At 29.5% G+C, this 69855-nt stretch overlaps 2 protein-coding genes and 3 long non-coding RNA genes across 7 annotated transcripts; 2 read left to right on the top strand and 3 right to left on the bottom strand.

Annotated features, from left to right (window-relative positions):
• The first annotated feature begins 53145 nt into the window (after positions 1-53145).
• LOC124914622 lies at positions 53146-53627 on the top strand. The gene is made up of 2 exons (XR_007096822.1): positions 53146-53283; positions 53367-53627. It is a non-coding gene; the product is annotated as an uncharacterized LOC124914622 (long non-coding RNA).
• Positions 53628-56034: 2407 nt separating this feature from the next.
• LOC124914600 lies at positions 56035-57320 on the bottom strand. The gene is made up of 3 exons (XR_007096820.1): positions 57056-57320; positions 56717-56846; positions 56035-56450 (listed from the first exon to the last, which is right to left on the bottom strand). It is a non-coding gene; the product is annotated as an uncharacterized LOC124914600 (long non-coding RNA).
• Positions 57321-57352: 32 nt separating this feature from the next.
• LOC124914606 lies at positions 57353-57958 on the bottom strand. Its single transcript, XR_007096821.1, has 3 exons — positions 57767-57958; positions 57546-57647; positions 57353-57424 (listed from the first exon to the last, which is right to left on the bottom strand). It is a non-coding gene; the product is annotated as an uncharacterized LOC124914606 (long non-coding RNA).
• A 6339-nt stretch (positions 57959-64297) lies between these two features.
• LOC124914591 (40S ribosomal protein S5-like) lies at positions 64298-65636 on the top strand. The gene is made up of 5 exons (XM_047455178.1): positions 64298-64426; positions 64512-64603; positions 64779-65047; positions 65138-65341; positions 65422-65636. Exons 1-5 carry the CDS (start codon positions 64423-64425, stop codon positions 65474-65476), a joined length of 624 nt encoding a protein of 207 aa, XP_047311134.1. The 5' UTR covers positions 64298-64422; the 3' UTR covers positions 65477-65636.
• A 915-nt stretch (positions 65637-66551) lies between these two features.
• On the bottom strand, positions 66552-69205 carry LOC124920094 (rop guanine nucleotide exchange factor 7-like). 3 transcript variants are annotated; one of them, XM_047460497.1, is made up of 7 exons: positions 68643-69205; positions 68448-68567; positions 68199-68353; positions 68048-68122; positions 67667-67969; positions 67251-67583; positions 66552-67163 (listed from the first exon to the last, which is right to left on the bottom strand). In XM_047460497.1, exons 1-7 carry the CDS (start codon positions 68962-68964, stop codon positions 66795-66797), a joined length of 1677 nt encoding a protein of 558 aa, XP_047316453.1. In that variant the 5' UTR covers positions 68965-69205; the 3' UTR covers positions 66552-66794. The 3 variants fall into 3 exon arrangements, with proteins under 3 accessions (XP_047316453.1, XP_047316455.1, XP_047316454.1); XM_047460499.1 differs by having other exon boundaries at positions 68448-68561; positions 68646-69205; XM_047460498.1 differs by having other exon boundaries at positions 68448-68564; positions 68646-69204.
• Positions 69206-69855: the final 650 nt, after the last annotated feature.

Below are 69855 nucleotides of genomic sequence, written 5' to 3'. Positions count from 1 at the left end.
TATATTACATATTTAAATAAAATCGAAAATATCATCGTCAAGTCGAGAGAAGACGTAACAAAGATTGTGAAAGACAAAGACGAATATAGAAAACACCCTACAAAAAGACGTGATGCCATTTTGTTTATATTGATTAGTAAAAAACAGTAAAATAATATTAGCAAAGAGTTTAACTAACCTTCAAACTGAAAACACCTTCAAGATTCAAGAGAGAATCATGGATCATGTATGTAGAATAAAGAAGATGAAGAGATAAAAAGTAAAAAATAATTAGAGACATTGTGTATTAAAGATAGCGTGTGTAGAGGATGGAAGATAAAAAGATTTTCAATGAAAAAAAGAAAAGTAATGATGACATTAATTAATGATTTCATTAATTAATATATTTTTATTAAATAAATATAATTATATTTTATCGGTTCGGTTCGGTTCGGGGATCGGTTCGGTGCATGTAAATACCATCCCCGCCCCGAACCCCGGTCAACATATTTCGGGTTTTCCCCGATCCGCCCCGATCCCCAGTCAAAGCGGGGAAAAACCATACTAATCGGTTCGATTCGGCTCGGTTTCAGCGGGGCGGTTTCAAATTGCCACCCCTACTTCTATAGGTTTTATCTGGGTTTTTGAATAAATTTCTTGTTTCACATAATATGTTTTAAGAAAATATTTTTTTAAGTTTAATAATCATTTTACCCTTTAAATAGATAAAATAGAAAGATTAAATAAAAAATATTTTGATATTTGGATGAATAAAAAAAAGTGATATAATAGATAAAATAAAATGAAGAAAATATTGAATTTTCAATTAAAAAAAAAACTCAATATCAAACCAGCTCTAAATTGAAAAAAAAATAAATCTATATTTATGTGGTTGGGTCAAATTTATTAAAAGTATTAAAACCAACTCAATTGAACCAAAAATATCTGATTTAATTGATGTGGTTGGGTCCTATTCAATAGTTAATTAAAAGTATTGATTATATATTGTAATAAATAAAAGCATCTAATAACCCATCTGAATTTAAACATCAAAATTCAAAATAGAAAAATGGATTCAGATCTATCTATATATATCTAACCAACTAAAATGAACTAAGAAAAGCTATCTTAATTGCTGAAAAGTATTGATTATTTTAAATAAATAAAACTAAAATCTCTTTCAACTATATATATCAGTTTTAATTAAATGTGTACTAAAATCACAAGTCTTTAAAATCGACATAAGGAATCAATCCCATTTTCTTATTTGGGTGAAAGAAGAACGATTAAATAAATAAATAAATAAATAAATATATATTCTTACTCGTCTAATTGGACTATATCCCGTAGAATAAATTTTCACTCACAATACTTTATTTATTTATTTTTTAAATTTCGGCTATAATGGATGAAGAAAATTGAGTATTAGGTCCACACACATATCACACGTGTTACGTTGATGATAACTATAAGAAGAAAAGCATATCATATATGTATCCTCATTTGACTTTGCATGCTTAAGGGTTTTGTTTGATATATTTGTATTTACGTCTGATTTCGATTCTTCACTTTGGACAATTTTTATAATTTTAAGTTATTCTTTAAGATATTTACAAAAACTCGATCGAGTACCAAAATTTATACTCGAACTCGACTCGATTCGAACTCGGAAATTAAAATTTTTAATTAGAATTAAATTTTATAACTAAATAATATTTCAAACATAATATAATATATATTTAACAAACTACACATATATAATCACAATATTATTTAAAAATAAAAAATATAAATCCCATCATATAATTTAAAGATAATCATTCAATCACAAACATCTTATTTAAAAATTATAAATGAAACTTCATCATAAATATTAAAAGTTGTCAATATTATGCATTAGTCATATAGATAGTGATCTTCAAATTTTATAAGATTCGAAATATGAAATAATGAAGGGCGCAAGATAATGAAAAAATTATTCCGTTAATATTAGAATAAAAAATAGATGTTTCAAAGTTTTTTTTGATAAAGAAAGAATATAAATGATGGAGAAAAGAGAAGAGATAGAGAGGTTTGACCGTTTGAAAATGAAAAGGGAAGAGAGATAGAGAGATTTGACGGTATGATAATAAAAGGAGAAGAGAAAGATGAGTTTGGTTGTTCGGAATGGAAGGAGGAGAAAACGAGAATGGAAGGAGAAAAGAAAGAGATGAGTTTGATTGTTTAAGAATGAAAGGAGTAGAGATAGAGAATTTGAGAATGAAAATCTTAAAAGGCATAAGGAAATTAATTATATATATATGAAAATATATATAATATATTATATATAATATATAACGAGTTACTCGAACAACAAATGTAAAGATCGAGCTCGATTTTATAATCGAGCTATTCGAACTCGACTTGAGCTCGGTCAAACCGAGTTCGAGTCGAGATTTGACCGAACTACTCACAAGCTACTCACAAGCATTTTGACTCGTTTACACCCCTAACACTAATAATCAAATAACTCATTTTATAAAAATAATTTAATTATCAAATCTAAAAAAAAATCAAAATCAAAAGAAGCATTTAGAGATCATTTGATTAGTTTTTACTCCAAATTCAAACGCATCATTCTTTTCTTAGTTATCAGATCGCTTTATTTATTAATCAGAATATTAAAATAATTTTATAAAAATTTATTTATAATATTCGTATTCGAACAATATTTTTTTTTCCATAAAAATCATCAAAATCATTGAACAATATTTTTTTCCATAAAAATCATGGAAAACGAGCTCTTAGACATATATAATCCAGAGTTTCTTTGATGTTGAGTTATTTTTTGATATTTTTATTTGGATTTCTTTTATAAAAAAAGATTGATAGATGAAAAATAAATTATTTAGGTTTTTAATTTGTTTAATTTATATATTGTTTATTATTTAAAATTAAAAAACTATAAAATTAAATAAATAACTCACCAAAATAATATACAAATATTACTTATCATTTTATTAATTAAAATGTTAAAATATTTTATATTTATTTTTACAGAGAAAATTATTAAATATTAACCCACATTAAGATTTGATAAAATAACCCAAACTTTTAATAACTCCATATCAAAATAATAGTCCAACTGGTTATTAAAATAACACTTATCCAAACAATTATGCATTAAGAGTGTTTTTGTATTTTAATTGACATATTGAATTATTAAAAAAATGTGATATACTAACTTTTAATAAAAGGAAATCAAATATCAAACAAACTCTATGAAATGGTTTAATCTTAACTTTTTTTAGATTTAAGGCAAATCACTTAATTAATTAATAAAAATAAAAATTTAATTATTATATTTTAATTAAATTTATACATTATGGTAATTTATCTTATAAAAATTTTCAATAATCTAAATTTTATTGGCCCTGAGATTCAAATTTGGGTCGTTTTCACCGATTGAGTTTTGAACTTTAAATTGTGTCATATTGTGCTATAACTATCACAATTTTAGTTATTTAAAATTTTTTTCAAACAAAAGAACTTGTACGTTTTTTTTACTTTAACGTAATATTTTTTTTAAAACTAATTTATTAAATTTGTAAAAAGAAATAACAATTATCTTTTTTTTTTCAAAAATTTAACTATTCATTCACATCACATCTTTTTAGAGTATTCAAATGGTTAAACTGAACACAAAATTATATCATTTTGAAATTCTGTAAAATAAATAAATATCAAATATATTTCTATTCGATTTCTTTTTCCCGATCATTTTTTAGATCATACATTTTATAATCACTCTTTACAAATTAAAATGCGTAAATCTCAAAAAATACTCAACTTAAAAATAATATGTACAAAACGTTTATAAATATAATTTTATTTATAAACGTGCCAAATTAATTAAAAACATAATATATAATAAGAAGATAATTGTTTTTTCCATTTATAAAAAATCTCAAATTATTAAAATTTCGATAAATCATTCTATATATGGGGCACATAATTCAAAATTCGATCCCAAAATAATAATTGAACCAAATTTTATTTCATATATTTTTCCAAAAAAAAACAACAGCAACAACATGTTGGTTATTTGGATGAGATGGGGGTGTTTATATTGCATTCTTTGTAAGAAAAAAAAATCTTATATGATAAAAAAATAAACTAAAACTTTCTTACTAATAATAAAAAAAAAAGAGTCAATATCAAACCATAAAGTTTATATTTAATTCCGAACCGAAAGTGAAAATGGCTTGGATAATGGGACTTATATATCACCAGAAATGTAAGAGGGCAGAGGGGACCAAAGTCAATAAATAAGATCTAAGTTGAACATTAATTAAGTCAATAAATACCAAACATATTATTTGATTTTTTTTTCAAATCATTTTCTTATCCTACATTATTTTAGCAACTTCCCACCAAATTAAAATGTTTAAATCTCAAATAATATTAAATTTAAAAATAATACGTAAAAATCATTCAAAAGCATCGTTTCATCTATAAATGTGTCAAATTAAATAAAAAAACATAATACATATAATAAGAAAACAATTGTTTTGTCCATTTAGTAAAAAATCTCAAATTATTAAAATTTCGATAATATGTGCCATATAGGGCGTACCATTCAAAATTCGATTTCCAAATAAACATCCTTAAAAAAACAATAGCTTGTTTGATGTTGGGTTATTATTTGAATGAGATCGGGTTGTTTATATTGCATTTTTTTGGAATTTTTTTTTATCTTATATGATAGAAAATAAACTAAAAATAATCTTAAAAAAATGTCAATATCAAACCATCTCATAAAGTTTCTAATTAATTCGAATCCAAAAGTCAAAATATGGCTCCGATAATGGATACTTATATATATTACCAGAAATTTAAGAGGCCAGAGGGGACCAAATGTAATGAATAAGATCTAATCGGAACATTTAGGGCTTGTTTGATGTTGGGGGGTTTTATTAGTTTTTTTATAAATATTATTCAATGACAAAAAATAAGTACTTATTTAAATTTTAAATTGGTCAATTAATATAAATATTTTTATATTTAAAATTTTATAAAATTAAAGTAAAATATATTTTTTAATAAATTGAAAGATTGAAAAAATTATTGTCTTTGTTCGGTTGTATTATTTAAAAAATAATAATTGATGTGATTTTGAAAAAAATATAATTTTTTGATTAAAAATTTAAAGAGTATTAATATATAATGATAAAATAAATTTATTTTTTTAAAATAAAATATATTTTAATATTTCGATTAATAAATTATAAATACAAACGAGTGTAATTATGTTTTAATAATTCAAACAACTTAATAGAAAAAGATAAGTTTTGGGTATTTTTTTAAAAAAAATAAATGCAACGGTTAAGGAGAGGATACACATTATAGTGTTTGTCATTGATATCATGTTCTGATGGAGAAGTTATTAGAAGAGGACCATCTTCTTGAAAAAAGCTTGATATTAGAGTGCCTGTAAGATTTCATTATTTTAATGGATTATTTTTTTATTGTGAATCTTTAATGTGTTGTAAGTAGATAGAAATTGATTTTCATCTGTTATTTTATTGCAGTGCAATAGTTAATAATAGTCAAACTTATCAGATTTGTAATATTCATATTTATGACTCTAGTCATCATTGATCATACAAGACAATAGTGTAAAAAAGAAAAAAAACATTTCAAGCGGTTTTTGATTTTTGAATGATTTATTAATTTTTTTCATATTCTTTACATATTATTTATTAACCATAACAATTTATTTTGTATATAATTGTTTTTTATCTCAGAAATACAATACTAATAAATGGACAATTGTTTTGGGTCAAGAGTAACAAAAAGGTTTTTTCATACTTCATATAAAATGTTACATTTTAATTAAATTTTATTTGTCAATGTCATCAAAGTTGCAATAACTTCTATTATCATGATCATAAATTATAGTCTTCATACCTCAATTTATTTGTTAAACTATGTTTGATAATAAATTATATTTGAATTAGTTTACGCTATTATATGAACTTATTCAACGTTTTTAAGATTAAAAATTGAAATTAAAATTTATTTCCAACTGAATTCAAACTAGTGTGTTTTTGTAATTTCATTTTTTTTTTTATGTTTTCTGAAAAAAAAACTATTATTTTATAATTTATAACACGGTTAATGTGTTAAACCGATATTTTTTTTTAATTTAAAAAGTTAAAACGATATATATATATATATATATATATATATATATATATATATATTTTAAATTTAGTAAGTTAAAATTTCAAACTAATATTATTTTTTGAATTTAGAAATTAAAATGTCGAATCAATATTTTTTATTTATTTAGTAAATTAACATGTCGAACATATTTTTTCTTCTTCTGAGAATCAACCTCTAAACAAAACTCTTGATACTTGAACTGTACTAAGTTGTGTCAAACAAATATCTTAATAACATAACACCAAGTTTTTCCATTGGATTTCTAACGCGCAAGGAAGAAATAATGTGATTAATTTGATCTCGATCGAGGAAAAAGTTCATGATAATGAGCTTAATATCTCAATACGAGTATTGTCAAATTCTATAAGAGTTTGTTTAAGGAGCCATTTAAGGTCATACCTAAATTGAATGGTATAACTTTTGATTAAATTAGTAAAACGCAAAAGAATATGTTGGAGGCTCATTTTACGTTGAAGGAGGTTAAGGAGACCATTAAGGGGTGTGGAAGTGATAAAGTATCAAGACGCGACGAGTTTACTTTGGCTTTTTTTAAGAAGGCGTGTCATTTCCTTAAGACTATATTATGGAAAAAATTAATTTTTTTTATCGATTTTCATCTTTTGATAAGAGTTGAAACTCTACTTTGATATGTCACATTCATAAAGCTTTAGGAACTGTTGTCGTGAAGAACTTTAAGCCTATTAATCTCGTTTTGTCTTTTATAATTGTCACAAAATGTTTGGTCAACATGTTGCAGAGGGTGTTAGAGACATATCTGTAATTAAATAACGTTCATAAAATGTCGTCAAATTTATGATGTCATATTAATAGTAGTGCACTAACTCAACTAATTCAAGAGGTAAAAAATGTGTTTTAGTCAAGTTAGACTTCAAAAAATCCCATGATCATGCCAATTGAGAGTTTTGTTTGATGTAATGGACAAAATGAGAATGTGTGTAAAATGGATTGGTTGGATTAGATTTTTTTCTCTCGACGGTTAAGTTTTTTGTCATTGTTAATAAGAGTTCTCATGGATTTTTTGAGAGCTCTAAATGGTGATCCACTCTTATTTTTTTCGTCATTGTTATGGAAGCTCTCTAAAATATGATGGCTTCGCAAAAAACTCAGGACTCATCAATGGAGTGAGTTGTGGGTTAAGAAGATATCATTTTGCATTATCACATTTTCTTTTCGCTAATGACACGCTCTGCATGGTTCAGGCTACCTATATAAATTTTAAGCATATTTAAGACATTGTATGGTTACTCGATGCATGTTTCGGTCTTCGAGTTGATCTGAATAAGTTGTATATCTTTCTCTTAGATTCTGTTTCGAATAGAAGAAGGATGATGTTGACAAATATGTTAGAGTTTAAGATTGGTGGTCTTCCGTCAACATATCTTGGTATGCCATTTGGTGCTAAATTACGATCCAAAGTCTCTTGGGACCCAATTATTACTAAAATGGAGTGTAAACTGTCTAAATAGAAAAGTAAAATAATTTTAAAAGGGGGTCGACTAATCCTCATTAAGAGTGTATTGTCATTTATGCCCACATATATGATGTTATTCCTTTTCCCCAAGAGTGTAGCGGTGAAAATAGAGAGAATTATGAGTAAATTTTTATGTCGATCTTCTAACTCTTCATTTTGTCATCTAGTTAGTTTGGATAAGGTTAAATGTTGTAAAGATCAAGGATATCTATATATTCGAGTTCTTATTTCCATCAAAATGGTGTAGTAGATTTACAACAGAGCTGAATAGTCTTTAGGCATCGATAATCAAATATAAGTATGGTCATGATTAGTCTGGTTAGTTTACTAAAATGTCTAATTATCCAGTAGGGTGTAGCATTTGGAGGGAACTTTATTCTATGTGGAAAAGTTTTCATGAACAATCTAGATTGATTATGAGGGATGATTCTTCGATTAGTTTTTAGGACGACATTTGTTGTAGTATCAAAAGTCTAGGTACGGCGTTTCTTGAGCTTGCTTCAATTTCTATATATAGAAATGCTACAGTTAATGACATATTTGATCTCTAGTTTAGTAGTTTTGCTAGTCGAATTAGATATATAAGGGGATTAAACATTATGGAGACTTTGATCCATAATAAAGTTTTAACTTTTGGTAAGATGCAAACAAGTGTACTCGTTTTAACAAAAAATTATGCGTTGACAAGATATTGATAGTTTCCATGTAGAGTACATGTAGAGTATTACTACAAGTTGTTTGCTAAGATGATTCCATATAATGTTTGTTGGAAAATCTTTGGGAGTCAAAGATTCAATTCAAGAACTCGTTCTTTGGATGAAGCGTTATTCATAGTGGAATTTTTATGGATGATAAGTGAATGAAAAAATGTTTATTATGGTTAGTCGTATATGTCATGAAGAGGTTGAACCGAAAACTCACTTATTTTTGCATTTGTCGATGGGTGACTAGTATATGTAGTGTTTTGTGGAATATTACCGAGATTTATTGGGTGATGATTGAGTGTTTGGGTAGTTGCTGAGAAATTTGAATTTATACAACTATAGACACTCATTTTTAAAATAATCCGGGCTATTATTCAAATCTTTTAAACGAAAAACTTAATTAGTTTTGAGAAAAATAGTTTTACAATTAAAACTTTAAAATTGATTTAAAATTTTAAAATAAATCTCAATTTATAAATTTGTTTTAACAAACTGATTTTATAACTAATATTGACTTTGTCTGTCCCTTATACATTAAATATATACTTTTAGGATCTTTTAAAAATATTATAAAATTGTATTGGATAAAAGACTAAGTTATTTTTTTGATTAATTATAATTGATTTAATTGATATATTTATTTGATTTTACAGGTTTCATTTTTTAGAAAAAAAAGGAAAGTCAAAAGGGCCCAAATGGATCTGGCTCAAACCTAGCAACCCTACTCTTATGAGTATAAAAGGAGGTTAAGGGATGTGAAGAAGACATAGAAAAAAACAGACCAAAGACAAAAAAAAAAAAAAAACAGACATAGAGAAGAAAAACAACCACACCTTAGTTTTTCACCAAGAACTCCTCTAACCTTAGCTTTTCATAAGATAACGCCCCTAGGCTGCCAATTTTTTTATTTATTTTTTTCCTCACGCCCCTATGTTGCTCATTTTCAAAAACCTCCCTCTCTAAGCAAACACCAACTTAGTTTGAGTTGTGTTTCAAAAGATTTGCTTAGGACTTAATTAAGGTTTTAATCTCCCTAAATCAAGAACATGGCTACAGATTGTAAGTTCTTGATCCCCATCTTATTGTCTTTGTCTATTAACGTCAATATAATGCTTTGTCTTTGTCCTTTTCATTTTATTATGTAAATTGCATGCTCGTTTTCTAGTTTAGGTTTCAATTCTGTATTTCATTATGTAAATATGTAATAAATAAAAAAACAAAAAAAAAACAGAAACTAAATAAAACAAGGGTCACTTGACCCAAAATAAATTTTAAAACTTAACTCAACTTATGAATTAGTCATTTGAAGGACCCTCGGTTAACAACTTCCAATTCTGATTTGAATTTGGATTCTTTTGGGCTAAAATAAACACTTTGAACGTTTTGGCACAAAAAAAATTAGAATTCAATATTGGATTGGAGACCTTTGACCGAAAATCCTTCAAAGAGACCTAAAATCTAACCAACACAAAAAAATATAAATTTATCTTTGATTATTTGATTTGAACCTAATTTTCTGAATGTTAAATCTAAGATTTTATTTTATATAATTGTTTATTTGTATATTAATAACAAGTCTACCGAGTTTCATCGAATTTTTGGTGTCAATCTTAGCAACCATGTAGTTAAGTTTCTAGACTAGGTAAGAAGAATCGGAAAAAAATAGGTTTCTTCTGTTAGCGACACTTAGGACCGAAGGAGTGCACCTTGGAGCGAGAAGACACCGCGCGGGACCGAGAAATATAGACCCTAGAGCGTGCGCGGATGTTAGCCAACCGATGATGGATGATGCTGACTGATGACCGATAATTGTTGCACGCTAGGACTAAGAGGATGAGTTGTTGCATGCTGCTCGACCGAAGAGGCAGATCACGGCCGAGGAGAAGACCACGACCGAGAGCACATGTTGCACACTGTCTTCTCCTCAAGCGACCATGGAGCTGACCGATGGCTAGGTTTTTGACCGTGGAGGCTTGTTTGGACTCCCAACTATGAAAAAGGACCAATAGGGTTCAAGTTCACTTTTAATTCATTAAGGGTATTATAGTATTTAAAGGGTTATGTTATAACTTAATTGCTCTAGTATTTAAAGAGCGGCATTCGTCATTAAGAAGAAGAAGTCAAAAATTAAAAGAGAGGAAGAAAGAGAAAATCTTGTAGCAGATTTTCGCCTACAGCCGCGCAGGTTCATCAAACTCACGATCGGAGATTCAAACGGAGTTTTTCTGGGGCTTAAAGGTTCTTCCTAATTTAAGTTTTTATTTGACTTGTTTGGGACCAAAATGTTGTATCTTTTTGGGTATGCCCTTTTATTTTTTTGCGGTATTAAAAGGTTGTTATACTTTGTTTGTATTCCAGACTCTAATTTTAGTGAAGCTTGAACTGGACGTAAAGTCCGGTGGTTTTTACTCCTTGATTTGAGGAGATTTTCCACGTAAAAATTCCGTGTGTGCATTGTGTTATTTATTTCCGCTTTTACTTGTGCTTTATTTGCTCCTAAGTTTTTCAATCAAGTAGGGAATATAATATAAATTTTTTCCAACAAGTGGTATCAAAGCTTGGTTAGCTGTTTAGGACTTGATTGAATTATGGAGATAAACACAAGTAGGATGATTTTTCTCAATGGTTCAAATTATCAAATTTGGAAAGGAAAGATGAAGGATTTGTTATTTGTTAAGGCTTTACACTTACCCGTTTTTGGTAGTGAGAAACCTGCATCCAAATCTGAAGAGGAATGAAATTTTGAGCATGAACAGGTATGTGGTTTTATTCGTTAGTTTGTTGAAAAGAATGTTTACAACCACATCCAACATGAGACAAATGCACAATCTTTATGGAATAAACTTGAAAATTTATATGCTTCAAAGACTGGAAGTAATAAATTATTCTTGCTTCAGAAATTAATTCATTTGAGATATCATGATAGTGCTTATATGGCTGATCATTTAAATGAGTTTCAGGGTGTTCTTGATCAGATGTCAGACATGAGAATTATGTTTGAAGATGATGTTCAAGGACTTTGGTTATTGACTACTCTACCCATTTTGTGGGAAACGTTTAAGGTTTCTCTTTGTAATTTTGTTGTTAATGGTGCAGTAACTCTACAGATGGCCAAAGGTGGCGTCATGAATGAGGAATTAAGAAGAAAATCTCAAGGGTCTTCGATAAATTCAAATGTATTGGTTACTGAAAATAGGGGGAGACAGATGAACGGGGTGGAAAAGACAATATGAGACATAAGAGTCAAAGTAAGTCCAAATCCAAGTACAAGTCAGCTGAATGTTATCATTGCGGTAAAAGGGGGCACATTAAGAAAGACTGCTTTAAGTTGAAACGCGAAATGAGCGGATCTAATCAAAATAAAGATGCTGGTGAAGATCGCGTGTCAATAGCGACTTCAAATGATCTTGTAACTGTCCACGATGAGAATACAATTAACCTTGTATGTAATGAGTCGAGTTGGGTGTTTGACACCGGAGCTTCCTTGCATGTTACGCCAAGGAAAGACTATTTTACGTCTTATACTTCAGGTGATTTTGGAGTATTGAAGATGGGTAACGACGACTTAAGTAAGGTTGTTGGTATTGGTGACGTTTACTTGGATTCTAGTAATGGGTCAAAATTATTACTTAAGGATGTTCGACATGCTCCAAATATTAGGATGAATTTGATATCAATTGGAAAACTTGATGATGATGGTTTCACGAGTAGTTTTGGTTCTGGAAAATGGAAACTTTCTAAAGGTAACTTGATTATAGCTCGAGGAGAGAAATATTCTAATTTATATTTGATGCAAAATTCGATATGCAAGGATAGTGTGAATGTTGTACGGAGTAAAGATGTTTCTAAATTATGGCACAAAAGACTTGGTCACATCAGTGAAAATGGATTGAATCTGTTGGTTAAGAAAAATGCTATTTCTGGTTTGAGTGAGACCGATTTGAAGAAATGCTCTCATTGTGTTACTGGAAAACAAACTATAGTATCGTTCAAGCATAATCTTCCTTCAAAAAATCAAAAGTCTTAGAGCTGGTGCATTCAGACGTTTGTGGTCCTTTAAAAGTACGAAATTAGTGGTGCTCTTTATTTTGTAACGTTTATTGATGATCATTCCAGGAAGCTTTGGGTATATGTTTTGAAGTCTAAAGACTAGGTTTTAGACAAGTTCAAAGAGTTCCATGCTCTTGTTGAAAGAGAGACCAGGAAGAAGATCAAGTGCATTCGTAGTGATAATGATGGTGAATATTGTGGTCCATTTGATGAATACTGCAGACAACAAGGGATCAGACATCAGAAAACACCTCCAAAGACTTCTCAGTTGAATGGTCTTACAGAAAGAATGAACAGAACAATTGTTAAGAGGATCAGATGTTTGCTTTCAGAAGCAAAGTTATCTCAAACGTTTTGGGGTGAAACATTACTCACTGTAGTACATGTTATTAATTTGAGTCCTACAGTTGCTTTGGACGGTGAAGTTCCAAATAAGGTATGGACTCGTAAAAATATTTCGTATGATCATTTACGAGTATTTGGATGTAGGTGCTCTGTTCATATTCCAAAGGATGAAAGATCAAAGTTGGATGTGAAGAGTCGAGAATGCATTTTCTTGGGTTATGGCCAAGATGAATTTGGTTACAGATTATACGATCCAGTTGCAAAGAAACTTGTCAGAAGTCGTGATGTCATCTTTTATGAAGATGAGACTATTGAAAACATTGATAAAGCTAAAAATAGCGAGTTGAAGGAAAAAGGTGATTGGATAGATTCAGATCCAGTTCAATTATCTAAATCACCTAATTCAACAGAAAATCAGTTGCAACATGATGATTCTCAAGATGAACATGACGTTCAAGTGGAGAATATTATTAACGAGCAAGATGAATTATCTACAATTCCATCTAGAAGATCAAAAAGAGATAGACAACCTTATACGAAATATTCTATTAATGAATATGTTTTAGTGACCGATGGGGGAGATCCAGAGTCATATAAAGAAGCTATGGATAGTGAATCCAAGCATAAATGGGTTGATGCTATGAAAGATGAAATGCAATCTCTACATGATAATCATACTTTTGAGTTGGTAGAATTACCAAAAGGAAAGAAAGCTTTGAAGAACATGTGGGTATACAGACTGAAGCAAGATGATCATACTTCAGCTCCACAATACAAAGCTCGTTTGGTTGTCAAAGGGTTTAGTCAAAGAAAGGGAATTGACTTTGACGAAATTTTATCTCCTGTTGTTAAGATGACTTCAATCAGAACTATATTGAGTTTGGCAGTTAGTCTTGATTTGGAAGTTGAAAAGATGGACGTGAAGACGACCTTTCTTCACGGTCATTTAGAGGAAGAGATTTATATGGATCAACCTGATGGTTTTGAGGTCAAGGGTAAATAGAATTGTGTTTGCAAGTTGAATAAGAGTTTGTATGGATTGAATCAAGCTCCACGACAATGGTACAAGAAGTTTGAGTTATTTATGAAGTAGCACGGATATAAAAAGACTACTTCCGACCATTGTGTGTTTGTGCAAAAATTCTCTCCTGATGATTTTGTTATTCTGTTACTTTATGTTGATGATATACTTATTGTTGGTCAAAGTGCTACGAGAATTGATAGGTTGAAACAAGACCTAGGGAAATTCTTTGCAGTGAAGGATCTTGGAGAAGCGAAGCAGATTCTTGGAATTAAAATCAGTCGTGACAGAAAGATGAAAAAGTTATGGTTGTCTCAAGAAAAATATATTGAGAAAGTGTAACAAAGATTCAATATGGAGAAAGCTAAAAGTGTCGGCACACCTTTAGCGGCTCATTTTAAATTGAGCTCCGAATATAGTCCTTCAAATGATGATGAGAAGGAATATATGAAGAATGTTCCCTATAGTTAAGATGTTGGTAGTCTTATGTATGCTATGGTTAGCACGAGACCAGATTTAGCTTATGTTGTTGGTACTGTCAGCATGTTTCTGAACATTGGGAAGCGGTGAAGTGGATATTAAGATATCTCAGAGGCACATCAAGTATGAAACTTTGCTTTAGAAATGAGAATCCGAATTTAGTTGGTTATACCGACTTAGATATAGCGGGTGATGCTGATTCAAGAAAATCCACTTCAGACTATTTAATTAATTTTGTAGGGAGAGCTATTTCTTGGCAATCGAGACTACAGAAGTGTGTTGCGTTGTCAACCGCGGAGGCTGAGCTTATTGCAGCAACGGAAGCTTGTAAGGAGCTGATTTGGGTTAAGAAATTATTATTTGAACTTGACATTGTGCAAGAAAGGTATGTGCTTCTCTTTGATAGTCAAAGCGCTATTTATCTAGCGAAAAATTCAACATTTCATTCTAGATCTAAACATATTGATGTGAGTTATCATTGGATACGGGATGCGTTAAATGAAAAGTTATTAATTTTAGAAAAGGTGCATACAGACGATAATGGCGCCGATATGATGACTAAGGCACTACCACTAAGAAAGTTCAAGTTTTGTTGTTCAACCGCCGGGTTGACAACATCTTTCCCATAGTTGTGAAGGGGTAGTTTGTTGGGTTTTGTTTAGGCTCCCAACTATGAAAAAGGCCCAATAGGGTTCAAGTTCACTTTTAATTCATTAAGAGTATTATAGTATTTAAAGGGTTATGTTATAATTTAATTGCTCTAGTATTTAAAGAGCGGCATCCGTCATTAAGAAGAAGAAATCAAAAATTAAAAGAGAGGAAGAAAGAGAAAATCTTGTAGCAGATTTTCACCTACAGCCGCGCAAGTTCATCAAACTCACGATCGGAGATTAAAACGGAGTTTTTCTGGGGCTTAAAGGTTCTTCCTAATTTAAGTTTTTATTTGACTTGTTTGGGACCAAAATGTTGTATCTTTTTGGGTATGCCCTTTTATCTTTCTGCGGTATTAAAAGGTTGTTATACCTTGTTTGTATTCCCGACTCTGATTTTAGTGAAGCTTGAACTGGACGTAAAGTCCCGTGGTTTTTACTCCTTGATTTGAGGAGGTTTTCCACGTAAAAATTCCGTGTGTGCGTTGTGTTATTTATTTCCGCTTTTACTTGTGCTTTATTTGCTCATAAGTTTTTCAATCAAGTAGGGATCAGAATATACATTTTTCCCAACACACGCTAGGACTAAGAGGATGAGTTGTTGCATGTTGCTCGACCGAAGAGGCAGATCACGACCGAGGGGAAGACCACGACCGAGAGCACATGTTGCACACTGTCTTCTCCTCAAGCGACCATGGAGCTGACCGATGGCTAGGTTTTCGACCGTGGAGGCTTAGCCACTGTCTAATTTTTTGTTTTGTTTTATATTTCTGCAATTTATATTTATGTTATTTTTGTTGACTCTTTGTTTATTTTCTTAGATAGATTGGTGGATTGTTTGATCTTATATTAAAATAAAATTTTAAAATCAAACACTTAACTAAAAATTGAACCTAGCCTTAACTTAGACTTATCATTTTTTTATGAGTTCTCTTGAACTCAATTTTTTTAAAACCCAAAAATCAAAAATATAAATAGAACCTCTACAACATTCAATTATTAACTTTAATAAAATTTCTAAAAATCAAAATAGACTTCAGCCAACTAAAATTTTGATCAATGTGCTTAGTCTTGATCATTTAGGAAAACTTATTTGTAGATTATTTTTCTTGGCTTCTAGAATTGTCTTTATTTTTATTCTTCTTTGTCTTTTATCACATACTATCCTTAAATGTTAAAATGGAAAATTCTAAAAAGTAGAGCGTAAGAAATTTGAAAAACGGCAAAATCTAATTAGTAGAGACTTTCGGGACATTGTGGGATATAACATCTAAAAAACTTTTTCCCACACGTAATTAAACGTCGAACTCGCATCTCTTAATTTCTTAATTTTTAAATTATGTAGTGACTATCTAGTCGTGAGGTTGGTTAAAAATAAAAAATCTAAAGAAGGCCTATGATATAGTTCCCATTAAAGATCTAAGTTATATAGTTGTCTAAAAACCTCAATTTCTTAAAACTTAAAATTTTTCCATCACCCTAAAAATAATTCCCTCACTTACTTTTTTTTTAATTGGCATAAAGAGCGTCCTAGATATTTTTACATTGGACGGTTTTTTTATTGTGTACGTCAACTGATATGACCGACCTATATATTTGGGTTACCATCCATTTTTTGGGGAACTATCTGGTTTGAAAGAAATCGTTGAACTTTCAATGATCGTAGTCGTCCGATGTGTATCATTCATAATGATATTATTATGACTCTTTCTAAGATTTGTTTAGGAAAGCCAGTAGAGTTTGTTGGAGAGTTAATCATTTTTCTCAAGAATTTTATGAGCTCAATAACTTATTAATTACCGTTTTTTTTTTTCTTTTTCTGTTTTTTCGTTTCGTCTGTGCTTAAATAATTTTTTTCATTTTTAATATAAATGGATATTTTTCAAAAAAAAAAGTAATATAGATAATATACCTTTAACTTTTTTTTTGTATTTTTCAAATATAGAATTAAAATTTTATATTTTTCCCAAATATAAGAATTAATTTGTAGTTAAATGTCAATTTTTATGGAATTGAATTTAAAATTTCAATACTAATGTCAATTCTAATTTGAACTTGTGATACTTTATATTTCATTTTAATCTTGGTCTTGTTTTGACAATTTACACGTGCCAATATGCAAAAGTTTTGTCCAATAGTTTAGGGTGGATAATTGCATAAGGTTAAGTTTGATTTAGCTTATTGCCATTTGTTAGCTAAGTTTGAACTTATTTGTTAACGGCTTTGATAATATAGATCTAAAGAATAAATGAGTAATAAAAATAGGAAAGGAAGAAAAATCATATGCAGGCCTGCTTGATTCAGTTTATTCAAACCAAATTATTAACTCAAATCATTATATCAACTCATTTTTAATCCCAGTTTATTAAAGAAAAATAGGTTATATCAAACTTACACTAAAAATAATAAAAAAAAAAAAGAGAAAAGAGTAATGTTGACCTCTCTTCTGAAAGCATACCCTACTTTTATATATATATATATATATATATATATATATATATATATATATATATATATATATATATATATATATATATATATATATATATATATATATATATATATATATATATATATTTTGGAATAAAGAAGAGTTAGCATGACACCATCACAGCCATGACTAGGGGTGTAAACGAGTCGAATCGAGCGAAGTACAATACTACTCGAAATCGACTCGAATTACATTGTAAATACTCTCGAACTCGAACTCGATCGAGTACCAAAATATATACTTGAACTCGACGCGATTACAATTCTAGCTACTCGACTCGAACTCGAAAATTAAAATTATATTTTATAACCAAATAATATTTCAAACATAATATAATATATATTTCACAAACTACATATATATTATAATATTATTTAAAAATAAGAAATATAAATCTCATCATATAATTTAAAGATAATCATTCAATCACAATAAAAATTACAAATGAAACGTTCATCAAGTTTGCCAATATGATCGTTAGTCATATATCTTCAAATTCTACAAGTTTCGAAATATAAAATAGTGAAGGGCCGAAGATAATGAAAAAATCGTTCCGTTAATATTAGAATCCAAAAAATATATGTTTCAAGATTTTGATAAAAAAAAAAAATGAAGGATGGAGAAAAGAGAAGAGAGAATAAATAGAGATGTTTGACCGTTTGAAAATGAAAAGAGAAGAGATAGAGAGATTTGACGGTTTGAGAATGGAAGGAGTAGAGAAAGATGAGTTTGGCTGTTCAGAATGGAAGGAGGAGAAAATGAGAATGGAAAAAGAAATGAAACAAGCTTTATTTATTATTAAGTTAGAATAAAATGAAGCTCTAAATTTTGTAACGTTATTGGTACATAAAGTGATGATTCTGAAATAATCTCATCAAACAAACTTTATTATTGAATACTCTCTCATTCTTTTGAATGCATTCCACCAAAATAATATCAAAAGGAGTTTCTATGCTAATTAGAAAGCCAACTAGCTATACAAAAAAAAAAATGTATTTTTCATATATTTGCGTTTATTCGTTTTTTATGCACCATAAATGATAATTTCTTCCACGGTATATTTCTTAAGTTCCTGTTTGTTGACTTCTGCTTTCTTCTAGTTGCTTGTCTGAATATTATAAGTTTATGACCACTTCAGGTCATATATAGTTTGTACGTACTAATTAATTATTGTTTATGGACTTTTATAATTTTTGTGCAACTCATAAAAATTTGGATTAATAGAATACTATAAAGGGTTGGTCGACAAGTATATTTCATTATTTAAATATAAAATTATAAGATTTTTATTACAAAAATACTATAAAGTTGTAATGGAATACAAATTATGTTGTTCATATAAAAATGACTGATGAGAAAAATTAACTGATATACTTAATTTTGATTAATATTTTGTTATCTAGTAGTAGACTATATCTTTCTTTTTTTAATAATAGATCTAGATCGATATTTAAATACATGATTATGATTGATGAATATCGAATATAATTAACACCGTAAATTTTCAGGCTAGCTAAGGAAACTAGGTTTGATTCCTAATACCCTATACACTCTATGTCCACTCTTATATACTTTCACTATTAAGCTCTCCATTCATTAATATTTAGTGAGAGTAAGAAAACCACTATCATGTTCGAATAAATAAGGTAAAAGTCGCTAATAATACTTAAATAAGATAATTTGTCGCCTTTGTAACAACATTAAAGAGAAGATGTGTTTACTTTTAATACTTTACAGGATTTATTGTACATAGAAAGACATGTTTAAGGTTTTCTTTTCCTAACTAGCTAGCTGTAAAGCTTTTGTTAGAGCCTTTCTAGTAATTTGAACATCTATCACCACCCTCTTCTCTTTTGCTTTTTCTTGTGACAAAAAAGAAGACGAAATTGTGTTTTACTTGATCACAACAAAAACATCCTTACAAATAAGGAGAACTTTGAGTCAACATACTCATCAAATGAAATACAGATTAAACGAGGTGAAACTACATTAATCTTATCGACAATCTTAAACGGGGAATCTATATAACATAAGCAAAACTTTACGAATGTTTTTCATGTAATTTTGTTTGTCTTTGTGTCTTATTTTTTCACGGCTGTCTTATTCTTTTCACGACTTGTTGTATTTATTTTTGTTAATTTTATACCAGCTTTTCAAATATGTTTAAATTAAATGAACCTATGATCAAAAGTTCAAAAATCTAACCAATAGTCTCCAATCTAGTGGATGTCCTTGTCAGGGTGGCCCCATATGATATTATCCCTTCTTAGATATTAGACCATATATACCCACGTTATTTATGTTACTTTATTTGTGCCTTTAAATTTCTTTAACTTATGTTAAATTATTTATTTTCTGAAAAATATTTAAGTTCAATGTGTAATATGCAGCATTACATTTTTTTACTATTTAGTAAAAAAAAACAATTCATAAATCAATAAAATCTTACAAATTGAAAAAACATCATTAGTGGTTCAAAACTAAACCGAAAGGCAACAGGTAGTTATTAAGATGAATTTATTAATAATTATATTTTTGCTAGTTGTATTGCTCAAATCTCGTCCATAAGGAGGATTGCGTCTCGGGTTGATAATTATCATCTCATCACTCACATTTCTATTGAGTCTCGAGTGAGACGAGAAATTAAAATGGTAATCGAGATCAGAACTCGTTTAAATGTGTCAATTTGGACTAATTTTGACTTTTTAGAGTTCTTATATCATGATGCGAGAGAATAGCGTAAACAATAATTAAAAAAATATTAATTTTAACGTGGTTCACCAAGTTAAAACTTGATTACGTCCACCTAGAAGAGACTATTATTGAGAATATTAGAACATGGATAATGAATGACAAACTAGGGTTATGACACGAGTTTATTTAACAATTGGTTCTCTGAAACTCTATTAGATACAAATCCTTAACAAATGGAGAATTGAGCTAGCCCATTAAGATATCCCAAACATTCAAGTTTATTCAACAAATCTCCATATTAACTTGAATTCTCTCAGATGTCTCATATGCATTAGACAATGCCCATATGACCCAGATGCATTAATCAATACCAAATGTCTCAAATACATTAGTCAATGCCCATATTTATATCTTCTCTCTCTTCTAGAGTTGCCCCTGGGGCAACTTAATCGTTTTTGACGTTAAGCAAGTCCAAACAATGTTGGAACTTCCTATAGGAACTGGTTTGGTGAACATATCAGTAGGATTGTCGACAATTCCTACTTTTTTTACCTTTATCCTCTTTTTACTTATTAGAAAATGATACATCACGTCAATATGATTAGTCCATTCATGATAAATTTGATCCTTGGCTAAGCATATATCACTCAAACTATTATAGAATAACGTTGCATGATCCTAATATAGGCCCATATCACTAACTAGTCATTTAAGACATATTCCCTTTTTATCAACTTCTATTAATGTTATGTACTCTGCTTTCATTGTATACAAAGTCATAGTAGGTTACATAGTCGCCTTCCAACTAACAGTTGAACCCCCAAGAGTGAATACATAACCAGCCATAGATCTCATGCTATCAACATCTCCAGAATAATCAGAATCTAAATAACCACTAATTTGACATTATGTATAACCTCAATGTATGAGACTAACTTTAGATGTTCCCCGTAGATACTTGAATATCCTCTTCACAACTTATTAATGCTCATTCCCTAGTTGTACCATAAATTTACTCACAACACTCATTACTTATGTCAAATATGGTCTTGTACATACCATAACATACCTCAAACTCTCTGTTGTGCTAGCATAAGGTCTCGAGTCATATACTCATTCTTCTCATCTGTTTGAGGAGCAAACGTAGTAGTAATATGAATATTAGCAGCACAATGTGTATCTATAGGTTTAGCTGACGACATCCCAAACCCTGACAACACATATTCACAATATAAATTTTTTGTGATAAAAAAAGTTTTTTTCTGACCTCTATCTCTAAGAAACTCAATTCCTAAAATTTTCTGAGCTTCTCTTAGTTCCTTCATCTCAAACTTATCATTTAGAAGATCTTTCAACTCTTGAATATCTTTCATAGTCTTTATTTCTACCAACATGTCATTTATATACATGATTAGCTAGATAAAGAAGTCATCATTCAACTTGTTGTAGCTTACACAACAATCATAAGCACTCCTCTTGTAGATAAGAGACATCAAAAAACTGACAAACCTCTTATATCATTGTCTTGGAAACTATTTAAGTCTTTATAAAGACTTCTCCAACTTGCAAGCGTATTTTTCCTTTCTTGGAACCTAAAACCATCTGGTCAAGTCATTTATATCACTTCATCTAACTCTCAATGTAGAAATGTTGTTTTCACATCAAATTGTTTGAGCTTCAAATCCTGATGTATCACTATTACTATAAATATTGACTAATTCCCAAGTATGATTCTTGTGAAGTGATTATATCTCATCTCTCATTGTTGTAACCCACTGTGCAATTTCATAACCGGATACAACCTTTTTTTTGTAGGTAGATGGTTTAGACGTATTCACTTCCTCCTCAACAACTTGTAGTACATAATCAACCATATCCTCATAATCGTATCTCTAAAGTAATATAGCTTCAATCCTCCTTAACCGACCTTTAACTACACTCTAATGAATACCTTTAGAGTTTGAGAATCTAATTATTCAGGCTCTAGTATCTGACCTTCAACGTGGGGTTCTTTCTCTTTTTATAAAGTAATTTCTAACTCCACTTGTTTCTCAGCAGTGCTACTTTCCACTACAAATTTCTCAATAGAGTTAAGTATAAAATTATAATAAAAAATTGTATTTCTACTCAGAATAACTCTTCTCTTAGATGGAGACCATACTTTGTATCATTTGATATCATGTTCATAACCCACAAATACTCATTTCTTCGATCTTGACACTAGTTACCCTCATTAATAGGGGTGAGAAAACGGGTAAATTTAACTCGTATTACCCAACCCATATTCAACTCAAATTAAATTTACCCAACCCATATTATTTTTTTGGGAAAATGGTTAATACCATTTCATTAAAAATCTCAAAAGTGGGAGGGTCAAGAATCATAGCTAGACAGACCCTAGCTATGATTAAAAGATGACAATCAACATACCATAAAGTATCTGATTAATAACATTCACACACCATACAACAAAGGTTACGAACTAAAAGATTATAATCAATAACAATTCCTAATTATCCCAATTAGGGTGTTTATTTTCATATAAGCATACTGCGTCTTGTGGCCTTCTTCCCCTTCCCCTGCCCCTTCCCCTTGTGATGAAAAGATATTGAATTGAAGAAGGTGGTGAAGCTTTCTTATTCTCATTGTGTAATCTTCTTTGAACGAACCCGTGCTAATCTGATAGAAAAGATTCTTTTTCAGGATTATAGAATCTTATCTTTGTTGTTCTCAACTTTAGTTTTAGGATTCTTGTCTTTACTTCCTTCAGCTTCATCTATGGTATCCTCTACACAACCTTGGTAACCTATACTTCAACTTGATTAATGTGAATATCCTCCCCTCTAATTTCTTGTATTACAACTTGACTTGTTTGAGAATCAACTTCCTTCATCTTCTTCATTCTCTGTTTTATCTCTACCTTTATTCTCTTCTTCAACAGAAACATCTTTAACATCTTTCCTTCAATTTCATTGATTTCTTCATTTTCAGAATCCTCATTGGTTTATGCTTCTTTGTCTTCCTCCCCATTTTGTTCTTTTCTTTTAGACTCCTCTATTTCTTTTTCCTAATTTTTGCTTCATGGCCTTTTAGTATCTTCTACTCTTCTTCCATAGCTTGAGCACATTTCGTGCTAGCATGTTGGAAAGTATTGTAGAATGCACACTTGTCTGGTCTCCACTCATAAGTGATTCCCATGACATTATATTTTCATTTCTTGTCGATCATTGTCATATTATTCGGCAATGTGCTACAAGAATTCACATATATGTTAATTCTAGAAAAGGATAGATGCTCTCCTCCTTCTGTTATTGGGTCCATATGTAATAGTTTTCTCAATAATCCTACAAAATTATTAATGGCTTCTACTTTGTACATGTGTGCATGGATATTTCAAAGCTTGAATTATGTCTATGTTGTCTCCTTAGGTTTATTTAACAAGTTTAAATCTTCAGACCATCTTTCCAAATTCATACAGTTGGATCCAATATATGTATGCCCATTTTCCAGAATTTCATCTAGATTCGACTCATTCTTGAATTAAAGAAAGTAAAAATCATGGATATTTGCAGAGATCTTCTCCAGCCCATTTTCTTTCCACTGATTCATTAAAGCATCTTTATTGATTGAGAATGATACTCTATTTTTCCTAATATTATTCCCTACCACCATATTTTCCCATTCCTTTATGATTTTTCTTCTACTTCATTGGGAAATTTAAATTCAAAAGGAGAATTAAGTACCTCCACTTTTGTTTTAATATTCCCAAGAAAATTTTCCCTTTGTAGGCATGGTCTTCAGATTTCTTTCCTGCATTTTTATTCCATACCTTATTTACTTTTTAGGTAGAGTTGTTCATGCTAGTATAGATCTTCTATTTAGGGCATTTATCAGCTCCCTCATTATAGCCACTGACCAATTTACTATCTCTTCATATTCTTTTTTCTTCAGTAAATTTCAGTCCTGAAGATAATGAATATTGAGTTGAACTATTATATGATGGATTTTCTCCTTATTAATAATAATCTCTCATTTTTTAGAATGCATCAAGAGCTTGGTGATTTGGTTTTTGAGACCAAACAGATTAACTCTTTCATTGTAACCAACCTTCTAGGCTCCTTCCTTCTTTCCTTGATTTCATGCATTATTTTCTTTAGAAACCTTCTTCCCCTACTTTCATGCATTATTTCTTCAGAATTTTCCACAGTATTTGATTTTCCTTTGTTTTTGTCCTGTTTTTCTTGAATGACTCTTCAGCAATCTCTTTGAAACCTTTCATAATAAACTCTTTGACTTCCTTTATTTTATTACTTTTTTCCCATTGTTGAAGAGCAAAACACAATAATAAAGTAGAGTAAATGCAGTAAAGAGCACATCATAAGCCCGAAAGATTTAGCGACAAAATCGCTTCGAAAAACAACCTTCCGAGAATACCCAAGATTAGAGAACACATTGACACTCGCGATCAAGAAATAAGCGTTCAAAAAAGCTACCGATACAATTCTAATATGGGTTGGGTTAGGTTGGGTATATATTGGGTAACCCTAATTAATTTTTTATTTTTTATTTAACATGTATTTGACTCATTTAACATATTTTTTATCGGTTTAACATATTTGTCTCTATTAATAAGATTTAACCCTGTCATAAATATTCAAATCGTTATACCTCGTTTAACCTTTCTTTGACAAAATTAACACTTTTTTGACTCGTTTAACGTATATGACTCATTTGACACGTTTAATAAATATTTGGTTATTCCCCGTTTATTATGTTTTAGACCAATTTAACACGTTTTTAACATGTTTAACTAATTTGTCTCGTTATACCCTGTTTAACATCTTTTTAACCAATTTAATACATTTTTTACTCGTTTAACACAATTTTAGTCAATTTAATAAATATTTGACTCATTTAACCATATTTAACACGTTTTTATATGTTTAATGCATTTTTTTATCCATTTAACACACTTTTTTTTACTCATTCAATATTATTTGACTTTATCACATTAAACTTTTTAACACACCAAAATATTAGGTATATAAACTAAAAAATTAGTCATGAATTTGTTAAAAATTTAAAAATTAGACTATTCTTTAAATATCTAAAATAAATTAAACACGATGATTATCACAATAAACTCATCTCAAGTAAGTTCAAAACTAATAATATATATATATATAATCCCGCAAATCTAAAATAAAGTAAATTGGTTGAGTTTCAAAATGCTAAAACTAAACTCTTCTAAAATGGGTATATATAATAAAATCAAACTCTTTTCTAGTGAGACCTTGTACTAAAATCGAAATCTTCTCCAGCTATAAGTAAAAAAACACTTTGAAATAAATAAGTGTTACAACAAATCATCCATCATTCAAAATATAACTTGAATATGAATTCAACTAAATATATACCTTTGTTTGACGTTCATCATATTTCCATTAATGAACACTCAAAAACTATTTCTAAAAAATTTGTAAAAGAAAAGTTATGTCATACAAATTTAAATTAAAATATGATAAAAACTTATAATTATATTCTTCAATGTTTCCATGTTATCTATTTCTTCAACAATGTCAACGAGAGGTGAAGGTGTCTGAAGCCAATATTGAGCAAATATTAGTCCTGAATAATCCGTGGGGAAGTAAACTTCTAAAATCATTTAAAACTCTTCCACCAGTAATAAATGCTGACTCCGAAGCAGTAGTGGAAACCGAAAATGCTAATACATCGGGGGAATTTGTGAAAGGATAAGAAATTTATGAAAATTTATTTTCCACCATCCCAAAACACTAAATCCATCAACATCTTTCTTGGTGTCTTCATTTAAATATTTGTCCAATTCGGATTTTATTTCTTCACCTAATGTTCACATCTTGTGCCTCTTATAACGCAATATCATTGTCTTTTCCATTGAAGTTGACCGAGATAACAATTTACTTAGTTGAACTCTTTCATTTGTATCACTAGATGGATTCAACTTATTTTTGTATGCATTGTACAATTCATACAAATCTTGTTTTACTTGCATGCTCATTCTATCCCCCAATTTCTTCAGCGTACATTTCCTTTAAAGCGAAATTGACATAATCTATCTTTTGACGAGGATCAATGATAGCTGATATAAATATCAACTTATTCATTTTTTCTATATCTCTCCAATACTTTTCATATTTCATTTTCATTCTTCTTGCCATGACACTTATATGTACATCATCATTGTTTTCATATCCTTGCAATATGCAATGAACCATACTAATCTCTTTAAGAAAAGTATTAGAAGTCACATATGAAGAACATGATACGCGTATAGTGAGCTCATAAAAATGTTTCAACATAAAACAAAATGTACAAGTGTAAGCCCAATCATCAAGTTCTGGCATCCCAGTCCCGTTATCAAGGTCAATTAAAAGATTAACATCTTCCTTTTTATATTTATCGAACACCTTTTCAAATTTTTGAGTAGTATCCAACATTAAATAAGTAGAATTCCAATGAGTTGAGACATTTAAATAAAGTCATCTCTTTGATTGTACCTTTTCTAATTCAATTAATTGCTTAAATTTTGCAAGTCTTGATGGGGATTGACGTACATAATGAATTGCTCCTCTAATGCGACTAATAGAATCATTAACTTCTTTCAAACCATCCGTAACTATTAAATTCACAATATGGACAATGCATCGCATGTGCAACAACTTTTTTTTCAAAATTCTAGTTCTCCAATTCATAAAAAGTTTGCTTAAATAGGCCACTACAGTGTCATTGGAATTAGCATTGTCGACAGTAACAGTGAATATCTTATCAATTCCTTAATCTATCAAACATTTGTCCACTTTTTTTTAATTGATTCGTCAAAGTGACTTGAAATTGGACAGAAGCATAATATTTTTTTATTTAATGTCCAATCATTATAAAAAAATTGACCAGTGAGACACAAATATTTTACTCTTTGAACCGAAGTCCAAGTGGCTGTGGTAACATAAATCCTTTGATCACTATTCTTAAAATAAGTCATGAGTTTCAATTTCTCACTCATATATAAATCATAGAAATCCTCAGTCATGTCCACCAAATCTTAGGACACGCAAATGAGATGAAATGTTTAATTCTTTCATTATCCACCAAAGGAAAAAGGAAGTTCATCTATTATGAGCATACATGCCAAAATTTTACAAACATTATCTTGATCGAATTTCCATGCCGAAGGTGAGCTTATTTTTCTTGTGTCTAGACCTTTCTCTCTCGAATAATTTGCTTGACAAATATTTAAATGTTGGTTCAAGGTATTTGGTCCATATCTTAATGGTACAATATACACCTTCTTACAATGTATGCACCTAGCCATTGGATTCCCCTCAATATTTTCAAACCTTTCGAAATGCATCCACACATCCGACCTTGGTTTAATATTTTTTATTTGCATCCTTGAACTTGTAGAATCAGATGTATTAATACTCCCCCTCTCTATGACATCAACTAACTCTTCTATTTGTGACATATTATTTACGAAAGTCGTAAAATCTCAAATTTTCTGACTTTGCACTATCACTATAGTCTTGTCAAGAAAAGTCCATTTGTTAACCTAGAAAAAATAGCAAAACAATCATTGACTACTCCAATTGGAAAATTGAAAAAGAACAAGATGATTAACTCTCTTCAAGGTTAATTTCTTGAAAGAGTACAAGCTTTAACTAAAAACACAAAATTATAATAAAGAGAATTGAATCATACTATTGCTGCTATTTCTTTTTTGAAACGATCATGACTCGGTTCAAACTCAGCTTTATGTTTCAGCCCCAATAGTAAAAACACCATATAGATAGATAATCCTCTAGATAATTGTATATAGAAGATAATGTATACAACATAAGTTGTGAAATCAATGATTTAAGTGGCAACATGATCTCCAAAAGAACTTGAATGAACTACTGATGATGAAGATAATATACAACAGAAGTTGTGAAATCAATGATTCAACCAGCAACATGATCTCCAAATAAACTATATTGATTTAGATGAGATTATGATCTATAACCAAAAAAAGAACGAAGACACATGATTCCTTTCTTAATCTATCGTGTTCACAGCGTTATCAACTGATATTGGATTAACCCACAAAGGGAAATGAAACAAAGAAAAACAAAATGATCGTAAAAAAGATGCATATCAACCAACCGAAGGAGGCGTACATCTATAGAGTCCTTTAAAAGGTTGTGTCAATCATCACTAACGAGTGAGCTCCTTTATTATCGTGTTTCTAATATCTCGATTCATAAAGATAGAAGAAGGTATATCAATTTAATCTAGTGTGATGGGTGTTTCTGATAATATCATGCAAAAATGACTCAACATTGATTAGGATGGAAAAAGATATCTTCCCTCTATTGGTGTTTTGGGTTAGAGGAGCGATTACCAAATCTCACATTTTACACCTAAAATAACAGAGAGAAAAGAGAGAATAATGGAGGGTTTACACGTCGAAGGATTCAATCTTGCCTTTTCTTACTTAACCCCCTTCATCAATGATCTCACAATGAGATTTTCACTCCTACTTCCGAGTGAAAAGGGGCACAAGGGATAGAAGATGAAAATAAAGAAGAAGAAAGATACAATAAAAATAAATCAATTAAACTGATTTAGTTTGGGTAATTTGGGTAAGTCTAACTCAAACCAAATTAGATCCAACTTAAATTTAACTCAACCCAAATTAACTTACCCAAATTAATATTTTGGGTTAAGGTTGGAGTTTGGGTCAACCCAAGATATGCTCACCCCTACTCACTAACATGATAGTAAACTGTATAACCAAAAAAATTAGACTTGAATAAAAAAAAAAATAGACTTGAATAATTAGCAGATTTTCTAGACTACACCTCGTAAGGTGTGTTTTATAATTATTCTCAATGTGAGGCCCACGATTTATCAAAAAGCATTCTATAGTCACCACCGCTGCCCAAAAACTCTTATCAAGTTTTGCATTAAAGAACATGCACCTCACTCTCTCTAGTAATGTCTAATTCATTCTCTCAGCTATACCATTCTATTGTGGTATATGTATTATTGTGTTATGACAAGCAATCCCTACACCTTTACAGAATAGATCAAACTTAGACGAACAAAACTCCAGATCATTATTAGTTCGTAGTCTCTTGATCTTCTTCCCAGTTTGATTTTCCACCAATATTTTCCACTCCTTGAAGTATTTAAAAACTTTTTCTTTATTTTTCAAGAAAAACAACCAAGTCATCCTTAAAAAATTATCAATGATTGTCAAGAAATATCTCTGACCTACAAGAGATTCAATGTTAGTCGGACCCCAACAATCCAAATGGATATAATTAAGTGTGTGTTTTTTTCTTGTGAATAACCTTTAAAAACTTGTTGCGATGTAGTTTCCAAAAATTACAACGCTCACATAAGTCAAGCCTCGTGATCTTGTGACCACAAAGAAGATCCTCATTTTCTAGAATTTGCATCTCCCTTTCACTCATATGACCAAGTCTCATTTGCCATAACTTAGTCCTATCATTCTTAGAATCTCTGATTATGCAACATAAACATAACTTAATATAGTAGAATCTTGCAAGAAATACAAAGTGTCATTCTTAACACCTTTCAGAATAACATCAGAATTTTTACAGACATTCAGAACTCCACTTTCACCGTTGAACCAAAATCACTTACTATCTAGCATACTCAAATATATAAAGTTCTTATTAATAAGTGGAAAATGTTCCGCCTCATTTAATGTGTCTTGATCTTGATTGAACTAGTCTCAACTACCTTATAAACAGAATTATTGGTCATAGAAATACTACCATCCTTATGAAGAGTTTTCGTTTGCATTGGGCTCTTCTAAATTGATCTAGGAACATGTTAGAAGTGTTTGGAAGAGTTCAAATACAACACGTATGAAAAAAGTCTGAAACTAAAAGCTCATAATTTACAAATTTTGCTTTTTCAGTTTCTCTTTGTTTCAATCACTCAAATTAATTCAGACATGTCACATTATGTATTTAGAACTAGTTTAGATCATAAAATTGAGCAATGGAAGACTATAACATGAAAATCACATTCTTTCTTACAATCGAGTTTTTGAAGAGTTAAGGTGTTACATGATGAATGGAGTTAGTTCAGATACTTATTACACACTCAAATGAGGCCTAAGAACAATCTTCAATCAACCCTGGATTGACCAAAGCTTATAACCCAAAAGCTGAAAATTTTAAAAAGCTCTAAAAGTGCTATAATGGAGGATTTTTTTGTTCTTGTTCTCCTTCTCTCTAGAGTTCTCTTTCTACTCGGTGAGATGTATTGAAGATGATAAAGACCAGTCGGCCTCGAGCCAAGCACCCAATGCCCTCAATTTTACGTTTTTTTTTCAAAACCTTCTTAGAAGTTCATTGATTAAATTGGTCTTAACCGGTCTCTAGTTTCATGCAAGGATTTGGGGGAAACAATGAGAATCCTTTTGTGATCATTTTCATTTTATTCTCTGAAAATGATCAGAAATTACGACTTTAACATTTTCCAAAAAACAAGTCTATGAACTTGTAGTCGTTTTTGGGAAAAACCCTAATAGAAACACAAAAGAAGAAAAAACAAACGAACGAACACTAACAGAATTTGATAACGGAGTTCAGACAAAATGTTGCATACGTCTCTGAGCACTAAGGCTATCAATTAATAAGGAAAAAAAGATACAAATATTGGGTGCAATAAACCAAAGAGGGGAGAGTTTCTTTTATACACTAAGAAACTTCCTCAACTCCCATCATCTTCCGATGTGGGATTTATTCTAAATGTGAATATAGTTTCTTTTATATACTAAGAAACTTTTTTCACTCCCATCATCTTCCGATGTGGGATTCTAATTATGCCAAAAACAACAAATCTCCACCTTGGCACAATATCCAAATACTAATCTTCAATATTAAAAAATAAATCTTCAGTGCTTCCAATTGGCACTCTTCAGCGCCAACTCAAACGCGGAAGATGTTTACCAAATCTAAACAATTAGATTTGGTTTTCCCCACCCATGTCTTTTATCTCGAACTCTTTACCCAATTGAGCCTTCAATTTGTCAACTTCATATTGGCTCTTTGATTATATCAACATATCATCAACGTACAAGAGTAGATAGATGTAAGACTCATCTTGCAATTTGTGCAAATACACACATGAACTGAATCTGATTCTTGTGTACTTGTGCCCCATCATAAACTTGTCAAGTTGCTTGTACCATTGTCTCGACGATTGCTTCAACCTGTACAATGATCTATTCAACTTGCAAACCCAATTTTCTTTATCAGCAACATTGAATCCATCTGGTTGATAAATGTAGATTTCCTCGTTCAAATGACTGTGTATGTCTGCGGTCTTCACATCTGGTTGAGCTAGCTCCAAATTTATCTGCGCTATCAAGGCCAACAAAATTCTAATGGAAGAGTGTTTAACAATAGGAGAAAGTACCTCATTATAATCACCTCCTTCATTCTGAGCGTAGTTTTTAACTACCAATTTTGCCTTGTAACGAACATCAAATTTTTCGGAAAATCCTTCGTTCTTAGCAAAGATCCATTTACCACCAATAGCCTTCTTCCCTTTTCGTAGATGCATTAACTTACATGTCTCATTCTTCTGAATAGATTGCATTTCATCTTCCATAGCATCTCTCCTTTTTCCATTTTCAGTACTTCGACTGACATCTGAAAAAGTGGATGGAACATCATCTACGACTAGAAGTGCATAGGCCGCCATGTCAACAAACCGACCTGGTTTTTGAATAACTCGTCTTGACATATTCACATCAATTGATTCACGTTGTTCTGAAGGTTCTAGGGTCATTTAACTCTTCGTCTGTCGTCGGAGAGTCACTTATAGTTGGGCTTATCTTTATCTGCTCAAATTCCACCTGTTGCGGAGTACAATCAATCTTGTCTGTGTTACCTTATTCAACATTGAATAATCATCAAAAGTAACATCTTTACTGATAATGGTTTTCTTTGCATCCAAACACCAGAGGCGATATTCTTTAACTCTCGTCGTAAATCTCATAAAAAGAGCCTTCTTTCCTCGTGGATCCAAATTTGATTCAACTCCATGATAATATATTGTAGAACCAAAAATATGCAAAGAATCATAATCAATTGCAGGTTTTCCAGACCATACCTCTAATGGAGTCTTGCCACCAAGTGCAGATGATGGTAGGCGATTTACCAAATGTTGAGCGTATGACACAGCTTCTGCCCAAAATTTTCTGTCTAACCCAGCATTAGACAACATACATCGAACTTTCTCCACCAATGTCCTGTTCATACGTTCCGATACTTCATTCTACTGTGGTGTTTTTCTAACTGTGAAGTGTCGAACTATGCCACACTCTTGGCATAACTTCTGGAATGGATCATTCTTGTATTCTCCACCGTTATTAGTCCGGAGAATTTTGATCTTTCTTCCTGTCTATTCTTCAACTTGAGTTTTCCATTTAAGAAAAATCTCAAACACTTCACATTTATTCTTCATAGTAAACACCCATACTCTTCTGGAAAAATCATCAATAAAAATAACAAAATAATGTCTACCTCCAAGAGAAGGAGTCTTGGCAGGTCCCCAGACATCTGAGTGCACATAATCCAAAATACCCTTGGTGTTATGGATAGCAGTGCCAAATTTTACTCGCCTTTGTTTTCCCAGAATAATGTCTACCTCCAAGATAAGGAGTCTTGGCAGGTCCCCAGACATCTTAGTGCAAATAATCCAAAATACCCTTGGTGTTATGGATAGCAGTGTCAAATTTTACTCGCCTTTGTTTTCCTATAATACAATGTTCACAAAATCTAACTTACAAACTTTTGTACATTTCAATAATCCTTGCTTGACAAGAGTTTGCATAGATTTCTCACCAGCATGCCCTAATCGCATATGCCATAACTTTGTTGCATCTAATTTCTTACTTCTCCCAGAAGTTGATACACATGATGCCCCATTAATTGTACTACCTTGATAGTAATACAAATTATTACTCTTCCTGATAGCTTTCAACATCACTAGCGCTGTAGAGATTACCTTAAGAATTCCCTTTTCCAATTTCACATGTAGGCCTTTTGACTCTAAGGCCCCTAAAGAAATGAGATTCTTTTTCATATTCGGTATGTACCGAACCTCTTTGATAATTCTAGTGGATCCGTCCTCATTTCTCAGCTTGATTGAACATATCCCCTTTATTTTACATGTATTAGCATCTCCCATGTAAACAACTCCACCATTCAGCTCTTTAAAGTCAAAGAACCACTTTCGAACTAGTGTCATATGATAAGTGCAGGTTGAGTCCAATATCCACGCATCAGGATGTGATGTTGTGTGTGACATCGATAAAGAGTATTCTGAATCAGAATCACCTTTGTTTTCTGCAACATTCGCATCTTCAGAATCTTTCTCTTTCTTCTTCAACTTTGGGCAGTTAATCTTCCAATGTCCTTTCTCACGACAGAAAGCACATTCATCTTTGACAACTCTACTTTCAGATCTTCTTCCTTTCCCTTTTGATTTACTCTGCTGACGGCCCCTGACCATCAATGCTTCATGCTGTACCTATTTTGTTTTTCCTTTTATCCTGCTTTCTCAATTCATGACTATATAAAGCAGAACTTACAGCATCAAGAGAAACATTTCCCTTTTCATGAAGTAACATTGTTTCTAAGTGTTCAAATTCATCAGGAATGGACGATAGCAACATCAACGCAAGATCTTCATCCTCAAACTTAACGTCAAGGTTTAACAGATCTGCTACTAATTCATTAAACTTAGTAATATGTTCATTCATAGTAGTACCTGATTGGTAATCAAACTGGAACAACCGCTTCTTCATAAGGAGCTTATTCTGCCCACTCTTCTTCAGAAATTTATCATCCAATGCTTGCCACAGTTTCTGTGCAGAAGTTTCATTTTTTACAGCATACTTCTACTCTCTAGACAGGCACGATCTAATTGTTCTGCACGCCAACCGATTCATGATACTCCACTATTTTTCTTCTATACCATCTGGCTTTCCGACCTCAATAGCAACATCTAGACCCTTCTGAAAAAGACAATCTAAAACCTCACCTTGCCACATGCCGAAATGCCCAGTTCCATCAAAGATCTCCACCGCAAACTTCAAATTTGACATCGATGTCCTCGTCCAGGATGACAAAGGAGTTGACGCCCCTTTTGAAGACTCCACCATGCCAAGGACGAACCTTCGGCTCTGATACCACTTGTTGGGAAAAACCCTGACAGAAACACAAAAGAAGAAAAAACAAACGAACGAACACTAACAGAATTTGATAACGGAGTTCGGCCAAAATGTTGCCTACGTCTCCGAACACTAAGGCTATCAATTAATAAGGAAGAAGAGATACAAATATTGAGTGTAATAAACCAAAGAGGTAGAGTTTCTTTTATACACTAAGAAACTTCCCCAACTCCCATCATCTTTCGATGTGTGATTTATTCTAATTGTGAATATAGTTTCTTTTATATACTAAGAAACTTTTTTCACTCCCATCATCTTTCGATGTTGGATTCTAATTGTGCCAAAAACAACAGTCGTTTCGGGGAAGAAGGAGAACATTGAGGTCACATGTTTGACGTCCTCCCATTGCCAAAGGGAGTTTCGCGATCGTTGACGGCGTCCAGGGGCACTTGACTTCCTCTACGTGTTGACTAGTTCCCTTATTGCGTTGATTCTCGGGCTTGGGTCCATGTCATAGGTCGATCCCATGGGCCTGGGTGCTTGTCTATGCCCAGGTCCTTGCATGCCGCTTCTTCTAGTGGTTTGGTGGTCTGGTGGCCACTTGCAGTGGTTGTCAGTCATCATGTTTGATAGGGGTGTTCAATATTTGGTCTAAACCGAATATTCGACCGAATTTGAATTCACCGAAGAATAAACCGAATTCGAATTTCATTTTCGATTTTCAAATCGAATTCTAAACCGATTTAAATTCTAATACAGTTTTTGGTTTGGTTTTCAAGTTTAAGTTTCAACTCAAAAATCAAACCGAAAACCAAATTCATTTTTTATTATTTTTATTAATTATATCATATATAATTTATTACATATAATTAACTAATTATATATTAAATTAACATCGACCTCCTAATATATATATCCATAATATTCTTATCCAGCCCAATAAAACCCAAACTCTCATTCTTTTTTTCCCTTTCTCTATCCGTCCACATTCCTGTCTTCTTATCTTTTCAGTCGTCCACCTCATCTCTAACTCTAAAACTCTTTAAAACTCTTCACATATCAAATTATCTCATTAGTAATATATTGATAGTCGCCAACATTGTTTTACTTCCTCCATTCAACCGCCAAACATTGAAGATCGGTAAGTCACTAAAAACAGTTTATGTGATTTTTACTTTCTTTTTTTATAGTTGTAGACTTTTAGTAGATAAAAATATCTCTAATTCAAATTCGAATTTAGTTTGAATTCGAATAATTCGAATTCAATTTTGATTTGGCAATAAAATTAAAAAAATTGAATTCGGTTTCGAACCGAAAAATCGAATTCGAATTCGGTTCAGTTTTTGAATTGGTTAAAAAAAAATATTTGAATAACCCGAACCGAGTAACTCGAATAACCCGAAAACTAAATTGATAGACACCCCTACCGTTTGATACTTGACATTTTGTTTTTCTTCACAATAAAGACACGACACTTAATAAATATTCGTCTCATTTAGTCCATTTAATTTATTTAAGTATTTGTATCTCTTATATTTTATTTAAGTTAGTCCGGAATTTAATTATTTTGGAGTCCAATTAATTGATACGACGTCGTCTCCAAATTAATTATTTAAATCTCGTGTACTAGTCTGTATATGAATATTTTCTAAAATATATTTAAAATTATTGTATACAAAATGATCAGTTTCTGCATTGTTACTAATTATGTATTTATAAGGTGAATGTGGACAGTAGCTATTAATAGTATGTGATACAATTGGATTTGAATAGGGTGGTCCGGGCTAAGTATGTGACACATCGGTCCTAGTGGTTCACTAAGAATATAATATGTCCTTCCAGATGGGTCTAAATTGAAAGATGCCAACTTGAAATGGAATGTCTTTAGAGAAAACTATAAGTTCAAACTGAGAATATAGTCTCTATTACTTTTTGAAAGAATGTATACTTGAACAACAACTTTGTGTCAATTTTTCCTTGTTTCTTTGATGTTGTCTTTGTCATAAAGCATATTTTCTCGAAGGGATTTCAGTTAATGTAGAGTTTAAAAGAATACTAAATTTTAGAGAAAAGTGCACAAGTAGTCCGATTTTTTAGTGCCTTAATATTGGAAAATTGCGAGAAAATATGTGGATGACTTGTTGCCCTAGAAAGATATGGCATCCTTCTACCCTAACCATGCATGGTTATGGGATTCATCTTGAAGGAGGTGGTATTTTCTTATCATGGGAGTCATTATGGAACCAATGAATTCTATTATTTTAAATGCCATATTTTGTTGGAGTGTCTTTTATAGAGATTGTGAAGGAGCACATGTTTATGGCAACACAAATATCATCACAAATATTTTTTCTTAAAAATATGGATTTTACTTCACACGTTCCTTTTCACTGTCAATTTGTGTGAAATTCTTGGATTGTGAAGCACCTTGAATCTCTATTTGGCTTGGATCAGGTGGTGCAAATTTCTCTCTACGAAATGAAATGAATTTCATTGTAGCTAGGTGACCTTATGTTTTCTCAATTGGTGGCGAGGTCTAACCCCATTTGAGGTGCGTGTGAAATTCCGTTTTTCTTTGTATGATATATTATGAACTAATTGAGTTTATAATTAGGAGTGAAATCCGTTCAATTGTTATACATATCCCATCTGAATCGAAAAATATTTAATCAGTAGATTATTATAAGGCCGAATGTAGATTATTGATTGAGTATAGTCGATGTAGTATGACCGAATATATGGATTTTTCAAATAATCAAACAAATCTGAGTCGCGTTTGTAATACATTAATTAACGTTAGGATTAAAATTTTACAGATATACTTGATTTTACGTTTTTATCTTAGAAAAAAAATGATTTGAAATTGTTATTGCAGTTATATTTTTATTCTTGAATTTTTTTTAAATTAGTTTAAAATATATCGAATATTAATTATTTAATATATGTATGACTGAACATCTAAATAATTGTCACACCAACCAAATATTTGATATATTCAATCCGTCTGATATAAAGTATTGATTAAATATAGCCGAAAAGTATGTCAAAATTGAAAATTTATCCCAAAAGATCGACCCAACCTTTAGGCTTAATACATTAGCCATTAGGGCTTTTCTTGGAGTCTTTGATATTTTAGTATTTTTTTTTTTTTTCATTGGCTTCACTCAACTACCAACAACAAAATGAGCATTTTTTAAAGAAAAACCTAGAAGATTTGGATAGGTATGAGAGGAGATACGAAAGAAACCTAAAATAATCACACTATTATTATTATAATAATATATAGTGCATAGAGATAGAGATAAGAGACAGATTTTCCTTTGAAGTCCTATTGCATTTGTGAGTGGAGTGTTTTTACATTGAAATAACTCTTTTTATTTTATTTTATTTTTAATTTATAAGTTTAACAAGAATCAATCATTATTGTCCTAATTCAATTTAAAACCTTTTTAATAATAATTGAATTCAAATTTTTTTAATATTTTAGTCATGACTATTGATACTTAAATTACTTATTTATGGCATTGAATGATATAAATTACAATTATTAGTAAATTGACTATAAAATAAGGTTAGTTGAAGAAAGTTAGTGGTAATTAAGTAGAATTAAATGGCAGATGACTCTCCCATTTATTGGATATATAATGGGATTGGATTTGATTAGATCCAATCGAGTTATCCTTTTCAATAATTTAATTTAATTTAATATACTAAATTTGAAGACTTAATGTAATAATAAATTGCTAAATCTTTGACAGTCAAGACAATTCAAAACAAATAATTTTTACAAACTACCACCACTTGTATTCCTCCGAGCACTTGTGAGTTGACTTCAAATATTTTAATCATGAAACTTGAATTAAGTTATCATTAACGCATGACAAAGTTTGTGCTGGATATTCATTTAAAAAAACAAGGGTATTTAGTCCATTTTTGTGTAAACATCATTCTGTCAACTATGTATAGTCCAAATGTGGATTTATACACTATTACACATGAAAATACAATGATTCTAAACCAAGTTATGTCACATATTTATTAGGTTATGTCTAGACTATAAATCGGTGGTAATGCTTGTTGGGATTTTTGAATTAGAGAGATTTAAAATAAGATGAAAACTATAATTCTTTTCGCGGTAGTTGGTCGGGATGAGGTGGAGATGATATTTGTGTCTCCGACCTCGATTCGCCCCGATCATTAATAACACAATGAATTATATAACTCACGAGTATATTTATTTACTTTTCATGTTTTAAAAGAGTTAAGTTTATATATTTATAATAAATGAATTTTCAATATATATTATATAAAAATATTATTTTATAGACTTTTATTATAATTTTTTTTAAGAAAATATCGTATAAACGGTGCCTCGTGAAATTCTACGAAACCGAAGGGACGATGATGATAGTAAAAAAAAATTTTAAGTAGAATGGGACTACGATGATAAATTTAATTATCATCCCAATTTGCCCAATTATCATCCTTAGCTAGTTAAAAGGTAGAATTCCTGAAACAATGATTTATCATTCTTATTATGGATTATTTGGCTCAAACTTAATCAAAGAATTAACATTTAACAAAATTGGTCAATTCATTTATTTATAGTGCTATTATCACGAGCATACGCAGTTTGACTGAAGATTGCTTCATACTCACCCTATCGTGAATTTGATTGCTCTATTGAAAGACCTTAAAACTCGTTGAGTTTCTCGTTTGCCCTTTTTTATAGTGTTTTTCCCTTTAACGTCTCTTAATTATCGTATAGAACTTCAAAAAAAAAAAGTGTGACACAAATTTATAAATCTATTGATAAATTATATGTGGAATTCAAATCTATAAAGAAAAGTATGATGGAGTCCACCAACCCTCATATGCTCAGCCTCACAAAGATGGGACTCCACTAAGAAGAAGGCTAAAAGCCAAGCACCACATGTACCACCTAATGCGTTATGATTCTGTATGAGAAAAGCTAAGAATAACCAAAATAAAGGGAATAATAATATATGTAAAAAGGCTTACATGATGAAAACAATTTTCTCATTTCCTCGCTTTTATGAGCCATCGACCTACGATTGTGGGGACCATTCATCTTTTATGCATTCATAGCGAAACGATTTGAAAACATGTGGGTTTTAATAAGCAACAATTGAGTGTGGAAAAGGTTCAATGAATTGGAAAAAAGATCCTCTATGAAAAAAGTATAGCCTGAGTGATGATCAAGTAATGAAAGCAATTGAGAAAGACAAAAGAAAATGAGAGTTTGTTGACCAACAACATGCATGATCTTCCACTTTCCACAAGATAAACAGCAACTAATTACTTGTTCAATGATTCAGATACCATTTTTCAATGACAATACAACATTACAGCAACAAATTAGGTAGATTTCAGCTTCAATTCATCATATGTGACACCACAACCAAGCTAAGTCAATGAAAAAAAAGGCAAAAGAGAATAGTACTATTTTGGAATAGTAAATGATAATCAAGTATACAAGGAGGAGATACTGAATTAGGTTGTAGTGACCCCAAAGTAACCCTAATGCAAATGTGTGACTAAGTTTATTTGGAAAAGTATTACTTTATTTTCACAAATCATAATAGAACGAAGATAGTGTGTTATGACGTTACGAGTGATCGTTACTAATTCTAAGGAGATGACTTCTACAACCTTCTCGGTTTTTTGGGCATTACAAAATGAAATATAAAAGGTGATGGCAAACATAAGGTCAGTGAGATATAATAGTATGTTGTAGATAATGGTAGGCAAGGAGCATCCACCAACATGATTATCCTAACACTTAAAGCCTATAGTGGACCTAAATTAACATTTTGACCAGCATTAAATAATCTAACAAAAAAAATACTTAGTTAAAATCAGCAATCAATCAAGGAAACTAGCACCACAAACACAGACAGTAAATTCAGGCATCATTTTTACTCCTCGATCGAGCGAGCTAATTGGATACTCGCTCTCGATCATCTTTGTGGACGATGTAATCATCCACTAATTCTAATTTGCATTAACTAAAGATAATAATCAACACATTAGCGGTGGAATGGCCACGATAAATTGGAAATACTTGAGAAATTAATTGGAAGATTGAAGAATGCATTTATGGATGGTCCATTAATCTCAATCTATCTTCCACAAAGACATAATTAACTTAGACAAAATGATCATGACTTCATTCACTAACAACACAAAGACATTAAAATATTTGTTTCACTAGGTAAATACAATATTAAGAAGATAAAAACAGTCTTTAAAGATCCCTCATATCTCCATAGATAAATGTAAAATTCTTCAAAAGATCCCTCAAATCTCCATAGATAAAGGTAAAATGAAAAAAAAAAATACAAAAAGAACTATGCACCAGCCAAGAATTGAACCCGGGTCTGTACCGTGGCAGGGTACTATTCTACCACTAGACCACTGGTGCTATATGTTATACAAAAATATTATATTATATAATACAAGTTTTAAAAGAAAGGTGGAGAAGTGATTAAAATAATACATTGAACATCAATAATCAAAATTCAAAGCATTTTCTTACAAAGTGGAGGGTTCTTTCTTTTCTCTAATTGTGGTTGAATTGTATGATTTGAGGTTTCAACATGTTAAAATGGGGGTGTTCAGGCATGTCACAATGGTTGTCTCATTCTTAAAATCACTTTAAAATTTTATCTCTTAATAATAAATTATTCTTTATATGATCTTAAAATAATTTTAAGAATATGACATATATTGGGACAGCAGGCCCTATTAAGACGGACTTAGAATTTTTCAGACAAAAAAAAAATATTTATATTTAACGCAAACAAATAAATAATAATTTGGATACACTTAAATTAGGTCAACAAAACTGAATTATTAATAATAAAAAATTAGCTAAACTAAAAAGTAATATTTATATATATAATTAAACCAAAAAAATATATTATATATATATTAATCTCATCTTTTCAGTTATTAAAATATAAAGTAGTATTGGATGCAGTCTCGGGTACCACCCGACTTATAGCCGTCGATTGACCGCCGTCTCGTGCTTGATGTCGTTACAGCGGATTTCAGATTTGAGGTCCGTGTAAGGATGTAATGAAAAACAGGGTTCATCACTTTTTTTTATCTTAATCTCTACCGGAACTCATAATTCCCACCTTAGATATACTTGTTAGCGGGCGGCAGGGATAGTTTCCAAAGTAACCTTGTTTGGTATTTTCTTTCCCAAACTAACCAATTTTTTCATTCATTCCCAAACTAACCTAGTTTAATATTCAAATTCGGTTTTTTTTTATTTATTTATTCTTTTTATATTTAAAATACATTATATATAAAACTAAATTATTTATATTTTGATATATAATTTAAATTATTATTTTTATAAATTAAATTATTTATATTTGAATATATATTTTAAATTATTATTTTATAAATTTAATTATTTATATTTTGATATATAATTTAAATTTGATTATTTATATTTTAATATATATATTTACATTTTAATTATTATTTATATATATAATAAATATTCTCTTTAACATTCTAATAAATAATTGATAAATATTTTAAATATAATAATATAAATACTAATAAATTTAAAATATTTTAATTATAATAATATAATAATTATATATTCATGCAAACGTTTTTAAATTTATCAATTATTTATTAAATATAATAACATTTTAAATTAATATTTTAATCTTAAAAATATGATAATCTTTTTATTATATTTAATAAATAATTGATAAATTTAAAAAAGCAAATATTTAATTATTATATTGTTATGGTTAAAATATTTTAAATGTATTAGTATTCAACAATTATTTAATATTTAATATACTATATAAATAATAATTGAAATGTAAATATATATATATATATTAAAATACAAATAATCAAATTTATAAAAAATAATTATATTTAAATTATATATCAAAATATAAATAATCTATTTATAAAAATAATAATTTAAAATATATATATCAAAATATAAATAATTTAATTTATATAAATAATAATTTAAAATATATATCAAAATATAAACTTTATATATAATAAATTTTAAATATAAAAAATAAATAAAAATTGAGTTTGAATAGTAAACTAGGTTAGTTTGGGAATGAATGAACAAACTAGGTTAGTTTGGGAAAGTAAACGTCAAACAAGATTACTTTGGGAAACCGTTCGGGCGGCAGTGGGGTTTATTTGCCTTCTCTCTCGTCGCCCCACTTTGTTGTTCGTAACGAGGGAGAGATAGAATGGAGTTCTTCACGAAGTTCGAGACAAAAAGACTTTCTCTATGGCCTCCTCGTTTTGATAAATTATGGCTTTTGGGCCAGTAACAAAGAATAAATCCAAAAAAACTTAGGATCCAACACAATAATAAAATACTACCCTCATGATTAGACCATGTCCCTGAGATTTGATAAATTTAATAAAAATAATAATAATATGTATTTAAGGTTTAAAATTATAATTAAAAATATATATATATGGATGCTTAAAATAATTAAGAAAAAGAAAGAAGAAAAAAAAGAGTCATAGTCCAGAATAATACTGGGCAGCGGGCAGACTTCAGTATAACCACCTCTGGTTTGGGGGCAGAAGTAATCCCCTTAAAAAGAAAAGGCCCAATCATTATAAAGATACACGGCCCACTAACCTTTTAACCATTTTTTTTATCTTTAATAAAAAAATCACTTAAGATGATTTTATTGTAACTAATATATTCCTAACAACTCTCCATGAAAGCTGTAATAACTCCCTTAATTAATTTTTTTAAATTGGATATCCAATAAAAATAAAAATAAAAGAAAAAATAATAAAATGAGCACGTTTTGAATAACAAGCCTAACTTCTGAAATTTTATTAATATAGTTATTTAGTTTAGATGTGAACTCTTTTTGAAGGTATTTATTTTATATTAAGCTATATTTTTAAGAAAAAAACCAGTGTAACACGTGGGAATCTATGAATAGTTCGGGCCAAATCATAAATTCATTAAATAAACAAGAAGAATTTGATTAGAAGAATGTTTGCACCACCATAATGAAACTGCCTTTTATTTTGATTATTTGGAAAGAATTTATGCTTGCTTCGTTAGTTTTAGTTATTTTTTGGTCTCGATAAATTGATTTAGTGTCCAATCTAACTCATGTCAAATTCGGGTTGACGGGTTGATCGATACTGATATGAACTTGACAATGTTTAGTAATTTGAGTCAAAATCTCGAACCTAAATTTGATATGCTTATTTGTAGTTGACCATATCTGATTCTATTGACTTGACTCAACCTGATTTAACCTGATATTAATAATATTATATCTCTTTATTTCAGATTAAAATGACATAAAAAATAATGAAGTTAAATCAAAATTCCCTTCATTTCAAATTAGTATGAAATGACAAACACAAATTCATACAAAAGAAATGGGTTGACGGTTTTACTTTAAATCATTTCAAGTCGATTTGAGTTTGACCAGTTTATTAATTAGGTTAAACAAATCGACCTGATTATGATTCGAACTCAAAAATAAATAATTAGAAATCAGGAACATATCACTATAAATTTAAAATAATACATAGCCACATCTATTAAGAAAAGAGGAAAAGAAGAGGGTGAGAAAAAAAAGTAAAATAGATAAATTATTTATTTTTTCGACCAATAAAATTACGCCACGTCATTCTCTTTTATCAAAGAACGAGAAAACAACTAATCAATTATAAAAATTTATTAACAATTAAACATGACAATAGAGCTGCAAATGAGCCGAGTCGAGCTCAAACTTGTTTGAGCTCGAGCTCGACTCGATTTAGTAGTTATTAGATCAACTCAAACTCGAACTCGAACAAGTTTATAAATTTGAGCTCGAACTCGACTCAACTATTTACCTATAAGCTCGCTCGACTCGAAAAGCTCGAACTCAAACTCAAACTAAAATTTATTTTCAAAATGAAAATATCAAATTTTCATACATGTTCAACATTTAAAACAAAATATTTTAAAATGAAAATATGAAACAATCATAACTATTTAAAATTTCAAAAACAAGATAATCCAAAAAGCATCGTACCACCGTTACTAATCAAAATTCTAAAATATAAAATTCTAAAATCAAAGTATAAAACTATATAAATTGTTCGAACATTCAATATATTAATATTTTTTAAGTCACGTTCTTCGAGCATAACACAAATACAACTACATACATTTAATAATATGAAATGTTTAAGTTTAAAAATAATTAATATAAAAAATACATGTTAAAACAAATAATTAAAATTTAACTTACTTTAAGAGTAGACACCACAAAAATAAATTCAACTTATCTTCTATTAAATATTATTATATATATATAAATTATTTGGGTACAAATATAATAAGAATTTATTAACTTATTTATAGCAAAAATATATTAATTTATTTATATATTATTAATCTTGTAAATTCATTTTTTCTCTCAACATATTATATATAATATATACGTACTAACATTTTTTATCTCTTCATATTATATACAAAATATATACTAACATTTTTTATCTTTTATTATATATAATATGTTAACATTTTTATCTCTTTTGATATTATATATAATATAATATTATCTGCCCTTTTTTCTATCATCAATCTAACCCTAATATAAATTGTAAACTATTATATAAAATAGTTTTTTTCTATATTTATCCAACACTTCTTAAACTTATTTTGTTCTTGACTAATCGATCAATATATATAATACTGTTTTACTATATAGATCTATTGACGATCTATATAAGTACAAGTTTTTCATAATACAAAAAAAATCAAGGTTATCTAAAAGTAAAAGTAGGAGCAATAGTTACAGTAGAAATAAAAATAGATTTTAATTTACGTAAGCTTTTTATGAATGAATAAGAGAAAGAGCGTAGATGAGAGATAACATAAAAAAATGTATTAATCTATTATGAATGAGTGAAAGTAATGATGGAGATGAAAGAAGAAATAATAAAGACAGAAGAAGAAGAAATTGTGAAGACGGAGGAGGAAGAAGAAGAAATGGTAAAGACGGAAGAAAGAAGAAGAAAAAGAAGAAGAAGAAGAAGAAGAAGAAGAGATGAAGAGTCATTTAGGATTGATACATTAGAAATTAGGGTTTTGTTTTATGATAATAGAATATAATAATGTGAATTGTGGGTATTGTTTTAAATTTAAATTTTAATATTAAATAAATATATTATATATTATCAGGCTCGAAAAAACTCGAAAAACCATCGAGCAAGTATTATATGAGCTCGAGCTCGGCTCGAATATTAAATGAGCCGGCTCGAGCTTAGCTCGAACTCGATCAAAGTTAAGCTCAAGTCGAGCTTTGATCGAGCGACTCGCAAGTAGTTCACGAGCGGCTTGACTCATTTGCAGCCCATGTCAGTAATTTTAACATATAAAACAAATTATTCAACTATGATGCATGATAAAATCATTTAATTTATTATTTAAAATATTAAAATATTTTTTTTTTTATAAAATTTAGATTTTTACCAAATTTTATTTATAATAAATTAGTATTTCAACAAATTAAATATTCAAATAACTTAATTATTCATGAAATAATTTTTATTCTAAAAAAACTAATAAAAAACACTAAATAACTCAATGTCAAACAAGCTCTGAGATGCATTCTTTTTTAAAATAACCTTAATTCCATTAAGATCTTGTTTGATGTGGTTATTTTGAACTTAATAGATTTTTTATAAAAGAAAAAGTAATAAAATTAAATAAGTTATTTAAATTTTGTAATTGGTTGAATCACTTTAATACCCTTTTGTATTTAAAATTTAAATTTTATATTTTTTAATATTTTAATTAAATAAATAAAAAGAAAAAACAAACATCAAACTAGCTTTAAATAGTAATTATATATAAGACTAACTTCTTTGTATTTAGTCATTCCCCCACTTGGAATAAATATGAAAGCAGCATATATTATTTTTCTTAATAAAATTGAAATTACAATGAATTGGAAATACTAGAGAAAATTAATTGACAGATTGAAGAATGCATTTATGGATAGTCCATTAATCTCAATCTATCCTCCACAAAGACATAATTAGCTTAATTAGACAAAATGATCATGACTTCATTCACTAACAACCTAAAGACATTAGAATATTTGTTTCCCAAGTCTTCACTAGGTAAATACAATATTAAGAAGATTAAAAAAAAAACAGTCTTCAAATCTCCATAGATAAAGGTAAAATATGAAACGGGAAAAAATATTTGCAAAAAGAACAATGCACCAGCCGGGAATTGAACCCGGGTCTGTACTGTGGCAGGGTACTATTCTACCACTAGACCACTGGTGCTTTCTGTTTAAAACAAAATCATTATAAATGAAAACTTATGAGAAAATTAAAATAATATATTAAACATCAATAATCAAATTTCAAATAATTTTCTTACAAAGAAGAGGGTTTTCTCTTTTCTTCTAATTGTGGAAGAGCTGAAATTTATGATTTGAGGTTGCAACATGTTAAGATGGGACTTAGGGTTTTCAAGCAAAGAAAACTATAATACTTAACACAAATAAAAAAAAATTATAATTTGAATACTTAAATTAGGTCAACAAAACAAAACTATTATAATAAAAAGTTAGATAAATAGTTTTAAAAAAATATTATCTCTCTTCATAAAAAATGAATTATCTACTTAATGAATTATATGACTTATGGACTACTTAAATGGATGCTATTATATATACTGGGTGGGCCAGCGGGCAGACTTCAGTATAGCCATCCCTGATTTGGGGGCAGATGCAATCCCCTAAAAAAGAATAGGCCCAATCATTATGAAGATACACAGCCCACTAAACTTTAAACCATTTTCTTTTATCCTTAATAAAAAAATTCACTTAGATGATTTTATTATAACTAATCTATTCCTAATAACTCCCCATGAAAGCTGTAATAACTAATAACTCCCTCAATTAATTTTTTTAATTGGATACCCATTAAACTAATATGCAGGTTGGCAAATAGGAAAACTAATGCGGTAACTCCGATCAAGTTTCGGATGGATTGATACTGATACTGATACTGATACTGATACGGAGTTGACAATATTTAGTCATTTGTGTCAAAACTTCAAACATAAATTTGATTTGTTTTTTTTTTTAAATTGAATGATCGGTTTATTAATTAGATTAAACATGTCACCTGATTACTACCGTACCTTAAAAAATAAATGACTCAAATCTGATTTTTTTTTTCATTTTCGGTTGTTTTCAATTGAAAGTCTTTCAAGTTCTTCTCAATTTTTTTATTCATAGAATTGTAATCCCAAGCTCCATTCCGGGTCTTCTTCAACAATTTTAACATTCTCCACAATTTTTGTTTCCAATTCCTTCCAAAGAATTTCCCACTTTATATGTCAATTATATTGATCAACTATCACTTGGAATATCCCAAATTTAAAAAAAAAAAAAAAAATCTTCTATCAAACACATGTTTAAAAAATCCGCGTTAACAGTTGGGCTGGGCATATGAAATTACAGGAAAACTTGGATAAATTAATACCCGATCTGAAAAAATTATTAATTAATCGAAATATTAATTAATCGATAAATTAATAATTTATTAATTTATCGAGATATTCATAAATTTTAGTAAATTAAATAAATTTCTGAATGTAATTAAATTATAGTTGCATGAATTTAAATTCATGAATATAATTACATTACAGACTCCAATCTCACGAAATAATGTCCTTCAAACAATAATTACATTGTGTAATTTTTTTTTGTGAACACAGTACGCCACAACTCCATAATGTATTAAGAAGGATTCAAGATGAAGTATAAGGAGACATCAATTTAAAAAAAAAAACAAATTAAATTAGAATCTTATTATAAAAGTACACCTTAAAATAAATATTTATAATTTTGATTTAATATGAAATTATTAATTTATATATTATATGGGACTTATATGCATTAATAAAAATATATTATCTTATAAATTTAACGAATTATTAATTTATTCTAATGGTCCCGAGTCGGGACTAAAAAAAATTATTAATTTATCGAAGTTTTACTGTATGAATCAAACACTTTTAGTGCAAGTGTTTAGATTTTTGAATTGTTATTATAACCAAATGAATGGAAATAAAAAAATTTCATATAAAACATTATCAGATTAATGCAAATATAATGCCTTTCATTTTGATAGTTTTGATCCAATCAATTTTTTTTTAAAATGTTAACTTTTATTAAAAATAAAAAATTGAAGACTAAGTCAATTAACTTAGAAAGAAAAACATTACAGCTATGCAAGCTAGTTGTAAAAATGGGTCCCAACAATAGCATAAAGAAGAGACATATAAATTACATGTTAAAATAATAAAAGAAACCAATTCAAACGTTAACTCTAATTGTTTTGATAAATGTTTGAGAATATTTTCAATATTATTGTTTTTTTTTTCTTAATATTGGGGTTGAGTTGGCATTTTTTTTTTAGGATTAAATTATGAAAAAAACATACAAATAATTTTCATTCTCTATAAAAAAAAATGACTTCTAACCTGCAAAGTTAACACTCTTGTATAAGCAAATCATATCTAAAAAAGTCAATAAAAAAAAAAAATAGTGATCCATAAAATATTAAAAAAACTAGAATAGTTTAAACACAACCAAACCATAAAAGACAATTGAAGAAGAAGAAAACAAATATTCTAAATTAAAAAAAAAAAATTGTGTAAGGCAATAAATTATCTCATTTGTAAAACTATAAAATTAAAAGTTTATTTCAAAATAAAATATTAATTATATATTATTATTATTTATACAATTAATTTAAAATAATTACACCAATTCATTTGTTTGAATAAGCATTTATTTTATATTTGTAAAATTTTAAAATTATAAATTTTAAATTATAAAAATTTAACTAATGTAACTAGATTCATTAACTTCTTTAAAATCTTAAAAGTTTAAAAATTAATTAAAATAACATTTTAATTGTTTTGGTCTAAAAGACCAAATGTATCATGTTTGATAGTTGATTATTGAGGTTTTCAATCAAATTGTTTTACTAAAAGTGGAGAATATAATTATAAAGTTCGTAATAATTTTTTTTAAAAAACAAACACTGATTTCTTATTTTTAATCACACTAGACAATCTCTCATATAAAAGGCCTAATTTATTTGAAAATAACAGAGATACTAAATATCTAATTATAAACAATTATTTGTTTTTTTTTTTTTTAGTAAAAATAGGATAAAGAGGGCAAACTTCACTGATGGCATATATGCAAATATAACATCTACTATGGAAGATTTTTGCAGATATTTCATTCTTAGTTAATTTTAAAATTAAGTTCAAATTAAACTAAAATATATATTTACTTTTTAGGCTTCAAAAATAGGAGAATTTAAAACACTAAACAAAACACCATAAATAATTAGTAACGAGAAATTGACTGAGAGAGAAAATGACGTGACAAATGAATGATCGAACAAATAATAAAAAAAAAAATTTTCCTTCTTTCTTCTTTTTTTCACTCTTTATCATTTTTTCAATATAGGGACACATCAATCTCTTATTCTCTCTTTCACCTCCCATTAACAATATAAATTTAGAACAATATATAGCCATAATCTATTAACTAAATAAGGTTAAACTTCATTATTTTCAAAGTTGTATTTGAATATTTAATTAATAAGAAAACATTTAAGTTATATCTAATAAATATGAACAAATGACAAGAAAACAACTAATCAATTAAAAAAATATTAATAATTAAACATGACAGTAATTTTAACTTATGGAACAAATTATTCAACTACGATGAAAATCATTAAATATATTTATTAAAATATTTTTACTTTTTTTTATAATATTTAGATTTTTACAAAATTTTATTTATAATAAATTAGTAATTCCATAAATTAAATATGCAAATAACTTAATTATTCATTAAATATTTTGAGTAATGATAGGGGGAGCGAAAGTTTTGCAGCGAATGTGTAGCGAACTGATGTGGAATGCTGACTAGGCAGATGACTAATTATAACTTTAAATATTTATTTATCTCTCATGTTTATTAATAATTTCTCTCTCTTTTCTTACTTAATAATTTATATTTTATATCTTTAATCTTTATTAATAATTTATTTTAAATATTAATTGGGACAATAATAAATTAAATAAAAAAATAGCAAAAATATATATTTTCAAATAAATATATATTTAATAGAATAAAAAATTAAATATAATTTTTTTTATATTTTTTAATTAATTATTTTTCACCCTCTCTATTTTTATTTTTTATTTTTTATAATATATATTTTAAATTTAATCAATTAACTCAAACGGTTATATATTATCTCCTTTTATATTATCATATTGGGTTAACTCTTGTTATAAAGTGTTTTTTTTATTTAGGTTCAATAGTAATAATGGATAATTTGAATTATATTTATTTTAAATATTAGTACGTAGGATAGGATTCAGTTAGATGTAACAAATTCTTATTTTTTTTATTATAACTTATTTTAAAAACAATAATTTTTTTTATTATAACTTATTTTAAAAACAATAAATTCTTATTTGAAAGTAAATAAATAAATTATTAACGCATGTATATTAATAGAGAAGAGAAATAATTAATTAAAAAAATTAAGAATTTTTATATTCTCTTATATATTTATCAAATATAATATATATTTAATATATATATTTATTTTGTTATTTATTTATTTGATTTATTATTATTCCTATTTTTATTCTAATTTTTTATAAATAAAAAAATTAAATAGTAAAATATATAAACATATAAAATTGAAGAGATAAAAAATAAATTATTAATAAAGGGAAGAAAGATAAGTTATTAATGAATATGAGAGAGATAAATAAATATTTAAAATTATGCTTAGTCATTTGGCTTAATCACCCTTCCACATCATTTCGCTACACATTCGCTGCAAAACTTTCGCTCCCCCTATCATTACTCTATTTTTTCTAAAAAACTAATAAAAAAATTCTAAATAACTCAATGTCAAACAAGTAGAGCGGTAAAACGGGCCAACCCATAGCGAGGCGGGCTTACTCACCAAAACCCATCGTTTGGCGGGTCGACGACGGGCCGACCCACCATCTCAACAGGTTGAAAATCTCCAACCCAACCCAAGGTGAGTTGCGGGTTAAGCGGGTCAGCCCGCTGGTTGTCTCACTACAAATAAAAATCATTAATAATTCTAAAAAATAAGAGTTCAAGAACATATGCAAATAGTCATAATACACATCAAACAAGAGTCTTGTCTATCGTTACACATTAATTGACCAAATAGCTCAACAAAATAACTACAATTTGGAAATTTCATAAAATAAAATTTGAAGTAAAGTCAACATTTTTTAAATATCATCAATCGAGATATAATAATGGCAAATCTTTCTCTTTCATTGTCTTTTCTTCAATGTTTGCATCAGTATTCTCTAAAACATTTGATCCTTGCTTGGACAATATTGATGTAACTATTACGTTGCCTTCTTGATTTTTATTTACATATGAAATACACAAAAATGAAGATAGTTAAAAATTTAAATCAAAATAAACTAATATATGAAGTCACAAAGTCACAAATAAGTCAAGGACATAATTAAAAATTTGTAAATAAAATTACCGATAGCATATTCATGTAACCAATTGCGAGTACAAAGAAGAGCCTGCACATTTTCAGGAGGAGTGGAACCAAGTTTGAATACACGAACCCTTAAAAGCGAGAACGAAGAGAAGAAAGGCGGAACAAATAATTAAGTAGTCGGCAATCGATGGACGAAGTATTGACTGATGCCTGATGCCTGAGAGAGAAAAAAGTTATGACTATACGACATATGTCTATAAGGCTATAAATCAAATTAGATTTTTTTTGTCAACCCGCGGGCCAACCCAAGCTCGACCCACCCTAGGCCCGCAACCCAAGCGGGCTAACTTGTGTAGGCTCCCTTTCAAATGGGTTGCTAATATTTCAACTCAACCTGTTTGGCGAGGCAGACCAACCCAACGGGCCTAACCAAACTCTACTCTTAATGCATTCTTTTTTTTAAATGTTCAATTATCCAAATAATATAAGTCATATTTAATTATTTCCATTAAGATCTTGTTTGATGTTGGGTTATTTTGAACTCATTAGATTTTTTTTATAAAAAAGAGAAAGTAATAAAAATAAATATGTTTTTTTTAAAAAAAAAAATTAATTGGTTGAATTACTCTAAAATAACTTTTATATTTAAAATTTTTAATTTTAGAAAAATAAAATAAATTTTTTAATATTTTATTTAAATGATTGAAAAGAAATAAAATAAAAGAAGTAGTTGGGTTTTTATAAAAACAAACATCAAACTAGCTTTAAATAATCATTATATATAAGACTAACTTCTTTATTTAGTCTTTATCTTTAGTCAGTCCCCCCACTTGGAATAAATATGGAAGCATCATATATTATTTTTCTTAATAAAATTGAAATTATAGTGTGAAAATCAATACAAAAAAATAAAAACCAGTGGGCCAGAAAGTTGAATATAACAACCATTCATTAATCAATTGTCGACTTATCCCGTAAGGTAACGTAAGAAAATGGAAAACGTGTGGCAGCCCACCATATTATTGTCTTTTTCATTAAAACCTTCTAGAAGCTTCACTAGCCTCCATTATTGGCCACTTAATTTTTCATACCCTTCTAGATTTTTAATTTTTTATATATATATATACACATATATATATATATATATATATATATATATAATTAGTACAACAATCATTGGTGCAGGTTGAATTAAGATAGATGAACTACGTCTTCTTCATCTTACTTCTTCTGGTTACTACTTCAAACAGATCATGGGTTGTAGAATCTAGACCTACTTCTTTCTTTCCTCAACAAAGTTAGTATTTTTTTCATTGGTTTATATATATGTTTTAAGTAATTGTTGGTGTTTATTTATGAGATGAAATTAATGATATGTAGGATTGTTGAAGAGGTTGGAATCTATGGGGATGATTTGTAATTGTTGTGATGGACCTAAAGGAGAGTGCACTGGAATTAAACTTGAGTTATCTTGTTCTAATCTTCAATGTCTTCCATGGAAACAACCTTTTGATCATTAGTAGTAGTAGATAATTTTCTAAGTAATATTGTCTTCAATTTGTTGTAATCCTTGGTAAAATTGATGTATGTAATAGCACAATTAGAAATAATAATTAAAAAGCATAATATATTATATTTCAATTAAATAAAGTGTGGCCTTCGATCGGCAAGTATATAGATGTGCATAATTAAAGAAGAAATAGTGTGGTCACTAAAAAAATTCTGAAATTGCAGTGGAGTGCGAAAAAGTTGTTCGAAATCTCTTTAGATAATGGTGAAGGTACATTATTCTGGCATGATCCATGGACTGAGGACCAACTTATTATCAAAAAAAAGTGGAATTTGGTCGGGCTAGTATTAGAAGGAATTGTAAACTGGCGAATGTTAGTGAGGTGAGGAGTGATGTTTGGGATACACTGCTAAGACAAATATTTACGAGGAAATAGATGGAGAGTGGAAGTCAATGGTAAATTTAACTCTTTTTTAGCATTGGATTGTGTTCAGGCTAGAGAAAATTATGTTGCTTGGTCAAGAGTTTGGTTTAGTCGTCAAAAATTATACCTCGGCATCAAGTTATTCTTTAGCTTGCGTTTCGAGAAAGATTAATGACAAGAGATCGGGTGAGCAGATTTATGGAAATTTCGAGTATTAGATGTGTTTGGATGGTAATGAGTCGATTGCTCATTTATTTGGTAAATAACCATGTTGTTGTTATTATTTAGAGGAGATTAGTTAAATCTATGAGACTTGCCAACTTTCCCGAATTCCCGCTAGTTGGTTCCATATTAAAGAGTTAGCGACATCAAGGCTAAAGGTATGACGTTTTTCGCTAATGTCTTTAAATGTTATTTTGGTGCCATTGTCTATCAAATTTGGATTGAAAAGAATGCACGAGTCTATTCAAGAATAAGGAGGTGCGTGGATCAAATTTTGGGTGACATAGTGTTCGATGGTCATGCTCTCATTCATTCATGAATAAGTATTTCCACAACCCCGGAGACATGGGAAGTATACGAAGAATGGTCCATAAGGTATGATGAAGTCACGCGACTTTCAAGATTTAAAGCGCTGAAATTTATGATTGTTTATATGGTTTGAATAGCTAAATAATTGATTGTAGGCAGTTTATTGCTTTATTTAAGTTTGATGTTCGTTGTTTCATTTTATTATAGCAAAGTCTTTTGCCCTAATTAAAATCTAATGTATTTTTTTTTTTTTGATTTTTTAAATAAATGATTATAGGAATAACGGTGGGTATCCGTATAGCCGATACTCATGGGTATATGATGGTCGAGTTTGGGTATTTTAAATCAAGGTCGGGGTGATGAGTGAAAAAGGTTACTCGATCAGGTTGGGGTTCGAGATGAGAATAGTTGGAAACCCAAACCCAATATCCGAATATATTAATATTAAAAAAATATATATTGTCAAAATTTAAATGACTTTTCAAATTCCACGTCTTAACCATCACTACAATAAATATATATATATATATATATATATATTTTTATCCAAAACTACACAATTGGCCAAATCATTTTTAATAAGTTTATCTCTTTCAAAAGTCATGATTTTAATCTTTACTCTTTATTTTTTATCTTCTTTCAACCTTATTTCAACTCATATCTTCAACATCTCTCTAGTTTTTATTCTAACTAGCATTTAGCCCCGTGCATTTGCACGATTAATAATATAAAAACCGTGAAAAAAATATGGATAACATTTTTAATTTTATTTTTAACCGTTTTATGTTTATGGGTAGGTCAACCCACAATCCGACCCAAGTATCCATTATATATATATATATATATATATATATATTAGTTAGTTAAAAAGTTGAACTTATATTAATATTAAAACGTTTTTATCAAATTTGGTGTTGAATTTAAAATATAAAGTCTTTGTATCTTAGTTGGTTAAAGAGTTGTACTTGATTTGTTATGTTGCAAGTTTGAAACATACCTCTAGCATTTTTAATTTTATTTTTAATCGTTTTAAATTTAAAGGTGGGTCAACCCACATCCGACCCAAGTATCCAAAACAAGTACAACTCTTTAACCAACTAGGTTACAAAGACTTTATATTTTAAATTTAACATCAAATTTGATAAACGCGGGACGTTTTAATATTAATATAAGTTCAACTTTTTAACTAACTAATCTATATATATATAATGATGCTTAATTTTTAAAGTGTTCGGATTGCCGGGTCGAGAGCTGTGGTTAATTTGGATACTTGGGTCGGATTCTGGGTTGACCCACTTATAAATTTAAAACGGTTAAAAATAAAATTAAAAATGCTAGAGGTATGTTTCAAACTTGCAACTTAACAAAACACGTACAACTCTTTAACCAACTAGGCTACAAAGACTTTATATTTTAAATTCAACACCAAATTTGATAAACGCGGGACGTTTTAATATTAATATAAGTTCAACTTTTTAACTAAGTAATCTATATATGATCATGGATCATGATTTATGATAATAATAATAAAGTTTGAGTTTATTTTCACAACTACCAATTAATTTAGCAGCATATCAGTACAGTTTCTTAGTCTTAGCAAACAAAGCAAGAACCATTAATAACAGAAGATGAAATCAAAGCATAATCGATAGATAGATCATAGATAGATCTATAAGCAGCATCCAAAGATTTAAGCAACAACTTGACCACAATAAGCTATTACAACAGCCTTCGAAGTCCTACCGCCTTCACAGCATCCATTCCATCAACAACCTGTCCAAACACAACATGCTTATCAAGCCATTTAGTCTTTGCCGTGCACAGGAAGAACTGCGATCCATTCGTCCCCGGTCCTGAGTTCGCCATTGACACACATGGATCGTTATGAAAAGAGTCATCATTGCTTAGGTATCTTCACAATGGAAACTTGGAGGGAGGTGTATCTAGGAACACAGAGAGCCTATTTGAAAACTCGTATTTTTCCACATTCACGGTCTAACTGAAAATTGCAAAGTTAAAATAAAAGTTTAGTTTTAGTTTGATATTTTGGATCGTGATTTTCAAATTCTAGTATGGATTTTGTTGCTTCATTTAATATACAAATTATTTTCTAACTCATAATCCATAATATATTGTAACTATCTTCTCATTTGGTATAGGGCTTTCTCTCACAATCATGGTCAAATTATTTTTTTCATCATGAATCAGCTTATTTTTTTAGATAATCTAAAAATCATAACAAATGTAGATTCTTAAATTACTCACCGTCCAGCACAACATTAGCAACACCAGTAGCTTCAGCACAAGTTGGTCTAAGATTCGTAGTCATACTGTCAACACCAGTAGCTCCAGCCATGTTACACTTGTAAAGAGCAGCCTTTTGAAACAGGAATGCCTTTGTAGACATAAGCAAAAAATAACAGATTTAGATTCTTGGTTATTCCTATTCTTATTCCAAAATATTGCAAAGCATGACTTATCATGAAGCAAAATATAGAAACTGTGTAAAATATCATAAATGAGTCATGAAATCAACATATAAAAATTGTTTAAAGCACCATTACTGAGAAATCAAAGTAAAACTCCAAAACATGAAGTGCAAACCTCCAAATCATAATCACCACCTCTTTATGTAGGCAGATCGATGTGAACTTGCTAGGCATGTAAGGTGAATAGTGACCCAGTTAAAGTTGCAGTGTTCTTTATCACACAGACTACATCCTCCTCCCCTTTCACTTCATCAAACAAATAAATAACCGCGGCATTATCATCCTACCAGCTCATCAACTCAGATAAAACCTCAGCTCTAGCTAGTTTCATGATAAAGAAATCAACTCTTTTATCGAAAACAATAGACACAAAAAAACTAATATGGATATGATCAAGGGATAGAGAAACTACCTCTAGCCAAACAGAAGTAGATTTTTCACTGCCTGTAAGCAAACATGGTGTCTCCTCTCCCTTCTTCATTGCCTGTAAAAACACAACCAATGCTGATTAAACTTTTCCAATCCAGAACAATGTTCCTCCTCAAGCTTTGCCAATCCTGGGAAGTTGATGGGTAGCAATTCAGAAGAAGAAGACGTCTCTTGACCTTTATCAGTAGTGAGAACAACTTTAAGTAGCATCCTCCTCCTGAAGAGAAATTGACTTCGACAACCTGCAATTCTGCACCGACTGTATCCATCATAATAACCTGAAATAGACACAGCAAGCAAACGCATGACTATATCATTAGAATCATCATTGCAAGCAATCAGATTGAAAACAGGCACCACCATCACATTTTACAAAGTTAAATAATATGCACAGTACTTTGCACACAGCTTCTTGCAGCTCTAATTTTCAGAAGAAGCCCTCAAGTTTTCCAATGTCTCTTGGTGATGCTCAGCATCTCCCCACTGCAGGGATTCAAGAAAAACAAAAATCTTCATAGTCAAACAGACCCTAAACTATAACCTAATTCTATACTAACTAACCTACCAATCACCAACTTATTGTCTAATTCTAACTTCTTTGCACCTGTTATGAGCCGTATTTCACAATTTCTTTTTCCAAGCTCGAGCCTTCTGGTTCTGGTTGTCTATAGAACGGTTCAGTCTTGGATGGAATAGCAGCAGCAGCAACAGCAACAAGAACAGCATCTTGATCAACCTCCATATCTATATTCTTTTGCCCTTTTGTTTTATCAGTGGGTACAACACTCCTCAAAGTTTAGCAGAACCCAAGTTTGCTTTTTTAGCTTTGGCATCAACATTCTTCCCTTTCCTCGATCCTTGGCGCTATAACTTCCGTTAGATTCAGCTCCTCATATCTTTTTAGACAAATCGTAACATGTCTGGTCTTGAGTTGAGTTATTTTTCTTGAGATTTGTCATATACTTATACTTCTTCTTCAGCCGAACAATAAATATATGACAAATCTGAAGAAAAATAACAATGGTGATGATAGAACTTTCTCAAAAGCTAAGACCAAAAGTGTTACGATTTATCGAAAAAAGATACGGAGAACTGAAGCGATCTTTTGATTCGTCAAGAAAAATACTCATGTAGATGTTAGTACAAGCCAAATTACAGAAAAAAATATATATGTTCCACAACCCTAACATCATGTTAAGTCTACTTTAAGTAGATTTATAGACGACAAATATTAGGGTAGACAATCTTTTTACCCTTTCAAAAAAATAAATAGATTTGGATAATGTGTTTTTAGGAAATCAGATCAATTCATCTAACTTGATTATAAACTAGTCAAAATCGGGTTGACCTGAAATGACCGAAAATTCATCAACTATTTAAATTTTTATTTTCGAGGTTTTGTGTTTGCCCTTTCACTCACAAATTCGAAGTCTTCTTTAGGTTTCAGCTTGACTCTTTTCTCGTTTTCGCTCCAACTTTCTTCCCTATCCAAAAAGTTCGAAACTTTCTTTTCCTTTTCAGAATTGGTTCGTCGTTCCGTGCATCGCTACTATGCAGTCATCAACACATCCCTAGTTAGGATGACAATGGTACTCGATATTCGTGGATATCCGATGGTCGGGTTTGTGTACGGGTATTTTAAATCGGGATCGGGGATATGAAGTGAAAAGGATTACTCGATCGAGTTTGGGGAGAAATGTTTAATATTAAAAATATATATTTGTAAAAATTTAAAAAACTCAAACCCTATACCTGAAATGTTTAATATTAAAAATATATATTTGTAAAATTTAAAATGTCTTTTCAAATTTGGCGACAATACAATTATTACAAATTTATAATAAATATAGTATTTAATTATTTATACCACACCCCAACCCATTCGTAATTTTAATTTATGTTCTCAATACTCTTAATCTTCTTTAATAACAAAATGTGTTTTTTCATCTTTTTTTTCTTTCTAGTTTTTGTTGAACTTCATTATTGTAATAACAAAAGCTGTAAATATTTTTCAACTTCTATAACATAATAATATACAAATAAATAATTTTTTCATTTGTATTATAATATTTAGTATATTTAGAAAATAATAAATAAAAATTCATATTTTAATTGGATAAAAGAGTATTTGTAAAAAAAATCGGGTATCCAATGAATCGGTGATGAGGATACAAATAAAGAAAAAGTAAACAAAAGCATATGTAGTCTAGTGGTAGAATAGTACATTGCTACAGTACAGACACTAGTTTAATTCCTGGCTAGTGCAATTTATTTTGAGTTATGCTAGTTCCAAAAAATAAAAACAAATTCGAATTATTCGAACCAAATATTAAATTCAAATTCGGTTCGGTTTAACTAAAATTTATTCGAATTTAGTTCGGTTTTCAAATTGGCTAAAAAAATTAAAATTTTGAATAAATCGAACCGAGAAACTCGAATAACCCGAAAACCGAACCGATGAACACCTCTAGAGATACCCGTCGGGCCGAGTTCGGAGTCGAGTAATAAAATAAAGATCAGGTTCAAGAATGTGTATTTCATTACCCAACAGGTAAGCTACCCATTGTCATCCCTATTCCTAGTTATGAAAGTCGCTTTTTGCCGTTGGAGTCACACATTTATTTATTTTTGTTCGTTGTGATTTAACTTCATTGTTCATATGAAATAGAGATATGTAATATTATTTACATCGAGTTAAATCAATTGTGGATTTGAGTTGAGTCAAATCAATTGAGTCGGGTTTAGGTTGATTACAAATAGTGTTGACCTTAATAATTGGGTTGTCCCATTCGGTGGAAAAACAATTTAATGCCTAAATTTTAGTTAAAATAAATTATTAAAAAAAATGTTATTGATGAGATTTCAATTAATAACCCAATACAATTTGTTTTATTAATCTTGAACCACTAAGCTACAAAATATTAGGTTAAAAATATAATAAATTAATTAAAATCCTATTTATTTTTAATTAAATGGGGTCAACACTAATTAAAAATAAACAAATTGGGTTCAGGTTAGAGATTTTGACAGAAAATACTAAGCCGGTCAAGTTTAGGTTAATATCGTTCAACTCGTCAGCCTATCAACTCGAATTTGCCAACCCTAAATGAATTGTCACCTCTAATAGAAATAAATACAATAAATTAGGATAATTACGAACGAATATACAATCATAATACATCGGTTATACTCAATCAAGATTCTAGACCATGTATCCAACGGATTCAGGACCGACATTGGTAATACAAAATATACAGCTGCATAGGCCCCAATTTTCAAATATAATAGTATAATTAATTATATATTATATTATTAATCTTATTTTTTCATTTTTTTCTTTTTCATATTAAATATATATATATATATATATATTTATCTCATTTTTTTATTTCATTATAAATGAAAAAAATATATATATGGCCACAAAATCTAAATTTACATCCGGCCGGATTGAATATATAAGATATTATGTCAATTTCACAACTATTTTAATATTCAACTCTATTTTTTCGATAATTCATATTCAGATATTAATATTCAACTATTTAAATGGCCACAAAATCTAAATTGCATATTGGTCCAATCCTCAGTGCCGACCTAGACGGATTGAATATTAGATATCATGTCAATTTTACAACTATTTTAATATTCAACTCTATTTTTTTAATAATTCATATTCAATATTTTTTAATTAATTTTTAAAAAAACTAATTAAACAAAATCAAATAAAAATATTAATATAATAACAATTTCAAATAAAATTATTAACTAATTAAGTTAGTTAATAGGTCTAAAAAAAAATAAGATTGTAGTGGATATCATGATTATAATGATTAAGCTAAAACTTAAAAAAAATATAATATATATATATAGTCGTGTTATATCTCTTATATTCAATTCAGACTCTAAATCCCATCTTATAACAGACAAATCAAGTATTCTTGGTTCATACTAGTTTGGAATAGTACATATAAAAAAATTACAGACGAAAGGATTAAAGATGCAATTTTCTAAAAAAAACAATTTAAAAATTGAATTATCTATACACTAAAAAAACCATACATTAAAATGTGGCAATTTAAAAACCACTTTTATATTCTATTTCAATTTTTATGATTCACTTACTATTTTTTTTTTATTAATGAGTTAATCGCATATTTAAATTTGATTATTATTATTATGGTTAAAGATGATCGTGAATTGAGTTGTTTTTTTTGATAAATTACATTTCAATATTTGCATCGATTATACTTTATCACTGCATATTAATTCGGATATAAACCGGTAGATTGGATATATCAGATCGATTTGACATTTTTTAAATATTTATCTTATTATCTACCAACTCACCTGAAATAATTTCAAAATAATGATCTATCAAATTTGGTGTTGAATTTAAAATATAAAGTCTTTGTAGCCTAGTTGGTTAAAGAATTATATGTGTTTTGTTAGGTTGCAAGTTCAAAACATACCTCTAGCATTTTTAATTTTATTTTTAACCGTTTTAAATTTAAAGACGGGTCAACCCAGAATCCGACCCAAGTATCCAAATTAACCACAGCTCTCGACCCGACAATCCGGACACTTTAAAAATTAAGCATCATTATATATATATAGATTAGTTAGTTAAAAAGTTAAACTTATATTAATATTAAAACGTTCCGCGTTTATCAAATTTGGTGTTGAATTTAAAATATAAAGTCTTTGTAGCCTAGTTGGTTACAGAGTTGTACTTGTTTTTGTTAGGTTGCAAGTTTGAAACATACCTCTAGCATTTTTAATTTTATTTTTAACCGTTTTAAATTTAAAGGCGGGTCAACCCATAATCCGACCCAAATATCCAAATTAACCATAACTCTCGACCCGGCAATCCGGACACTTTAAAAATTAAACATCATAATATATATATAGATTCCAAGTCTCTAATAACAAAAAAAAATGTTATATTTTTCAACATCTACAACATAACTATACAAGTAAGTAATGTTTTTATTTGTGTTTTTAAAATTCGATATTACTAATTTTAATGTTATTTATTATTTAATAAAGTTATGTTTGTTCTTCAACTTTTATAATCTTATACTTATTTATTAACTTAATCTTCAATCTTCATTTCGTAGTTTTTTATTCCAGTTTGACAACAGCAAAGTTGACATCTTATATAACTTCTACCAAACTTTTCAAGAAATATGTACTTTTTTAAATGAGAAAACTCTCTTAAAAGAGTATTTTAAAGTTTGTGTTAATTATTATGTTATATCCCGTTTAAAGTTTATTTATATTTTTTTATTATGGATGTTTAAATGTCTATAGTTTAAAGATAAAATATTTATTAATATTTTTTGTCAATTATATTTTTTAGAGGAACATATTAATTACTTAAGATATTCGATTTAATTTATAATAATTTTAGTTTAAATGTGTTAATTAAAATATAATATTTTTTAATATTTAATATATTTATAAAATAATAAATATAATTTCATACTTTAATTGGGTAATGGAGTATCCCGTTGGGATTCGGGCACTCAACGAGTTGGAAATGAGAATATAAATACAAATACTCATTGAATTCGAGGTCGGGATTGAGTAGTAAAATAAAAATTGGGTTCAGGGATAGATATTTCTGTTATCATCCCTAAATGATTATAAGTCATTTCCAAAAAAAAAAATAATAAAAAAATCAATCATAATTATTTTTTTATTTTAAAGAAGTTATCCAAAATCCCTGAACCATAACATCTATTATTCTAAAAAAATAAATGACAAATTAAGGTATATTACCAAGTACAACATATATTGCTAACTTTTTGAGGACGGTAGGTGAATTAATTGTTTTTTTAAGCTTTTTTTTTTTTAAGCTCTTTAATGTTATATATTAGGTTATGTTTGTTCGTTTATGAGTATTTTTTTTATATTTTTATTATTGCTTTTAAATAGTTAATTTTGTTGTGTTTTAGGTGTGTTTGGTGAAAATATGAATACTCATGTTTAAGGATCTCCGAGCTCGATAACAGATAAATTTATGTTAGGTTTATTCGTTGATGAATATTCTTATGTTTTTATTATTGTTCACAAATGATTAATCTCGTTGTGTTTTGAATGTGTAACACTTATATTTTTTTTATTAATTTTATCCTTAAACCATTAGCATTTATATTATATTGTATTAATTTTTTAATATATATTATTATTTTTTCTTCCAAGTTTAGTAGTTTGTTTTTTTTCTTCTAATTGATAAAATGTTTTGATTTGTAGACAAAGAAATAAAATAATCAATTTAACATTTTAAAAATATTTTTATGTTTATTTTATAAAATTTTGATATACATAATATTATATTTTTGACAGTAGAGCTGGTTCTTACCGTTGAAACCTTAAATTGTATTTTTTTTAATTCATTTAATTCAATCATAATATGATATCAATTTATAAATATATTAATTTGATTTTTATGATTTTTTTTTGTTTAATTAGTTATTTTAAAATTAATTATAAAACATGTTAAATATAAATTATCAAATAAATAAGATCTGATATCAATTATGAATATAGTGTCGCATGTAATTTTTTTAATAGAAATATAATAGCTGAATTTAATAAACCAACTCAAACCCATTAAAGATAACCCTAATTTGATCTTTATTTTAAATTTGATTAAAAAATAGGATATTAGTAATAGGTGATTCTTTTTATAAAATATAATGTGTTAGAAGATAAGTAAAATAATTTATTATGGACTTATGGTATGCTTATTTAATTTATAATATCTAAGCATAAAAAGTATTATTAATTTTACAAAATGAAGTTAATTATTTAAACATTAAATGAATGAAAAGTAGAAAATATATTTAGATGGATTTTACATATTGGGCCCGATAGATCAAAGCCCAACCCTAAACCTGCTCCAAACTAAGTGCTCTTCAATTAGGGTTTTTGCTTGAAACATTTGCAGCAGTGAAAGTTGGAGTCTTTTTATCTTTGAGCATAGCACATCTGCCTCCCCTCCTTCATACCCTCATCTTCGTTTAGCTTCCTCTGAAGAATTCAGCCATGGGTTTGTTTCGTTTTCCTTTCAATCCAATTGTCTGTTGTTCTTCTTCTACATCTGTCTGTTTCTTACGTTGTGTTCTGTTTTACAGCTACGGAAACCGTTGTCGTCCCTGAAGCTCAGCCGACTCAACAGAGTTCTGAGGTCAAGCTTTTCAACAAATGGAGCTTCGACGGTGTCACTGTATGTTTTCTTTCTAATTTGTAATACTAGATTTATATTGTTTAAGATTTGAAGAATTTCTATAGAAGTTTAAGATTTGAAGGATTTGAAGGATTTCTGAATTGGGTTTGTTGTATTTTAAGTGATGGAGATGGTAGAAACTGATTAGGTTTAGAAATATGAATGAATTGATCAGGTAGGTGATATTGCTTTGGAAGATTATATCGCTGTTGGTACTGCCAAAGCTACTTATGTCCCTCACACTGCTGGAAGGTATTCAGCCAAGAGATTTAGGAAAGCTCAATGTCCCATTATTGAAAGGCTGACCAATTCACTTATGATGCACGGCCGAAACAATGGAAAGAAGCTTATGGCTGTTCGTATTATTAAGCATTCCATGGAAATTATTCATCTCCTTACTGACCTTAACCCAATTCAAGTCATTGTTGATGCTGTTATCAACAGGTAATGTTGTTTGTTACTCAATATGAACACAACCTTTTTCTAAAGAAGTTGAATTTGTTCGATTGAATCTTGTTGTTTGTTGATTGACAGTGGTCCTAGGGAGGATGCAACTAGAATTGGGTCTGCTGGTGTTGTTAGGCGTCAAGCTGTTGATATTTCTCCATTAAGGAGAGTTAATCAAGCAATTTATTTGCTGACAACTGGTGCTCGCGAAAGTGCTTTCAGGAATATCAAGACTATTGCTGAATGCCTTGCTGATGAGCTTATTAATGCCGCCAAGGGATCATCCAACAGGTGAATAGCTTTGTTTTGTTTTGCTTATTAAGTTTGATTAATCACTTGTTTGAATAATGTGTCTTTTTGTTTTGTTTCAGCTATGCGATCAAGAAGAAAGATGAGATCGAAAGAGTTGCCAAGGCTAATCGTTAAGTTCTTATTATGTCTGGGAGTTTTGAAAGAATCTTATTGATTTTATGTTTAGACTTGTTTTGATATAACTTCAGTTATTCTATGTTGTCTTTTATTTAATTCTATGCTCAACTTTATTTCTTGAAAGATTTATACAAGGGGACATCAATTTCTTGTGCTATTTTTGAAAGATTGGGATAAGTCATTTTAAAGCCTATTTAAAACAATTTACACTGGTTATCATGTTTTCAAATTACATGTTCATAGTATAGAGACAACTATTTACTTATGATTTTAAATTAAGGATATTTTATTTTAAATATACATTGTATTTATGGAATTAATTATGTGATTTTTGTTTAAACCATTTTAGTTATTTTAATAATGTTAAAATATAAATTTGTTTCTTAAATAACTTTAAATATTACACATTTTGGTTGTTTATCTATATAATTTCAAAATTATCAAGTTTTTTCAGCCAAATAGCCTCTAGTATCACACATTTTCATTACCCAACAAAACAAGGTGGATTTGAATAACAAATTTGATTTTTTCAAATAACTTGAATCCAATGAAGGTGCTCATAGAAGTTGTGTTGGGAAATTAGGGCTCTTGTATTTATTACAAACTGTGAACTTTTAAACTTTTCATTCAAGTTTTGAAGTTAAACTCTAATGAATGATACAAAATGGTCCTTTATAGCCAACATGAGTACACATCTCACAGTCCTTTAGCTGGTTTTGGAGCAACATCCAAGAATTTGCAACCCTAGGTGTTGAATTTGACATGTAACGACGTTCATGTGCCTAAGAGTCGAGTTGTCGCAAACACAATGAAGAACAGCCAATAATTGAATGTACTATCTCCCACCTTTAGCTTTGTCATCACCATTATGTTCAAGATTTTGATTAATGAGCACAAAAAGATGGTCCATTTTTTTTCTTGTTCTTATTTAAGACTGATTTTCTATCCCAACTCCATTGGCTAGTAGTAAGCAAAAGAGATAAGATTTTGTCCCATCTCACCCAACCTTAGTACTATACATTGAAAACTCATAAACCCTACAAAAGATTTTTAAAGCATAATACAAACTTTAACATTTAAAAATAAGTAAAATAATCAATACAATAATATCAATGATATTGCTTTATTGTACAAAGTGTACTAATTAGCTTTAGTACCAAAATGTGATGTTAATGATAACACAAAGCATGAAATTTAAAAGGGACAAGAAGACAATATTATCTATTCATTATTCATTATCTTATAGAAAGCACAAAACATCATTAAGATAGATTTAATCTACATCACACATTCTACAAAAGAAATAAACAAACTTTCATTCTTCCTCCCACATTGAATCTTTCGAGCTAGCCGAATATGAACCCTCCGTGCTCGTCGATCCTTGTCGCGTTACGCTCGCTTCCTCCGCTAAATAATCTGTCAGAACCTTTTTCACTCCGATCCCATTTTCAGGACTTTTAAACGGTTTAGCAATTGGCGATAAGTTAACTGTTGTCTTTTTTGAAACGTTCATCTTTGAAACTGTATACGGGATTCCAACTCTCGATGACATCATCGTCGATTGAATATCCGAGTGCTTCACCATGTCGTCAACATAAAGTAAATCGTCAATTCTAGCTGAGATATTGAATGCCAAGCTTTCGAGAACTCTCGAGTAACTCTCCAATATCGATTTTCCAACGTCCTATAAAGAAAAACATTTATGTGTGTTAGTTTATTGCAATTTATTTGTTCAAGTTAATGTAACAACTTATTTGCAAAAAAAAATAACCTTGTTGTATTGGATTTTTGACATGTCCAATGTTGTTTGGTGAAGCCCGGGAAACCTTTGCTTAAGGCAAAGTAACACAGTTTTCGCTCTATCTGCGAGTAATTCTCGTCTTTCAATATCGAGCATGAGTTCCTTCATCATTTCCCACTTTGAGGTTTTCGAGTTTGAACCAATTCTCCTTCTCCATATATAAACCGAGGCTTCAACCCGATTGGCTATATCTAAGGCTTGAAGTTCCGAGGTTAAATCAAGGCAGTCTAAAAGACATTCTGGTGAAAATTGCTCGGACGAAATGTATTTATAGATAAGATCACCCAAACAGGCCTTTCCATTCTAGAACAAATTTCAATTCAAATCTTTTAAGTCCAAAGTGAATTATTTGAAAAAGTGATTTCATAATTTAGAATTCAGTTTACCTTTGGAAGACTGTCTAAGTAAGATTCAGGGACATCCATATCAGCTAAAGTAACATTGTTGATGGCCATTGCAGCTTTAAGAATTTGATTCGTGCAGTCGCGTTTATGCTGCAAATGCTTTCTCGAGCTCTCGGTTAGACCTCCTTGAGGAACACGAGGAACTGGTAGCCACCATTTCTCTTCTTGCCGAGGAAGATGATCTCTTCGAAAAGATGAAGTCCCATCTGTTGTTTGATCATCTTGAGCTATAACTCCTTGATCAACATACCAGAATTCTGTATTCTCAAAACTGTCTAATATTTCCTGCAAACAACAGAACATTCAACACTCTCATTAATAATTACAAAAGGAAAACAGATTCAATTTGATTTGATTACTCACAAGAAGCATGTTGTCGAGTTTACGCAAGGCTGGAAGATTGACATAGAGATCTGACCGAGGCCTCGAAATCATAATCTGAGAAAGTTAACTTTGTTAATAATCTTGTTTTCTCAACTGGGAATGGAACTATAAGTAAGTATTATGAATAAACCTCAAGCTTAGTTCCATCAGGGAAAGTCTGGAAAGATGGCATTAATTGGAGAATATGGTCACTAACACAAAGAAGCCATTCGAGTTCTCTTCTCCACATTGATCTCTTTTCAATGGGTAAAGGCTGAAGTTTCCATATTTGCCCAAACAATGTGGCTAAAACAGATCGAGATCAAGAGGGTTAATTAAGAAACAAATGACAGACCAAGATCAATCTTGAATCTTGATGTTAAATTTATAAAGTGCATACCACAAAGATTAGTAATGGCATTTGAAATAGCTAAAGCAGTACAAACTCCATTTCCATTTCCAGACATATCTTCTCCCAATAGAAGCTTTGCAAATCTTTCCTTCATCATCTCATCTTCTAAACACAACAATTGATTAATACAGTCAATTTCTTAAAAGGTATGAAAAGATTCAGAGATTGATTAAAAAGGGTTACTACCTGAAAGTGATGGCCCTTGTTTCTTTGATTGGGGGGGTGAAGAAGAATCGTCTGAACTACTAATACTACATTGAGCCTCTGAATCAATCTTTTCTATATTATTATCATAATCTAAAGACTCCATCTTGGGTTCTGAATAAGCAGAGTTATTCACCAGAATGCCCTTAAAGTCATGTCTTTTGGTTCTTGAATGGAGATTTCCGAATGACTTGGTGACCCAATCAGCTAATCCTGAGATGGAGTTAGACTTGGACTTGGTTGAATTCAATGAAAAGCTCCGGTTGAGATGGTGATGAGAGAAAGCTCTATCCATGACCATATGAAGGTTAACTGTTGTTGTTTAACCATGTTTGGTTTTGGGAAATGGGGGTAATAAGTGAAGAAAGATGGGAACTGTGTTGATGGAGTGGGAAAGAATGAAGATGGTAATGATTATTGAAGCCTGCTGAGACAATGATAAAGAAGAACAAAGAGAGACCTATGAAAATGAAATGAAGAGACAAGTGGCATTTACGCTCTCTCTTTTGCTCTAACGGATATCAAACATGTAATCATAAGCTTCTGGTTCTAAAAATATATATAAGGAAAAGTAGGTAGGGCCCAAGAAAGTGTGCAGAAGATTGATCTTACACTAGACTCTTTCCCCCATTAGAAATTGTATGATCTTCAGGGGTTTTATTTCATTTTAATTAAGGGATTAAGTTTAATGTTATTTTACCCTTAATTTTATCTTAAAAAATTAGGGACATAAATGAACTCACAAACTGTAAACTCGTCGAGCTCGTTCGGTAGTCTTAACTAATCGAAATTGAACTCGTTTCAAAACTTAAAAATTTGACTCAAATTTTGAGATTTTAGATATTCAGCTCGTCAGCACACAAATTTATTCGTTTAAAGACTCGTTTAAATGTAACTTTTAAATCATTATATTATATTGTTTTTTATTATATATTGATAGGATTAACTCTTAATGTACATAATTAATGAGGCTTACCAGGAAATACAATGAAAGTCCATTTTATTACTTCCACCCATTCAAATTATTTAAAATCAAATATCTATTTGACATGTCATGTATGGTTGATGTTATTATCTAAACTAGTTCTCTCATGATCTGAGTGCGAGTGGATCATGAGTCCAACTAAATATAAACGAGTGAGACACAAATTCTAAGTTTGTCTATAAAGAACAAATCTAATTGTATTAGTGT

Source organism: Impatiens glandulifera, chromosome 1 (genome assembly GCF_907164915.1).
Source record: "Impatiens glandulifera chromosome 1, dImpGla2.1, whole genome shotgun sequence".
Taxonomy (NCBI): Eukaryota; Viridiplantae; Streptophyta; class Magnoliopsida; order Ericales; family Balsaminaceae; genus Impatiens; species Impatiens glandulifera.
The sequence above is the reverse complement of the archived record's forward strand: the minus strand, read 5'-3'. Positions and strand labels throughout refer to the sequence as shown.

Excerpts from the sequence above, each read along its gene's own strand:
- LOC124914591 (XM_047455178.1), top strand. Across the intron at positions 65,048-65,137 it reads GTTGATGCTGTTATCAACAG|TGGTCCTAGGGAGGATGCAA; the intron begins GTAATGTTGTTT and ends GTTGATTGACAG. Across the intron at positions 65,342-65,421 it reads GCCAAGGGATCATCCAACAG|CTATGCGATCAAGAAGAAAG; the intron begins GTGAATAGCTTT and ends GTTTTGTTTCAG.
- LOC124920094 (XM_047460497.1), bottom strand. The coding sequence starts at position 68,964 with ATGGTCATGGATAGAGCTTTCTCTCATCACCATCTCAACCGGAGCTTT. Across the intron at positions 67,970-68,047 it reads AACTCGACAACATGCTTCTT|GAAATATTAGACAGTTTTGA; the intron begins GTGAGTAATCAA and ends TGTTGTTTGCAG. Across the intron at positions 67,584-67,666 it reads ACTTAGACAGTCTTCCAAAG|AATGGAAAGGCCTGTTTGGG; the intron begins GTAAACTGAATT and ends AATTTGTTCTAG.